This window comes from Gymnogyps californianus, chromosome 4 (genome assembly GCF_018139145.2).
Source record: "Gymnogyps californianus isolate 813 chromosome 4, ASM1813914v2, whole genome shotgun sequence".
NCBI lineage: Eukaryota > Metazoa > Chordata > Aves > Accipitriformes > Cathartidae > Gymnogyps > Gymnogyps californianus.
In genome coordinates, this window is record NC_059474.1 from 48135473 (window position 1) to 48193950 (window position 58478).

Here is a 58478-nt window from a genome sequence, read left to right on the forward strand (position 1 = left end):
CTTATCTGTCATCCAGTTAATTTCCCTGCCCTTCAGCAAGTGAACTTTTTCCAACATATCATTTATAAATATCCAGTGGGTATCTTCTTCATCAGCAGCTCCATGCTTTAAATGCATTCTACTTAAACTTAAAATATTTGTAAAATCTTCAATGTTGATTAATATTTTCTGTCTGATCTGAACATGTTCGTATGTACAACTGCACATGCACATTCTTGACAGGCTTCAGATGTGGGCCTGTGCGAACCTCATGAAGTTCAACAAGGCCAAGTGCAAGGTCCTGCACATGCGTCGGGGCAATCCCAAGCACAAATACAGGCTGGGCAATGAGTGGGTTGAGAGCAGCCCTGAGGAGAAGGACTTACTAGTGGGTGAAAAACTGAATATGAGCCAGCAATGTGCGCTCGCAGCCCAGAAAGCCAATCGCATCCTAGGCTACATCAAAAGAAGCGGGGCCAGCAGGTCGAGGGAGGTGATTCTCCCCCTCTACTCCGCTCTCGTGAGACCCCACCTGGAGTACTGTGTTCAGCTCTGGGGCCCCCAGCGTAAGAAAGCTTAAGAAAGACATGGACGTGCTCGAGCAGGTCCAGAGGAGGCCATGAAGATGAGCAGGGGGCTGGAGCACCTCCCCTATGAGGACAGGCTGAGGGAGTTGACGTTGTTTAGCCTGGAGAAGAGAAGGCTCTGGGGAGACCTTATAGCAGCCTTCCAATACTTAAAGGGGGCCTACAGGAAAGATGGGGACAGAGTCTTTATCAGGGAGTGTAATGATAGGACAAGGGGTAGTGGCTTTAAACTGAAAGAGTGTAGATTTAGATTAGATATTAGGAAGAAATTCTTCACTGTGAGGGTGGTGAGGCACTGGAACAGGTTGCCCAGGGAAGTTGTGGATGCCCCATCCCTGGAAGTGTTCAAGGCCAGGTTGGATGGGGCTTTGAGCAACCTGATCTAGCGGAAGGTGTCCCTGCCCATGGCAGGGGGGTTGGAACTAGATGACCTTTAATGTCCCTTCCAACCCAAACCATTCTATGATTCTATGATCCTAACCAAAGCCTGTAGAAGGCTTCATAACCAAGGAAAAAAGCCAACAAGCAAACAGATATTAGAATACACAGTAAAGGTTAAAATGGACAGAAGTAAAATGGATCAAAAATGTAATAGCTCAAGCATTGCTCTTCTAGTTAGACACTGCATACATAGGCAAACTGGAATGAGACAAGATGGAAATTCCCTAGGTGTGTTTGCACGACCACTCAGGATCAGAGGACTAAAATACCAGGACAATGATACAGCACTGATATACTGGCTGTAGATGCTGACTACGATGACAACCATGGCAGGTTATGTGCTTCCCACGGTAACAAAAGAGGAAACCAAAGGCACAGTCCTATTCCTCACTTTTTCCCTAAATCTATTTTACTGCATACTAATCCTCCCATTCACAACAGGCAGCTGGGTCCTACCCTCCTAGCTTATAAGAGCTGCAAGACTTCAGAAAAGCTCAGCACCTTTAGCAGCATGTATGGAAACAGTGACAACGTGGGGGTGAATTTTGCACAAGCAACAGCAGGGAAGACAGGACAGTCACTCCTCTTGCATAAAAGCCTGCTGTTAGAACAAAGCCTAAAGCAACAAAAAAAAAGTTAACCTTCCACCAAAACTTTACACAATAAAAATAGTATGTCTTCTTGCAAGGATTTTACTTTATGCCAGACCTTAACAGCTTGTGGCACATAAACAACAAAATCTGAGCAAGACTGAAGTCAGCCACTGATGCAAAACAGACCCTCTATTTCTGTGCACAGGTTAGTCATGGACACAGACTTCATGCTTGAGGTGCAAATTTGACACTGGTTTTACATTGCTGACTTTCCCACAAAGAGCACTGGAAATCTATGGATATAAAGCGCTATAGGACAAGGTATAATTTCAATAGTATTATAATCATAGCAGTAGTACTCACAACTGATTCACATCAATGTGATTGGAAAATCAGTCCTTTTAAGTTCCACAGTAAAACAAAAGTGGAAGGCATCGTATATGGAACAGAAAGAACATAAGGTTGGGATGATTCAACAGCATTTTTGAGTTATAATCACCAGTGGAGAAAGTCAGTAACCAGATTCTCCAAAAATGAATGCAAAAATCTACGTAGGATAGAAATATCTGGATTGCTGAATGATACTTTTTTCTTTAATTTTGTTTCTCCTTTTATTTGAATTTTGCAAGTCGTCCTACCCTCTTGCTAGATTCCTCTACCAACAAAGTCACTGATGAATTAATGAAGGATGTATAAACAAATTAATAGGATTTACAGAAATTTGCAAAGTAGATTCTGCAAAACAGCATTACTTCTACTTATGAGCACTCTGTCCACCTCCCATAATCAAACAGTTTGATGGAAGAAATAAGAACAATTAAAGTGAATAGATGTTTATCAATGCTTGTGCCCTTAAACCAGGCTGCACTCAATATTGCCTGAATTTCTTCCTGAAAAGCTGACCACTTACCCCACTCTCTGGGGATAATTAAATATTAAAAAGAAAAAAAAGCCAACAGGAAAATAAGATTTGAATGACCCGGATCTGAGAAGTTTTCTCAGCTGAGAATACTTAATGTCAAGCTATTATACACACTGGCAAGTGGGACTGGCAATAAGGACAGAGAAAATCAGAAACGGCACAGTCACCATTTTAAAAGCCAATTCTCAGCTCCCTAAAACTGTCAAGACTTCTTACTTCAGTCTCACTCAGAATAGGTGTTACTCCTAACCACATCTTTCTGCATTTTCAAATTTTGATTCAGCATTTGATTTGAATTATTAGCTCTGTTGCCAGCCTTCTTCATTTATAACTCACCCCCTACTGACAAGACTGAAGAAAAAAAAAAAAATTAAAAAGAGCTAGAGACTTACTGGTGTTTAGGATATTCAGCTGAGATACAGAAGAGTCAAGTTTGAGAAGCAGGTCCTACAGTTATTTCATTATTTGCAAAGGAAGATAGCTCTACCAGGAGAGACTTCATGGTCAACACAGGTATTTATCACAATCTAGCTAAGGCAACTCCTTGCACAGCTTGGTTATTCCTGCAAGTCCAACTATTACCATGTGTAATTTTCTCTGCTTCTCACAAACTTCAAAGTCTACCTCGGGGCTCAGAAAAGATGACTTCTGAACGTTAGCTACAGCAACGCTGCTTATTTACCCTTGCATTGGCTTAAACAGGATGAGATTTCATCCCAAGATTGCAATTCTCACTTGCTTTGCTTACATTTAATGATTGTTATCAGTGCAACTATATTAGCAAACAACACTTCTGCAAGGATTAATAATAAACGAATAATAAACAAAATAAACAAATCCTTAGACTTATCCTGAAATAATTTTTCCCAACAAGTCTTTTTAATAAAAGGCGCTCAGCTCCATCTGCTGCCAGATTTAGATTATTTCTCTCTGAGGCTGAGGACTGCACAATACAAAGGGATTTATTTTCCATTTGTTAAACATCTTACATGCATGCAAAAGGCAAAAGTCCAAACTGCTGCTATGTAGGTACCTATCAAAGTGAAAGGCATCTCCCCTCCCCACAGGTCCATTAACACATCTCGTTACTGCCCTTGGCAGCAGCAGTTCTCATCCTTGGAAGACCTGTCTTCAACTCAGAAGTAATTTATTGTATTTTGCCCTTGTTTGCTATGATGATTATAAACATAGAGGCCAAAGGGCACTGAAGCTAGGCTGTCTAACGAGACTCAATTAACTGTTTCAAACAGCTACGCAAAAATCACTGGGGCAAAAAAAAAAGCCAGTCTACTAAATATTAACATGCTCTCTCACTCTGACCCTGTAATACTATAAAAATCCATCCACTAATTACACTGTTATAAGTTACAAGTAATTTTAGAAATGGGTGTTTTGCACCTGATGAGAAAAAGTCTCTTAATGAAGGAATATCTTCATGTCCTGGTTTCAGCTGGGATAGAGTTAATTTTCTTCTTAGTAGCTGGTACAGTGCTGTGTTTTGGATTTAGTGTGACAATAATGTTGATAACACGCTGATGTTTAGTTGTTGCTAAGTAGCACTTATCCTAAGTCAAGGATTTTTTCAGTTTCCCATGCTCTGCCAGCAAGCAGGTGTGCAAGAAGCTGGGAGGGAGCACAGCCAGGACAGCTGACCCAAACTAGCCAAAGGGATATTCCATACCACAGAATGTCATGCCCAGTATATAAACAGGGGAGAGTTGGCCAGGAGGGGTGGATCGCTGCTCGGGCATTGGTCAGTGGGTGGTGAGCAATTGCATTGTGCATCACTGGGTTTTTTTTTTTCCTGTCTCTTCTTTTTTTTTGTTATATTCTTTTTCATTACTATTATTATTATATTTCATTATTATTATTGTTAGTATTATATTTTATTTTAGTTATTAAATTCTTCTTATCTCAACCTATGAGTTTTACCTTTTTTCCCAATTCTCCTCCCCATCCCACTAGGAGTGGGGGCAGGGGGGGAGTGAGGGAGCAGCTACTTGCTGCTTAGCTGCTGGCTGGGGTTAAACCACAACACTTCATTTAAAGAAAACATCTTACAATGAGTTTAGAGGTTCCTAAATATATATTTATTATTGCTTCTTTAGTATGCATTGTTTGGGTTCATGAAATACTTCTAATGAATAGCCAGAACAGTAAAGAAATACATAAAATGCCATTAAAATGTATTTTAAAATAAGCATTTACAATTATAAAATTCTAAATCAGACTTTCTGAAAAAAGTCTTGCAACATAAACAAAGCATACACTTGCATAAAAAGATTTTAATCCCCTGTCTGGGGTGACCTGTGTAACTAATATATGGCTTACCTGTGTCAATGAAGCAATAACAATTGGTATCAATAAAACCTTTTTAAAAAAAAAAAACAACACAAACTTTATACCCTATTCCTTTTTATAGGCCTGATTCTGATATTATTTTTACAAGTGTATTTTCCTTTACCTTAATGAAGCAAAGCTAGATTTACACTGGAGTAATTCAGAACAGAGCAGGGACTGCGTGCCTATAGACTGAGCTCTCTGTGTACTTTGGCGGGGTTTTGTTCATCTGAGCATAAGTACAAAATGCTTTAATAGGATGGTAGTTTAGTGGAAAAATAAAGCATTCTGAAACACTTTGGCTGTCAGTCACCTACCTTCTGCTGTTTGTTACACTTCTATTCTCCCTGAGCCAGTCAGCAGAGGAGACACTGACTTTTCTAACGCTCTCTCCTCTTGAACAAGATAAATTGACACATCTACTTAGTACACAGAGACAGCAAACCCAGGAGAAACACACTTTTTCCTCTTGCTATGCTGTACAGAATTTTTAATGCAAATCAATCTGGGATATATCTATTTTCCCAAAATAGGAGGGGATTTTTGTTTGTTTGTTTGGGGTTTATTTCTTTTAATTAAAATAAAAATTAAAACTGCATGGTGTGCTACTACCTTTCCAAAAGTCCTTTGCTGCCCTCACGTGTTTCACAGGAAAAGTAACTCTTGAAGTCTACATACAAAATAAAATAGCTTCTCCAAGCAAGACAACAGCTTCTCCTGTTACGAACAAGACACAGTCCATGGAAATAATAACCAAAAAATAACTGAAAGTTTATCTCTTTCTTCTAGTAAAGCTAAGTTGACTGGTTTAGAATTTAATGATTATATATTAAAAATAAGAAAATGTATTCATTTTGAGATAATCATAATTTCCAAGCAATAAATTTCAAAGCTAGCAGGCCAATTTAGTGAAAGTTGATGATGTTAGCCTGATGGAAAATCTGAAACACTTTATTTCAAAACTTACTTTTCATTAAAGCTAATTTCAGCATCTTTCTGCTGCTTACACTGACTGGCAAAGTAATTTCTTTCCTGTTGCATTATACTATACTGGACAGAATAAAATCATGCAACTGTTACGTTAAGCTTTCTGTTACGCTCATGATCAGTACATCCAAAACTACGGTTCCCATATCAAGCTTTCCTTTGACACTCCCGCCAGCCACTGCCCTGCACTGCTCTCGAGGGTCTCAGCACCCAGAGTCACAGTTTGACAGATTTTGCCTCAGAATTTGGCTGCTGAGGTTCAGACCATCCTTAAAAAGGTTTCACCATTCACTTCTTATGTTACTGTCTTCACCCTGTCCAGTCCCTATGCTGATCCCAGACCTCATTATGTCAATACAAGTTTGTAATAAGTTGTAATAACATCTCTTATGCCAATCCTGGGTTTACAATGATAAAACATATCAGAATAACCCATGAAATCTGCCCTGTTAACAAGCTCTTTCATACTCTGGCTATAAGCCATAAATAGCCCTCCTGTACCAAAACTGGTGACAGTTAAGCCGATACCCCGATGGCCATCCCACTGAAGGGGGAAGGCAAAGGCAGAGCTGGATCATGATCCCCACAGGTTTGTTCAACTCTAGACACAACCTATTTGGTGAGATCAGATCATAAACTTTTATTTATACTGTCAGGAGGTTCCTGAACTGCCATGATTGTTTTATCGTTACTCTACCTGCCACCATATGAGTGCCTTTAAACTGCCTCAACTTCTCAGTAACGACAGTATATTAAATTCTCTCTTCACTACAGAAATGTGTAGAACTCCAGGCTATAAAGCAGAATAATATTTTTTTCTTTCCATCATTAAGAAAAGGTACCTGCACGGTAAGTGTTCTGCAAATAAACACACATGCTCCTTTATCAGTGGGGTGGGCTGGAAGGAACTGTTGCCATCTCATGACTAAAGTACTGGGTTTTGTTCTCCCTTCGCCTGACAGATAACAACTCTGGTACTGTAGTCTCACTCTAAAAAGTGAAATTTTTTTGTAAAATTGTTGTTTAGTTGCTCTTTTAAAAAAAACTAGCAAATGCAGCATAAGGACAGCCAACATCAAAATACTTTTGCCATTCTAGTCACAGAAAAGAGCAAAAGGCCATTTTACGTCAAGGGGGGAGAGGGGGTTAAATGCTCACGTAATGCAGAGGACTCTGCAGTGCTGCTGATTAAAGTCATTTAAATCCTTCTCCAGTCACCATCGGGGAGATGCCAGACATCAGTCAAGCACTCAAACTGCTGAAGCCACCTGGACCCCCCTCAAACAGGAGTTACCATCCCACAGAGGAACGCCAGTTCTCAGCAGTCAGCAAGCCCAGGCATTTGAACCAGGGTGACAGGACAGAGAGCAGCACAGCTCATCGAGCCACAGCCCGCCAGCAGGCCGCCCTGACCCACCCTGCAGCCTACCAAGTATTTTCTTCCAGCATAATTTAACCGCACTGGACACCAGAGGATGTGGATGCTGGCTGTGTAGCTCTTGATAGCTCTTCTCTCCCCACCAATGCCTTCCCATGCTAAACCCCATAAACTGTATTTCTGCTGCCCCAAGGAAGCAACTGCGCCTTCTCTTTCCTGCTCGTAGCCTAGTTTGCAGGCACCAACTAACTTTCCTCTCAGTGAAGGCCTGGCATTAACTTTTAACCTCGTAGTTAACTGAATGCTCAGCACCTCTTCTCCCTTCGTTTGCAGCCCCGCACGCCCCGCGGCGCATCTCCCACGCCGAAAAACACTGCCCGAAGCACGGGCTTTTTCCAGGCGCTGCCGGGCGCCCCAAAACACAGCAAAAAACGGCGGCAGGACACCCGCAGCCAGCGGCAACCCCAAGGTCAGCCACCGGCGGGAGGACGCCCGGCCCCGCAGGGGCGGTGTGGGAGGCGCTGCTGCCGGGCGGCCACCATTTCATGCCCCACCCCGCCCGGCGGGGGCAGCCCAGCGGGGTACCGGCCCCGCCGCGCCGGCCTGGCCCCAGGCCCGCTGTAAGAGGAAGCCCGGGGCTGCCTGCGGGCAGAGGCCGGAAAGAAAGGAAGATTCGATCCCCTTTCCCCGACGAAAGCAGCCCGGCCCGCAAGCTCCGCGGGGTGGGGGTGCGCCCCCCAGGCCCCACCCCGACATGACATGGTGGGCAGGGGAGGGGCGGCGGCCGGGGACCCGGGAAGGAGCGGCCCCCGCTGCCCGGCGCGGCATGGCGGGACCCGTCGCTCGCCCCAGCCGGTCGATGGGGATGCTGGCGCTGGCACTTCTCTGCTGCGTGCTGCCGGCTGGCAGCGCCGCCCTCCCGGCGCCTGCAGGCACCCGGCTTGGGGAGGAGGGCGGCGGCGGTGGTCAGGGCCGCCCTCCGTGGGACAGAGGCGGCCGGGAGAAAGGAGCGGCGGCGGCCCTCCGGGTAGGTGTCCCCGCCCGCACTTACACTCGCGATCCGCGCTACGCAGCGGGCCTGCTGCCGCCGCGCTGGCTGCGGGCTCCGCCGGAGGAGGAGAGGTGGCGCTCTGCCGCTGCTAACCGGGCGACTGGAGGGTGAGAGGTGGAGGACGGTGGCACGGCAGAGCTCTTCGGCCCGCGGTACCGAAATCCGCTCCGGCCCCCTTTGCTGTTTCGTTTTCCTCGGTCCTGCCCGCTGGGCTTCCCCTCAAAGTGCTGGGGTCGGGGTGCTGCTGTTTTCCTCCCCTTCCCCGTTTCTGACGCCAGGTGTCGGCCTCGGAACGAGGAGACGGCGGCGGCAGAGGCTGTGCCCCCCGTGCTGGCCGCCCGGCGCGGCGGGGAGCGGGTTTCACCCGTCACCGCGCCTCACGTCTCCGGCTGCACGGGGCTTGCTGTCAGAGCCGATTCCCGGGGAAATGGGGCGACCGGGAGAAGTCGGGCAGGGCGGCGGCCCCCTGCCCGCTGTAGTGCCCCCCTTTTCCCCATCGTGCCGGACGAGGGGTGCCTGAGGGGGCCGGGCGGGTGTCAGTCTAACGGGGTGGTTACCGGGGCTGAGGGCCCGCGCCGGGAGTGCGGTGCCAGCCCGGCCTGATGCCGGACCCGAGTGGCGTTGGTGGCTGCCGGTGGCGGTGGGACCGCAGGTAATGCTGGCCAGCATGCACCAGCAGACATCTTCTGCTGAGGGCTGCGATGAAGTCTTCGTACAAAACGCAGAAGGTGGCGTTAAGTTTTCTATATTTCATGTTGAAATTTGTCAGCAGAAGAAGTTGGGGAGCGTCAGATTGTCTTGCTTTCATAGGTCAAAAACATGTTTTTCAGAGATCTCCTGATAATTTAAAGTTTAGGGGTTTTAATGTCTTTAGGCCATTATACTGTTCTTTTGCTTTATAAGGACATAAAGCAGGACAGGGTTAACTCTTATCTGAAGACATTTTTACATATCTCTGAACCACAAGGTTTGTTGTGCTGTCAAAGAAGGGCATCAGATGAGTTTGACACAACTTGTTCTCAACTGGCCTGTTTTGTCTGTCTCATATCAATTTGTTACCCTCTATGCACTTAACAAATGCTTTTTTGGTGTCTTTCTTGGAGATTAAATTAGTCTAATGGCTTTCATATTGGTTTGCTGGGAATCCACAATGAATCTGAGGTGAATCTGAGGTGAACAGCTGTCTTGTTATCTAAGTTCATGTTTACTGTTGCTAACCTTTTCTTTTACTGCTCATATGGTTTTGTTACTACTGCTAACTTAATAATGTCCACAATATTTTTTTTTCCCTTCAGGAAAGTGCTAAAAGAATTAGATTACTGAATTCATCATCAAAAGATAATATGACTGCTTTCTATGGAATAAATCAGTTTTCTCACCTGTTTCCTGAAGAGTTCAAAGGTACATTTTCTGGCTGCTGCTAATACCTTTTCTGTTATTTTTCTTATTCTTTCCCAGAACCTTGTGTCTTTCATGTTTACAGATTCTTCCAGTGCTGATAGTCAGCTAGTTTATAATGTGTGGTACCATGTTGTAAGTACTTCTGAAGGATACAACAGTCCTCTTCATGTTTCTCTAGTCTTGCAAGGTTGAATTGCCCAGAGCCTAAATATGATTTAGTATACAGACTGTTCCTTCTTTCCTTCTTTCCTTCTTTCCCTCTTTCCCTCTTTCCTTCTTTCCTTCTTTCCCTCTTTCCTTCTTTCCCTCTTTTCTTTCCTCTTTCCCTCTTTCCCTCTTTCCCTCTTTCCCTCTTTCCCTCTTTCCTTCTTTCTTCTCACTGGGCCTTAAAACCTTCTTCAGTTGCAACAGTTTTAAAATTGGAAAATACACAAGGTTCTTGAGTACTCTAAGTTCCTATTCCCTATCCCAAGACAAAATTGAGTACAATCCAAACAATGCTTGGAGGTCCACGGCTGTACAATGATAGCTATGACATTCAGGAGCAATACGACACGCTTAATTTTTTTTACTCAGAAAATTTGTCTGATAACTAACCTAATCTTCCCTTCTTGCTGTTCAAGTCTGCTGTTGTATGTTCTGTTCATCGGAGGATTTCACACCTTTTTTAATTTTAAATAATTAAGCAGCTTTTTTTAGTGAAAAACTAGCATTTGCGTGTGTTTCAGAATCTTTACAGTATTCTCTTCCTATTTTTCCCCTTTTACCTGACTAAAATAAAGTAGTATTTTTCCAGTAAGTAAAATGATGTGAAAATTTTCAAACAAAACTTGTTTTATGGAATGGTTATTGATCAGCTTTAGTAAATCTTCACGCTTTATATCCACATTCCCTACATGGAATATTTCTGTTCTTTCTAGAATGGTAGGAATATTTACATTCATTCTGGAGTATAATGATTATTTTAAAATACATACATTTTCTATGGATTTGAGAATGAGATGTAATCTCATGATTGTAACTACAGATCAAAGTTACCTGTATGGCTTCTAGTAAAACAATTGTTTGTGGGGTTTTTTTAGTTAGTAGATTTATAGATGTTTGTATTCTGTGTTTAGCTATTTACTTAAGAGGCATACCTCACAAACTTCCCAGATACATAAAAGTGCCAAAGAGAAAGGAAAAACCTTTGCCAAAGAAGTTTGACTGGAGGGACAAGAAAGTCATTGCAGAAGTGAGAAATCAGCAAACAGTAAGTCCTGGTGTTTTCCTGTCCTGGTTCTCAAGCACTGCTCAGAGACAGTTCCAGCAGGTATGTCGTAGAGCACAGTGAAGGTTTTGGAAGGGACCCTCAAGACTCCTTGGAGCGCTGGCACAAGTATGGCGGGTTGAACATACACAAAGTAACGTAGCATGTTATGCAAAGTGGGATTAGACTTAAAAGCATGAGGTGTAAAAGTTGTGCATTTAGAAATTGTGCAATTATAAACTGTTTGTAAGACATTTTTTGATCTGGTTAACTAAATCTGCAAATATTTTGCACCATGTGTATTTTGTATTTTTCTGAAGAGACTGAGATAAGTTCAGTACCTGACCTCATCCACCTGTTTCACCTGGGTGGGTATAGATCCTTTGCTGTTGTTTTCTCTCATGGTTGAATACCCTTGGCTGGTCAACACCCGTATCTTTACCATTGAACACCTCAGGGGATGCGTTCATGATAGGAAGATAACCAGACCCTACATGATTACGGTTTATCCCAAAGTGGTTATGGTCACTGGTAAGAAACAAACAAGCTGTTAAATCTCCAATGTCTTTCCTTTCTATGCTTCACATAGTGTAACCTGGACCTTGCCTAGGAATGAATTATGCTTCCTATTTTAAATGCCACAGTTCAAAGAGCCTGCAGTATAGATTCTGTTACTGTCTAAGAATTTTTCTATTATGTTTAATTTCAGTTAACTGTTCCTTAAACTGTAATCTATTTCTATAAAATTCTTCAGACTGTAGAAAGTTGTAGACTGTCTCCTTAAGTGCATCCTTTTCAAAAACTTACTAACTAATGTGGTTAAAAAATAATTTCATCCTGAGTCCCAGTCCTTCTTTAAGAAAATAGATACCTCACAGTAAAAAGCATCCTCAGACCTATCTTAAAGGGCAAAAATGAATCAGGAAGGAATCTTTGAAATAAGACAACCACAATGCAGGAATCCTTAAAATAAGACACCCATAATACACTTCTAGCTTTCAGAGAGCAGTACAGGGGAAAAAAACAGTTCAATATTTTAAATGGCTGATTAAATTTCTTTATTATTGCCTTAAAAATGAAGTTCAAGGATGATGTAGCAAATGAAGAGCATTGGAAGACCCTTTTGACTCTTTTTTTTTCTTTTCATATCAGGCTTCAAAAACAAAGCTGACTTTTTCTTTGTCCCGTGTTTCCCTTCTCTTTGTACCAGTGTGGAGGCTGCTGGGCTTTCAGCGTTGTGGGTGGTATAGAGTCTGCCTATGCAATTAAAGGAAATAACCTGGAAGAACTCAGCGTACAGCAGGTTATTGACTGTTCATACAATAATTATGGCTGCAGCGGAGGATCCACCGTTAGTGCTTTGAGCTGGCTGAACCAGGTTTGAAACTTTTCATAAAGCTCGAACCCTTCCTTAGCTTTCATATTAACATTGGTTTTTACTGGGAAAAAGTGATGGGGAAGGTGGAGTGTACAGCTCATCTGATTTTTTTTATGTATGTGTGTATATGTATGTATATATGCGTATACATGTGTGTGTATATATGTATGCATATTTATTTAATCTGGAATCAGGAGAGAGTTTGTTCAAGCAGAATTGAAACTTGATTGGAATTTTATGGTCTATGTATGTTCTTGTGAATATAACAAATCAACCCACGGGATTGAAAATAATGTTCCTTGAAAGCTACAGTGTTTCCACTGAATTTAATTGGAACTGTAGGCATACAGTACCAGTGTAGAAGGAGCCATTTATCCACGTGTCATTTTGTGGATTTGAGTGTCCAGTTTAGGCACCAGCATCTGGGGAAAAGGAGGGATGTTGAGATTTTCTGCTTTCAAATTTCTATGGTTTCTGTTGCAAACACTGTAAAATCATGCACGAGTGTGGAGAACCTCAGAATAAAATTGACTGCATTTACCTTTGTTTCACTTGCAACCTAAAACAATGAAAACGCAGACATAGTTTCTACTTTAGTTGTAGCTAACACATTTCATTCATGAAAAATGCAAAATATGCGTTAATAATATATGTAAGCAGAAACATTTTAGTATCTTTGAAATAAAAAGTACTCTCTAGGATGGCAGTTTGAGTTCTAAGAATATAAAAAGAATTCCTTAGTTTTTTGAAGTCTTAAAAAACCCCTGATTGTCCCTTTTAAGAAACTCTGTACTTCTACCCCTGAAGATTCATATAACCCCGGCTAATAACAGTCTAGATAACTTGTTTAAGTTTGCATTTCAAGAAAGACAGAGGATATTCATCTGGATTCCTCTGAAGCAAAATTCCCTCTTGTTTGGCAACAGAGGGACTACAAATGAAGTAGACTGGAGAAGACACTGTCATAAACATACTGTACTGCAGAAGACAAGAAAAGTGTAAAAGGTTGATGCAATAGCTTTGTAGCTGGACTTTGAACTGTGGCAGCAATTATAATACATTATATACTAGCATGAGGATTTGGTGCTAATGGCATCAAATAGGACTTAATTTCAGTATGTTATGTAACTGTTCTTGGGATATTTGTGGTTCTTGAACTGTCCCAAGGACAGGATAATTTTGTGTGTGGATGTCATTTGAAGAGAACGAATAGTCATTCATTAAATGAATGCATAGTCTCTGTGTCTTCACATTGATGAGATTGTTCATGAGGCTAGTTTAAACCAGAGATACCTTTTAAATTTTGTTCATTATTTAAAGACTTCTGAATCCCTTCTGAAGCTTCCTCCGTGAACAAGGAAACTAGAGATAGTAAATACTTTATTTCCCAACATGACATTCTTATTTCTAATCTCACCAAGAACACACTGAATTTTGAGTGAGTTCTGTGGTCATTTTCGATGTGTTTTGAGCTGCATAGTGTTAAAGTCAAATGCATTAAATTCCCATTCGTTTATCTTCTTGCAGACAAAAGTAAAACTCGTGAGAGATTCAGAATACACTTTTAAAGCTCAGACAGGACTGTGCCATTATTTTGGTCACTCAGATTTTGGAGTTTCGATAACAGGATTTGCTGCATATGACTTCAGGTAGCTACTATTGATTCTTTTTGTTTGCTGTACTTTTCCTTCTGTGTTCAGTAACTGTGGAGTAAGCTAGAGCCAATAGTGCATTGACCAGCCAAAGGTTATGAGGTTGGTTGCATCAGTTCTGTAGCTGTGTACTGGATAAGAATTAATACATAACATTTTTGAGAGTTAAGTCTTGCCATAATGAATCCACTCAACCCTGCCATCACTAAGTCTGTTCAAATTAGAAGGCTTAAGTCTGTGTCTTGAAATTAGGTCTTTTAAATTCTCTATGTTTAAACTGGAACATTGAGTCAGTTACAATTTTTAATATATGCTAAGTGAAAGTTACACTGCTTAAGTACCAGAAATGGTAAATCCTACCAATAGTAATTAGAATTTGTTGAAAAAATTAGGAAGTATTCAGTTACTTTGGTATTCATCCATTTACATACCCACCCACATCCTCCTCCAGTCCATGACTTTACAAACAGTGTTGTCAACTGAATTTTGTAAAGACAACTGGTAGCTTTTTAGGTTTCTGTACCAAGAAAGTTTGTTTCCAACTTTTATCAGTACAATACAGCTGCATACTGAACTTAAGGACAAGAAATATAATTTTGAATAGGAATTGAATTACTGCCAGATATAAGTAACTAAAATCAATTATAGCTTTGCCAGTCTGTATTTGCCAAATTTAGTTAATTGCACATATCATGCAGTGATAAAGATTTCCTGTTCCAGTATATTACATAAGTAAAACTGTGTGAGGATGCTAGTGGTAAATGTCTGATAGTGGTAATGTCCTGTGTTTTGGTATTTTTGAGATACATATTTTAGTGTACTATTATGTATGATATAAGAGGTACTTCTGTATGTTTGAAAAACTAATGGGAAATAATAATATAGACTAATGGTTTGTCCAAAGCTGTTTTTAATTGAGAAGAATGATGTATAAAAGGTACATAGTGCTCACCGTTGCCCACTGACTTGACCAGAAACCTGTTTCTTTTTAATAGCATCATTATCTTTGGATCTGCACCTTTCCCATAGTCCGTGTGCCCTATATTTGTATTACTGTGTTGTAGTATATGAAATACATAATTATTGATGTATGTTGTGTGGTGTGTAGAACTCAGAGGAAACAGTTTAATTATTTGATTTTTAAATCGTACTTAACAAGTAGATTACCGCCTCTCAGATTGCTTTAGTGTGCTAACTTAAGTAATTTGGCATTATCACTCCTGTCACAGCGGTCAAGAAGAAGAAATGATGAGGATGCTTGTTAACTGGGGCCCTTTGGCAGTAACAGTAGATGCGGTTAGCTGGCAGGATTATCTTGGTGGGATCATACAATATCACTGCTCCAGTGGAAGAGCAAATCATGCTGTTCTTATCACTGGTTTTGACAGAACAGGTGCGTTTCTATCAACTGAACTTCAACCCAGTAGGTTTTGTAGTTTTTCTCTTACTTGCAACTTGCCTCCTGTGGGGCAAGTGATTAAAATCCAGAATTGGGTGTTCTGTTGAGAGCTGTTTGGTTTGGTGTCACATCAGTTCTGGAAGTGCAGCCTGATTCCGGGAGAAAAACTCTTCTTGTCTGTGCTCCTTCGGTTCTGTGGGACTTCATGTCCTTGTAAAGTCAAGAACACGGCTACATGTGTCTTTACACTAGCAGAGAATATCTCCAGTCTGTTCAACACTGGAATATTGGCTCTGTCCTCTGTGTGAACAACAGTAGTTTTCACTGTACTATATCATCAAACCATCAGAAACTATGAGATACTAAAATGGTAATTGACTCTGTAGAGTGTTAGAAGGTTTTTTATGCTTCCCAAATCTCATGTTGTCTCTTGTTTATGAAAATGTCTCTTCCAGGTAGTATCCCTTACTGGATTGTACAGAACTCTTGGGGGCCTACATGGGGAATAGGTGGCTATGTTCGTGTTAAGATAGGCGGCAATGTCTGTGGTAAGTCTGACAAAAAATAACTAAAGTGGTAAAGGCCACATGCTGGGATATGTTTCTCCATGTAAGTAAAGTGATACAATGGGGTCCTCAAGAGAGGAAATACAAATCATTGCTATGTTTTAAAAGAGGTTAGATGAGTCCAGGTAGAAAAGTAGATAAAGTGGTTGCTAGTTCAACCAAGCCATATAGTTGAATGATTGAAAAACAGCATGCAAAGGTAAAGCTATATAAGGCATAACAAATAAGCACTATTGTACCTTACCATGTAGAGGTAATGGCATTGTAAAGTATACAGTCATGTATCATGGTTCTAGGTTAGTGCCATTGCTATACTCAGTGCAGGTAAAACAGCTGCTGTCCTTGTCTGGTGGATGCAATTATCTCTGGGCTCAGTTTAGCAAACAAATATGGAAAGTGGGTCTGCCTGTGTTTGGGAATTGTGTACCCTGCTTGTGGCTTTTCTTGTAGGATAGAGGTATATACTTTTAGTGCTAGCTCCATCTCCCGCCCTCTTATCGTTTGCATAAGATTTTTCTTGGTGTTTGAGGGGGTTTTGTAGTGTTAAATACCCAGTTTCTTATGAGTTGCTGGATATGGAGGTAAGGCAGGTGAAGCTCCTGTTTATCAGCAAAGATTGATGAGCCAAATTGCTGAAATTGGACTACTAGATAATAAGTGTTTTGTGTCCCTTGAATTTTTGTCTGTTAGATTAACACTGGAGGTCTTCTGTTGGCTTTGTCTTCCACCTATGTTTCACAGTAGCTCTCAGTCATTGTAAAAGGTGTTAGATGATGAAAATCATCTGCAAATAAGAATAGATAATATTCAGTTTGCCTGCACTCAGTAAAGATCAGGACAATGCATCCAATCATAGCTTTTCCATGTTGCTGAAACTTTTGTTCCTATTGTTGTTGTATAAACAAACTATTTGGAAAGAGAAATTTAGAAGTAGTGATAATTAAAGCAAGTCAATTGTAGAGGTGGTCAGGAAGAACAGATGTGTTATTTTCAAAATCCATTCTCTCAAAAAGCAGAATTTTTCACATTTTCTGTAGTGCGCCACACAAGAACAATCCAGCAAAGGCCCGTAGTTGCTCTCTTTCCCCCACAGATGTTGTCTTCTGATTTAGGGGTACTCTGACACCACTTTGAGGGTGTAAGAGCCATCACCCTTTGATACCTTCACAGGCTGTAATCAGACTTCGCTTTTAGTGCTGGAAGGAGTACAACAATACAAAAAGAACTGAGCATGAATAAAAGCCTAGTTTGTTCTGTGTTTGTATGTGTATGAGTGTTCAAAAATGTGTCTTGTAATGGAATTTGTGATCTCTGGTCTCTTGGTGAGCTTTCAAAGCTGCATGGCTTCATATTGTCTATGCATTGCTAAGGCGTATGATTAAAAGGGAAGATGATATCAAGGTTTAGATTGCTTTTCAGCACCCAGATTGAACCAATGCTGAATCCTCAGAAACGATTTGAAGTTTTGAACATGAAAGCAGAGGAAGGAGGAGAGTAGATCTCAACTATAAACAAATAAAAGGGTTGCAGCTGATTCCCTGCCTCCCCTCCCCAGCCCCCCAGCAGTTCACCTACTGTCATGGCATGGAGGAGAGAGGGCATTATATGAATATGAATTCTGGGAAGTTATTTCTGGCAAGTCTCCACTTCCAGTGTTTATTAAAAATTTTTTTTTGTTTCATTTGTAGGTATAGCAGATACAGTTTCATCAGTATTTGTTTGACGCTTACTGGCCAAAGACCACAAGTATCATTTGGACACACACTGTATATGAAGATTTACTTCAAAGCAACATTTTCTAAAATAAGAAATTGCTGTAAGGGCAATTCCTGCTTTTAGGCAGTACAAGAATGGGTTGGCTGGAGTTTTTAAAAATGTTTTTATTTGGACTCTGTGTTGCGCATCAAATGCCTCATGAATAAGAGGACTCAGAATCAACTGCAGAGTACGCAAAAAGAAGTTACAAAGATGGACTGAAACTGCAAGTGTGAACTCTATCCAAGTGTTGACTACTACTCCATAAAAAAATCTTACAAGCAAAGAAGTGATGACAAACGATAAGGAATTTGGATCAAATAATCAATAGTATGACAAAGTATAATTGAAATGCTTTGAATATAAGAACAACCATGATTAGGTCTGTTTTTGTTGGGCAGGGAGGAAGAGCAGTTGGAAGAAAATACTCTGTTATTCTTTGATACTTGTCTTGGCTTTTCTGGTACCTCTGACAGACACACACATTTTGTCTTCCTCCTTTTTGCAAAATCCTACTTTTTCTCTAAATTTAGAGGAACAGAGGAGGGAAATGGATAGTCAAAGTTGTTTCCTGAGCACCCAGTGTCTCTGAAGTGCTGCAGTCCTTCAGTTTCAGTCTTCAGACCGTTATTGGGTAAATATAACTTCAGAGCTTACAGAGCAGGGAGCGTGTTTTGGAAAGTGCCTGAAATATCACAGTCTTCTGCATCCATTTGTTAGATGGATAGAAAAGTAAGAAGTAACTGTATTTAGACAAACAGTTCTAGTGGTTTAACATCCTATGTCCTGGCAGGTTGTATGTGTTTGCAAATCAGCCTTTCCGTGCTTTGAGAGCTGTGTCAGTTCCATGCCTTCTCTCTTCTCTACTTCACGACTAACAGTGAAGCCAGTTGCAAAGCAGAAGTTAAAAAACTTGGTTATTATAGAAAAAATTGCAAGGGTGGGGTTTGTTAATATATATTTGCCACCTTCAGAAAGTCAGCAATTACAAAATGCTCCAAATAGAGTGGGTGTTAAATTTCCCTACATTAATTGAATTCATAGGTGGGACTTGCTGGGAATCAAAAAGGGGTTCCAGCTTTGCTGACCTGTAACACTGCAGTTGCAGGCAAATGTAACTAGAATTCACAACCAAACGTAATTCTAAAATGCTCTGAATCTTTCATCTGGAATGCTTTGCCTATATCTTTTATGAAGCACTGCTATGAAAAGTACTGAAGCAATTCTGTAATTTTTGCACTCAATTACTGTGCCATGTTAATAGATCAGTGTATTATAACCTTTTTATGACAAATGCAATGAGTGTTCGTAATTGTGTATTGTAAGCATTGCCATTTTAGTCCTTCTACTTCTAAGTGTTAATATTTTAAAAGAAAGGAAGACCAAGTGCGATGTTTCACTACAGGTTCTGCTACTTACTGAATTTACTGGCTGAAAACTTCAGATTAACAAAAGGGGAAGTCTTCTGTGGTCTTACAGTCTTCTGTAGTATGGCCTTCCCTTAGCAGTTTACAAATAGCACACTTCCATAACTGGAAAACAATAGGCAAAGTTCCTAAAGGGCATTGATAAGAGTAATGTTGTTATAGTAGTATCAAACACAGATGTTCCACCAGTGTCTTTGAGGTGGTACTACCAGGCATAGGTACCTGAAGCGCTAAGATACAGAGCAACTCACCAGAAATTAAGGCCTACAGCGTATGTGTATTTCCAAGGGAAGAGTTTAAAAAGACGAGAGTCCATCTAATGAGAAGACAACACAATTTATCAATATTCTGTGGCCAAATTTGCCTCACTTTTATTATATATCAGTTTTTTCCTTATTTCAATGATATTTTGAATAAAAAACACTTTAAATGCCTGTCATACTGTTGTTGGAACTTTATGCTTGCTTTAGAAGAAGACTTAACAGAAGATGAGCTTTAATACTATTTTATTTGAAGTGCAAAGTATTTATATCTGCTATTCTTAACAGTAAGTAGTTCTATGGAAGGGATTTACATTCACATGTAACACATAGATAGCAACATGATTCTTGATCTATGTAAAAGTTCAAGATGCTTGGGTTTTTATAGATTCAGGACTTAGTTTTTTAAATCTAGCTTTTGAAACTCCTAACCGAAAATTCCTTTTGAAATTCCACTAGAGCTCAGAAACTAATATTCTTCTGGTGATGAGACTAACTACATCCTCAACTAGAAGTAAATTAGTAACAGCCATTAGGCAAACAAACAAATACAAAAATATGTACAAATAAGACATGATCATGATAATTCTGTATAATTTGCTCCCTCTCTAGGTGTAGGTTTTAAGAAGCCAACTAAGACTTGGTCGTTGAGTTGAATTGGGGTATCATTTTAGTCTTAATATAGGTTAACTCGATACAGATTATTTTTTCTACAAACAATTAAGTTTCTTCCACAAGCCGATCATACTATTCACAGAGCTGGCATACATAAATACATATTTACACACCCACGCTCCGTGAGAACAGCTGTTACATTTGAGTGATAGCACCACTCAAGGTGAAAGTCCTGAAGTTCTTTACAGCAACCAGTCTAGAAAGGCAGGCTAGTCAGAGTCGTCGCTGCTAAAATAGGAGCTGTCGCAGTATTCTGCCATATAAAGGAATTTATGAATGGTTGGGTTCATCTTTGGTATCCAGTGTCTCGGCACTAGAAACGTTGAAAGATTGAACAAATCCACAAACACCTTGTATCTGTCACTGAAAAAGACAATCGGAACAATTCATACTGCGATATCGGCATAGAAGGCCATAATTTCAAAATCCTCAGGAATCATTCTCTCTTTTTTATTTAATAAGGTTTCTGCACTAACCCTCCTCAATATTCCAGGGTAAGAATCCAATCCTAACTGTTTCTAGGGCACAGCAGATTAGACTTTAAAAGGAAATATGGTTGCTATAGTCACATCTTTCTTCTGAAAATGCAGAGTATGTAGCTATAATCTCCAGACCTCCACTCTTGTGGTAGATAGGAAGTAGAATTTATCTAGGAAGAATGTTAACCTGAAATTAAGGAAGAGTGAGAAGGCTCGCTGAAAAAGACAGTGAAACTTTAATCTTTGAATTCAATCTAACAGTCTGCTTTCTATTCCACCCTCTGTTACGATGGTTGTGATGGGAATCATTGCCCACAGCCGTACATGGCAGTCACCAGCTACGTATGATTTCTCTTTGAAAACAAACATCAAAGAAGGTCCTCTTAGAAGATGATGTTCTAAATACCCTTGTGCTTTTTGACATAATGTTGTTCAGGACTGTCAGGACATAGTTGCAGCTAAAAGGCTTGAATTGTCTAACTAGCTGAATCCTCAAATTTTGTGTAAAAAAAGTTCTAACCATTCAGAGAGTTCTGTGCTCCGGCCCCAGCCATCCCTTTTAAGTTCCTTTTCTGCTTCATCCAACAGAAGGAAACATATTTCTGATTGTTGCCCGCACAGCTTGAGAGTATTAATTACTATCAGCTTTAAGAATATATTCAATCCTAAATTGAAGTACCTTAGGTTGTACGATTAGAGGTCATGCTAAGGAATAAAGAAACGGTCATCAGTGGCACAGTAGACGGGACTCACTTCCAGCCTGTATCACCTCATTAACTTGGGCTAGCTTGCACACAAACTAAACAATGCAGGTTTAATATTACTGCTATTACAGTAATGCCTAGATCCCTTGACTGAGAGTTATACATGGCACTTTGCACGAGTTATCAAAAGTTCTTCTTGTCCCAAAAGGCTTGGAATTTATCAGCCTGGTAAGTAAATGTACAACAACCAGGAGGAAACACTAGCGTCCCAGAAGAGAAACAACAGCCCTCTGGCCTCCAGTGAGCTGTCTGAAATCTGTCTGCTGGCATTAGAGTATCTATGAAGTGCATTATTGCAGGTAATGGGGGAAACACATTCTTCTTACCTCACTGTTGAGCGCAAATACTGGTAGCCTGATGAGCCTCCAGTGCCAGCCTTGCTGCCGATCATTCTGTGCACCATGCAGACGTGGTTATCTAAGTAATAGAAAAGAAGGACAGGGCATATGTTCAGTGTTAAGGTATAACCAAAGAGTCACATCAAGGTGCATCACTGAAATATTAAAGATCATACAAAGATCTTTACAGAGATACAGAACTACTAGGTCTTCAGCAACGCAGGAGTTAATTATGCCACTCTTCAGTCAACTAATATAAAACTATTGTTAATACAGAATGAATACACTAATTATTGTACATTATTATGTTCTGTTAATACAGAATTAATACATTCATTTATGGATGTCTAGATAGGGAAGGAGCAGAAGGAATGTTTGCATATGAAGAGCTGTCATGATGACATTTTGGGAGACATTGGAAAATATATACGTGTCCCTTTTAAATAAAATTGTTCACTTAACTTAAAGCATGTCATAGAAGTGATAGCTGTACCTATGTACCTAATGATCGCAGAAGCAGCTGTTCATTTTTCCTCTTGGCTGAAGTACAAACAAAAAACCCCTCACTCCTAAAGGATAAACTCAAGCTCAACTCTAAAACTCTCGATATAACTTGTCTAAAAGAGGGTGAAACAGAACAGTTTACTTGCATCTAAAAGAAGGAGTGTCACAGTCAAAAAGTTGAACTTACATCTCCATTTGGTCATGAGCACATCGATATCCATAAGGGAGGTAAGAAGCTGAAAGGGAACCTGAAAACGAGGCTCCTCCCTTGGAAAATGAAAGAGAAGACAGTGAGACCTCTTACGATATGCTGTATTTTCTAAAGTAGTGCTTCACCAATGCATAATAGTGACTTAACGTATATTTTTCCTAAATTGCTATTGAAATGTCAGTAGATGTTCTAACAAATGCTTCTGCCATGTAAGTCTTGATCTGCGCCTTTTCCCTCTTACTTGGAAAAATACTCTAAATCTTTCTAGGACACTTTGTAGAACCGTTTGAGCAAGGCATTTGCTAGTTTCAATCTGAGGAGCAGCATCTGGTCAGACACAAACCGGTTGCCCAGAGAGGCCTTGTAATCTCCATCCTTGAAGATATTCAAAACTCAACTGGACACAGCCCTGAGCAGCCCGATCTGACCTTCAAGTTGGAGCTAACTAATCTGGGGTTTTGTGGAGGGTTGGACTAGATTATTTTCCAAGGCCTGTTCCAACCTAAATAAACCTGTGCTGCTGTCCTTAACCTTCACCTCTCCTCCTGCCAGTGAGCGCTAAAGATATAGCTTCTAACATTACCTGTAGAAGTAGATCATTAAGGCACCCTTCAGTGCTTTATAAGACAGTCGTCTTTCGCCTGCAAAATGGAAATGTCCATAGTTTGTTACTGATCCTCCTGCAAATTTAATGCTATTATGTGATTATATATATCATGTATAAAAAATAAAAAGTGCATATTGACATATATTAATGCAATCTACCTTTACTAAGCAGATGTTCATGGCGTTTTTCATCAAATAACGAAAGTAATACATCTTTCTGTTTTTGGAATTCAGATAAGTTGTCGTCTTTTTCTTCTGATTCTGGTTTGGCCTTTGATATTTAAAACAAAAACAGATTTTAGAATTCAATAGGGAAAATTAAGCACTTGAATGACCCATGAATTCACTTCTATTTTCATCATAAATACTCTGTAAGTTTACATCTTAAATGTAAGAACTGTATTTTTGAACAAGATAGATGAGTCACTGAGTCACTGTCCTTTACAAAACACAATTAATACAAAATGTACAATTAAATAGCTGTCAGCACAATTCAGATCAATGAATGTTCAAACAAACTGGCAGCTTATCACTTTTCTTTTGGTCTAGAGGCCTTAAAAACACTTAATCTTCATTTGTTTGAAGTCTGATTTTTTTTTTTTTCCCCCCAAGGCAAAAAGAAGACATCCTTGCACAGCTATGGGTAAGAAAATTGTAAATGAAAAGTTTAGATAAGTTAGAAAGTTGTAAACAGATATTCTCAGGAAATTGATTAATTCTTATGTTATGGTGTTTTTTCCATTAAAAAATGTACTTAAAGCTACAGGTCTTAAAATACTCAGGGATTTTCTTGTGCTTATTTGCCAGTGTAAAACTCAAATGATCACATAACAGCAAATTGCCACACACTGCTAAATAGAAATGGGCTGTTTATAGTGACACTCCATACTCACAGCTCAGGGGCCCAAACTTTGTGTTTACTCTGAACTGTAGATGCAAGTACTAACTAAAGGGGAAGTAGTTTCAGTAAAATCAATTTCAGCCCTTCCATTGATACTATCCCTTTCCTTTTGCAATCAAAATCATCCATGTATCAATCACATGCTTTAAACCATCTTAGATGTCAAATTACAAACTTATTCAGATTTACTGAAAAAATTGCAATTTTTTCTGCTTCTTGCAGACAGAGGCTGCTGAAGATTAAGTGAAGTGAGTGAGAGACTGTGAGTGGGCCAAAAGTCAAATTTATGTCAGGATGTCATTTTGCCAGCTGTCTTTTCTTATAGCTGGATCAAGAGTACACTATATACCTGCACCAAGGCAAATTCCTCTTCTAGACCTTTTAAAACATTCACTTCAAATTGTCCCCAGAAATCAAATCCTTCTGCGTGGAGTCCTGGAGTTCTTTCCAGCCATGCCTTTAATAATAATAATATGTTCAAACATTAACAATGCAAGTGCATTACCCTAGAATTACAAGTTATAGCAACATAAACTATACTGCTCCAGTTGTTCTGGTTTAATATCCCATAGAGGTGCTTACTGCTGGAGTAAGCATGTCCACGTAGATGATTTATACCTGCATAATGGTGCTGTGCAAACACACCCACAGGTTCCAGGTTAAATGACCAGTGTTGGAAGACAAAAGCTATCTCATTCTAAGAGTATCTTTAAAACCAGCTCCCTTGTAGATACAGGAAAACAATCTTATTCCACATATATAGGATAACTGTAAAAAACTTCTGTCTCAGAAGAAAGATATAGAACCATCTATACAACCAGCTTTTATCATGTCAGACAGGCTGAATACTGATCAAGCAGTATGTCATTAACTTACACCACAATATGTGATGCTACAAGAAAGAAATTTACTTGGCAGTTAGCAAAGCTTTCTCTTTGACTTCCTTTTAATAATGGGAATGAAATTAGGAGGGGAAAAAAATTAGGAATCTTTATGGTCAAACTCCCTTTAGAGATCACTTAATTTAGCTCCTTCTCATCTGAAAGATACAAGAGCATGAAGTCTTAACAAATGAAGAAAAGCTAGAGAAATTTCTTATATATTCTGTATCAGGTGTCATTAGACAAATGGATAGGGCTAATAAGAGTGGATGCTTTTATTGAGGTTTATACAGCATTATTCTTTAGGAAGTTATGTTAATTTTGTGTTTGAAAATGACAAGGGAGTTAGAGAAATTATTGAGTCATTCATAACTCTGAGACAAAGTCATTAAATCAAGGTAAGTTATAATGAAACATTTGTTAAACATCTTTTCTCCTTTCCATTTTGGGTTGTCATTTTTCCTTTTCTTTTTTTAACCTCTCTAATAGCCATCACTAACAGTGGAAATATTGTTAAAGTTTTCTTCTAAAAAGGGTTTATGGTCATGAAAAACAATGTGAACAAAACAGTACATTTATATTCTTAGCTCATACTTCCACAATGCAATTTACTAGTTTAACAGTCAGACTTTTCAGACAAGAGGAAATCCTGTGAAAAATCAGTTGGTTTACTAATGACTAACTCTCTTTCATACAAAATTTGGTAAGAATCCAAAACACAACTGACTGGGAAATTGCCAGCATGCTTGCTTCTCTCAAGGAAGAAGAATTTGTCACTCCAATGAAGGACATTGTTGGCAGATGGGGGAAAACGAAGCAAGGTCTAAGACATTGTTACCTCCACAAGTTGCAGTAGCGTTGGTTCTTGCTCTGATTTAAGCAGTAGTTCATAATCCTGTCCCTTGAAGTTATCACGATAATGCCTTCTATTATAGGGGACTCTCAGACTTTGGGGAACACCAATTTTGTTCTCTAGCAAGCGAAACTGCAGGCTCTGAAAACCTGAGGCTGGGCTTAGGTAGTATCTTTGGGAACAGAAGAAAAGAAGATACAAAAATGCAGGATATTATTTTACAATGATGGGGTTCTCTGGTTCTCAACAAAATAAAAAATACATATTTCACATTTGAAGAATATCAAATAGATATCTGAGCATTTTTTATATGATTATAATTAAGAAAAAAACCAACCTATTTTAATGCAACTACAATGTATGTATAACATATTCTAATTTTCTAGCTATATATTGTTTGTGCATACACAGATATACACACACACTTATTTTTGTACTGTATTTTAAAATGGCAACTTTGCATGTGTGATGTACAGGAGGAAACGTCAGTGAATATCATTTCCTTTCTAGACAGAATGAGCAGCTTCACCGCAAATAGCTATTACAAAAATTTCCACATCATTAAAGTGCCAATGAATGCGTTTTAAATAGGCTTGTTATACAGAATAATTGCTATGTATACAATAGAATAATGTTCAGAAAAACATTTAGTGGGTTTTGTTTGAGGGATTCATTAATGGGATTCTTTCAGAGTTAAATCGCGTGACCATGCTGAAAAAAATGATTAATAAAAGTAATCTGAAATCCCACATTGCTAGATAATTGTAATGCACTTTGAATTGCAAATACAAGATTTGGCAGAAACAGATCATTGATTTGATCTTATGTTTGCTTATCAAATGACAGTATGTTGTTGAAAAGCAGAAGCAAGAATGCATCAAAACAGATGATTAGCCCGTGGATTTCCCTGGCTGTAGTGTAATGCTAGACAATACAGATGTTTCAAACTTCCGAGAGAAGTAAAATTGTAGTTTCATGTGCTTTTTAATTAGGGAACATTAAAAGACAGAAAGAAAAGGGTACTGAAACAATGCAGAAGTGGATGGGATGCTGGACGGCACTGAGGTCAGGAGTCAGACAGGTCAGTGACACAAGCAGAACAAGAATAGGAAGACAGACAGTAGATGAAGCTGTCACACATGGCAGTGTAGTGGAAGGATGTAGCTGAAGTGAGGGAAGAGAGAGAAATGCCATGGGAGAAGTGAGGCAAGCCAAGGGATCCCAAAGAAAGCCTGGGCAGAAGGCAGAAGAGCTACCAACCATCCGGCCCAGCAATACATTGGGCAGCTACTGGAGAGCAGAAGTTATTGGGGAGGAAGATGAGACAGCAATGCTTCCTTCAGCCACTTGAAGCCTCCAGCACTGCAGACGCACTGAAAACATGAAGCAAGGAAACACTATGCAAACCAAGACAGCTGAAATAGCTGTTTGATAATCTGGAGAGTGCATTTCCCTCACCCAAGCACTTCTATGATTTGCCATAGAATATGGCTGCAACTGCGCAGTGTTAAGTTTCAAGTAAATTGTTAATGGAACTATGAGCTATTTTGATTGTTTCTATTGTTTTAACTTTTTACTCTGAAACCATTCAGCAGCACCACACATAAACATCAACAATTGACTTGTACTTCTTTGCAGAGCATGCTGGACTCGCACTCACGCTCAACTTCTTAATAGACCCTTGCACTCTAATGCCACAGTTGCCTCTAAGGTATGCTCTCACCTTGGTGAATGATGCATGTACTACAAGCTGCCAGGGCACATGCAAAATTCACAATCAGTTCTAAGGATGGGAATTACGAGCTCGTGGATTACTGTGGAGGAATAGTAAGTATTTACCTGAAATCAAAGAAGTCCAATGCAGTCATAGTTTCCAAAACTGAGAACTGTTCCACAAGTAATTTCAGAATCATTGAAATTCTGTTCATTCGAGTAATAACCTTTAGCATGTTCCTCTCATCTCTTACCTGTAGAAAAAATAAAGATCTTAACCAGACAGAATGGTGTTCTCTTTATATCCTACCTATTTATTTCAGGTCTTTTCACTGTTGTACATCACTATAGTTCCCAAGTTCTTTTCACGTGAAATCCATAGCAGCAGAATCTCATATTGAATAAAGCACCCTGTTTTTAACTGAGAACTGAAACTATAATTTTTAAAGATTGAAATCTGTTCTTCTCTGACTGATGATATATTACAACTAGGCCAAATATATAGAACTCTTTTTTTCTTTTCTACATTTTTGACTGAAATAGAAGTCACCACAAGAAATTAAATTCTAGACCAAAATCATTTATACCATGATCATGTCCAATGATTGCAATACAATTTTAATGATATATGATATAATATGATAATTATATTATGCTTTCTATTATAATCACTTCTATAATCACTTCTATTATTGTGAAGGAACAAGTCATAGGGCAGGTGTAGAAAGTACTTAAAAGTTGAGAAGCGTAATAATCTGAGAGGTATGTCTGGAGAGCACATCTAAAAAGATGTTCATCAGAGATGTGCATTAGTAAGCAGAGGAAAACAGAGAAGACTGCATTTGGTGGGAAATAGAAAATATTAAATGGAAAACACAGAAGCTCTCTTCTGGCTAAAAGTTGAACACTTTGCCTGCAGAGGAGTCTGCTAAAATTCCTATTAGTTTCAATGGGATTAAACTTCTCTGTAAGACTTGGGCATGTGATCAGGAAATATCAAACTACAAAAATGAAAGATGAAAACCATTTCCTTAATCGCCTGGCTGTGTACTTAACCTTAACATTGACATTTCAAATTCTGATTATAAGCAAAGTTTCATTTTTCACAAAAATAAATCATGAAAAATTATTCTGCTTAAGAGCTGATTTTGATCAGTTATAATTTGATATAATGTTCAACTAAAAAGCCAACAAAATTATGAATGTGGAGAACAGAGAACATTTTCATTGGACATTATGATAAAAAGGTTCCTTCTTTCAGTCTGGTCTAGTTTCAAATTTTCTTCGCGTACACATCCTTATGATGTTATTCAAGGTATTTCTCAAATTACATGCAGTCAGCCATTTTCTGTGGATGTAGTATCAGGTCAAGAGTTTTCCTTTGTTATATATTATTATGAGGTGTGTTTAGCTTTGGACAAATGTTTAGAGATGTTCAAAATATTCCTGTTATATTTGCAATTTTCAGTAATTCTCTTACAATTGTACACTGTGATTTTGATTGTTGCTTTTCTGTTGGATTTAATAATACACAACTACCGAAAAGAGTTTTCCTTTTGTATAGCAGATATTGGATTGAAGGATATAGTGTGTAGACTTCAAAAAATTGAACAAAGGCAGAAGTGACTTTTCAACATAAAAATACCTGTGAGCCCTCTGGTTTTCAGTTTTGCTTCTGAGCATGCTTTTTCTGCAGCAGAATATTCCCAAGTTAAGTTTCTGCAGTTATCCAGTACTAGTAGGAGAGTATGGGAGCATTTTGGCCAATGAAATTGGTCTTGAAGAGATTGATCTACGCAAAAGGCAGACTTCACGAGGAAATAAGATTTTGCTGATCAAATGTCTGTACTGTCAGGATATAAGAGCCACTCAGCCAAATTTCATTGGGGTTTTTTTGATGCTGTTTTTAAAAAAGGGCACATGTTGCTTTAGTAAACCCAAATATATCAGGCTGGAAGGCAGGAGGCAAGAGGAAGAGAGGGCTGCATTTTCCCCAAATTAGTATTTGCTTTTAACTTACGTGGCCATTTTGAAAGATCACCCGCACAGAGTCCATTTCCCACAGAATCTGCTTAAACCAAAGTTCATAAGCTGCAACAAGAAAGGCATTATTAGCATTAACTTCAACATTACTTTGTTTTTTCTTCATAGCATTGAAGAAGTAAAATTCTTACATTTTGATTTGAAATGAATAGCCTACGTTTACACTGCTGGTGTACAAAAAGATGCTGATACACAAACGTATTACCTGTTACAGTATGCTGTCCTTTACCTAAACTATTGCATGAAATAATCTAGCATCAAGAATGTTGACAGAATTTTTTAAAGCATGTTTTACACATCAGATATTTGATGTACAGAATGTTCATTACAAAAGGAGGAAAGAGAAAATCTAGATCTGATACTCCAATAAAAGCTAGCTCCAGAGCTGCTTACAATCTTTATGTCATCTACATGTTTGCTGTCAATAACAGGAAAATATCATCAGGCCAGTGCCTGCAAAACACGTGGATATTAGCAGTTAGGGAGCGCCTAACCAGTATGCTGGCTTCTAGACAGCCTCTGGATGGTTAAAATTCGATTGAAGTTTCAGAGAAGGCACAAGCCAATACACAAAATTTGCCTACAATAAACTGCATAGCAGCCTATTACTTAGACGGGGAAAGAATTTCACCAGCTTAATTCCTCTAGAAACAGAACCATCCAAATCTTTGTTTATGAAATCCAAAGGTTATACCTATGGCTTCATAAGCATACGGTTGATTACAGCCTTACAAATGATATAGGTATATATACAAATATAAATGCAGATAAAAGAGCAATTGTAGTGATTGTGTCTAAAATGAAAACAAATTGTGTATTGCATATTTCAGCATTGAATATCTCCCTGTGGCAAAAATGCCGGTCAGCCACCACTGAACTCCTCCCAACCACTTACCTTGATGCGTCACAATGAAAAGATGCTCGTCATGGATTTTGTTTCCTTTCTTCTCACTCTGAAGTTCTTGAGCATTCAATATTTTGTTCAGCTTAAAAATAAAGATAAGACTGTTCTGTAAAGCTCTTGAATTCTGCTATTAGCAATGGTAGTCCTACTGTGTAGAGCTAATGTTTAAGGATATTAAAAAATATATATATAGACCTCAAATTCCAGGTTGTATGAGACGTTAGACTAAATGGTCTCAGGTATCACTTTTACTTTTAAATTTAAAAAAAAAATCTTGCCTAAAATGGAACATTTAGGTACCTCAAGTAACAAAGTTTGGAAAATCATTTTAAGGGTATTTTTAATTATAAAAATAGAGAAAACAAAATATCCAGCATGTTTTCCAGATCTTACATCTATACTGTCATGTTCTGTGAAAACGGAGTTCCTATAGTAAAATTCTGTGTAATCATGCAATAACATCTGCACAAGAGCTCTGATTCAAGGCTGTACTAGTTATTTCAGTTCTGGCATTACTAATTTTTTTACTGAGTCAAATTTACAATCTAATCATAGTTGTTTTAAAAGAAATCTTTGCAAGATTCTATATAATATGTAATCAGTCTTCTGTTTACAAGTGCGGAGTAATTCCACTCACTTCAGTTCATGCTGTCACCAAAAGAAAAAAGTCTGGATTCTTTTATTACTTATGGCATTTTATTTTTACTTATTTCTTCATTACTTCTAGTTGTTGTGGGTTTTTGTTTGGGTTTTTTTTGTGTCCCCCCTAGTCATCATCCCACCCCCTAGATTTCTGCAATATATTTTTCCAGCCAAATATTCTAGGCTTTCACACAATCATTCAGGGAAGTTGCACACGGCCTGCTGACATGGAGAAATTGCCAAGTGGTGACTGTCAGACCAAAAAAAGCCTTTTGTGGTGCACCACTTTACAGTTTAAGTTTACTGATATAAATAATTCCCTTCAAAACTCCCAAAATATCCAGCTTCCCTGCAGTTTGAGAAGCCATCCCACAGTCCACTTGCACCATCCCAGTTGAGACAGGCACCTGTGCTCGTGACTGCACGTGGAGAGCTCAGGTAGATGAAGAGCACTTGGATTCCTGTCTTAGTGACTGGCTGACTGCTGGGAGAAGCGTCAATCACAGGTCCTGGCTCAAGTCTTAAGAGTGACCAGGGCAGTAAACATGAAATCCTTAAACTTACTTGTAGGTAGTCTCCATAGACAAGTCCACCTTTGCTGGCTTTATTTATCCCTTCTTGTGATTTGTCATCTTTTTCATCTTCCAAAGACAGCTTGTTGAAGTTAAATCTAAGAAGAAAATTAAGTAAATATATAAACCATTTAATTAAAGAACTATGAATATACCTGCCTTTTACTAACAGATGCATCTACAATTCAAACAATGCTTTGTTTTGAGAAACTGAATGACTAAAGCAGGCTTTTGAGAAAAACAGTACACCTGAAATACCTCTTGCCACAGTAACAGCTGGTAGCATTACATCTAGTTCATCAAATAACAAGTGCTCGGACAAGTCCTTGTACAATCTCTTTTCCTTTAGCGATAGCTACAGCTATTTGTTGATAATCGTTAATTCCCCTCTGAGCTTTCATATTTTACATTAACATTATATCGTTTGAACCGATGTTATGAAGCAAAACACAGGGATGAGGGACTCACAGGTAATTGTTCCCCGCGAAGGGGCACCCGCTCATGATTCCAGGATCCAAACTCACTGAGCTGCGCACCAGGGAATATACTCCGTTAGTGTTCCCAAATCCGCTGCAGCTGCTTTATATGTAACCTTATCTCACCGCCTAGGCCAGCCCCCAAATTCTCCTCCTTAGCCCTCAGCCCATCCCCGCTACTCAATAATTACAGAAACTATCGCGGCACGAAGGTCAATAAGTTCACGTGTTGTTGGCTCTCCAGGTTGGGTTTTTTTTCAATCAGTCAAAACAGGAATGGCTGGCATACTTGCTTTGTCCTATGGCACATGCTTTTTGTGCTTTTTACTGCAAGGTTTCCTCCAGTTGCTTCTTTGGAGACCAAGGCTGGTGTAAGGGGTAAGTCAATGAGAGGTCTGTGTGAGAGAAAAAGGCACTATTTAATAAATTCAGGAATTGTTAAGGTAGATTTTTAACTTGCAGCCCCTTGTATCAAGATATCAAGATACTTTTAAGTTTAAAAACTGAAACATATGGAAAAGGAAAGGGGAGGGGAAGGGAAGAACGTATTTCTATGGCAGACTGAATAATGCTTGTAAGAGATTTCAAGTAATACATATCCTTTCAAAAAATGCACAGATTGAGTAAAAGAGCTAAAAATAATCATGTACATCTCATGCTATTTTTCCAGTGGTTTAATTCATGACAATTTCTTAATTTTATTTCTTTGTGCAAAAGTTTCACTCTCATTTATTGACAAATGTTACTCAATTCTGTTCAATCATCAGCTTAACACACAACGAAGTAACATGTAACTAGTGTGCAATTCTTTCCTGCCTGCCAGCCTTTTCTGAAAAAAAAGTTAATGCTCAGTTTTACTGCAAACAAAGCTACAGGGCCCCTGTGACCCCAGACCATTTGCTCTCTGTAAGACTCACTCTGCTTAGTGGTGTCTGTGTGGTGGTTTCTAGTTACTTAAGCTGTTCTAGTTACTTAAGAGTACTTGGCTCATAAAAAAAGTCATACACAGTACGTGGGTGATGAGATGTATACCCTGCTCAGCCAGATGCCGTATGTCAGGCTATACAAATATTAGCTTGAAACTAAGCTGAGCCACAAGAAAAGTAGGACTCCACTGAGGCAACCCATCAAGCAAGGTCAAGGTGTTCTTCCTTCATGATGTAAAACCTGAGAGAGGAAAATAATCCTCTCACCACACACATCTATACATCTGCTCGGGATGCAGGCAAGTAGAGATGAAAGTGAAGACTGTGCACTGGTGCATACAGCAGAAATTAAATGTTCAAAACTGTGGTTTTCACCATCCCATTTGCACTCAAACAGCTTGATTACAAATGTAATAATCTCTCACATCCACAGATCTCAAAGGCATGGACAAGGAAGGTTTATCTTGTCATTTCTATACACCTTCACCTGAAACATCCAGATTGAGCCTCCACAGTGAAATCAAACTTTCTGTTACCTTTTCTCACAGCACAAGCAAAGAAAGAGTGTGAACCTAGTAAAAGTAAGGACAGTTGAAAAATATTGAACTCTTAACCTCACCAAAGAAGTTACTGTCTATTTTCATGTGCAGTTTTAGTTTCTTCTGTGGGACACAGAGAATAATAAACTTCCAGAGCAATGATCTCTGACTTGCAACCTTTACATTGCCTACTCAGTAGGTGAAGGACTTTGAAGTATCAGAGCCCTTTTAAAATCTGCGCTTAACAAAACATTAACTCTCTATTTGGGAAGTAATACTATCCTTAATCAGTTCAGGGTTACCAAACTCACTCGAAATCTAGCTGAGGATACTATCTGAACCAAGCACTGTACAAACTTCCCTTCTGATTCAGCAACAGACAAGCTTCAGTCAATCAAATAAATCAGCCAGACTACAATGATATAGAAAGTTATTTCCAGTATTTTCAACATGTTCAAACTCTTTGTTTAGGGACTTCATAGCTGATTGGTCCCAAAGCACCTCCATCCTGAAAAACACCAGCCTAGTAACACTTGTGAAACTTGACAATCCAAGTGAAACGCATCCACTACTCATCGCTCTTGCTTCATAACCATGTTCACTTTCTCCTGTTAAACCCTCTTGCGCTGGTGCATTTAGAAAGCTTGGCTGTCCCCAGGACCCTCCTGCTGAGAGGACATTCCCAAGTGTCTCTGAGTCCTTTATCACCAATATCTGCCTTTCCATCAGTTCCTCTTGTATTTCACTAGCAACCAAGAACTTTATGATATACATGAGAGGATTCAAAAATATGATTCTCCAAATCATCAGAAAACTGCAAAGACATTGGAAAAAAGAAACACGAGCAGTTTGTTTCAAGCCCACACTTGGGCTACAAATACATTCCTCTAACCATGGTTGTACAACATCATGCTTTGATGTAAAATAAGAAACAAACATATTTTTTGCAGTGCTGTCAATACATGAAACACTGGTATCAAAATATTCACTCAGATCCTAGAAAAGCCCCAACAATTTAACAATTCCTTTCCATGACAGAGATAATTAAAAACAAATAAGCTGTTACTTTCATACACAATGCAGAATGAAGATGGTAAGCTGAAGTTCTGTATTTTTATGAGAAGGAAAAAACAAGTATGTTTAAGAAAAGAAGACTACCTAGTAAATTTTTTTAAAAATGTTTTTAGCATCTAAAATATATACTCTATACTTTGTATATACTTTGTAGAGTGAATACTACAGACTATATTCTTTGCATTAAATGCAAATCCATGTTTACCAGGCAAAGTATATGAACTGTCTGATTTTGCACACAAACCAGAAATAATTTGCTCTCTCTTTTCTGTCTCTCATAGGTAACCCTGACCGAAATAAATGTTCAATCTAAAATGTGCATAAGTTCAATCAGTCTGATCCGATGCTGCAGTAATTTAACATTCCATGTTTCACTGAAAACTAGAAGTGTTAAAGTGGCTTCATGTTAACTTCTTGAGCAAAAGCCTTACCTTTCCCCTACCCTGCCTCAAAAACAAGCAAACAAAATGAGACCACTGTATTCATGTTTTATAGAGAGAAGCAAAAACAAGTACGGGACTTAAAGTTGGTAACTCCTACCTGCATTGCATATCTAGCCAGGGCAAGCTCTGTAGACTGACCATTTCCTGAGCAGCTGGGTAATATTATGGGTAATATTATCCTTGCAACCATTCATTTAAGGAAATTTAATCTCACATTAGCTGAGTTCTGCTCTCCAACTATTCCAACTACAACAGACCTCAAACTATCCAAGATCAGTGAAAAAAGAGGTCTTAATGAGGAGTTGAAAACCCCGGAAATAAAACCATAGACAATACAGAACTATCATTCATTCATCTTATTGGCTGCCTTCATCTGATCTCAGTAAGGCTTCACAAGTGCATAATGAATTCGGTGCTAAAAAAATTTTTAAAAGTGACTTGTACTACCAATTATGAAATTGTCTGTTGGCAGCATAGATGATAGCACAGATTAAAAGAGCCCTCAGGTTTGGATCAGCTCAGAGCCTTAAACTCTGGCATGGCTGTGGACACCCTTAGAAAGAAATGTGCTTCTGCCATGCTGCTCAAATTTGGGGCTTACTATAGGGACCTGATTTTTCTTTGAGTGGTCTGAGTGACCTTTATGCCCTGACAGAGGTTTTACAGCTCCTTTGCCATCCTTTTATACTAGCATAATCATAAACGAGTCTTGATGAAAAAAGCTCTTCCATGTGAATATATCTAAAAGCAAAACGTAACCTTAATTTTAATTGACGGTATTACTTTTTTCTCAAAATACACCATCATTTCCCTTTTTCATGCTGGACACTCAGAACCACATAGAAGCAGATGTAACCACACACACAACTTGCTGTTCATGCTGTGGATGACTGAGCAAGGCTAGAGTGTGTGTGCGTCCTTGAGCTTTATTTAGTTATTTGTTTATTTACTTTTAAAGCGCGAAAGTCAGACAGAATGACTTCTATTCATCCCAGAAACATATCAACCTTCAGCAGACAGTGAGAATGTTCTGTTCTGTGACTGGGCTGAATACAAGACAAACAGTTAAACACAGCAGAAAGAAACCCACAGCTTCCCAGAATTGCACTTTGTGTCCTTCAAACAAACTGTCATGGCCTTCATGACCAAGCATGGGAATTGTTAAGCACCCTTCTTAATCCACCCTCGTCCCCTTTCTGTTTACCTCCCCTTCCCCAGGTGGACATGGGGTGGCTGGGCTAGCTTTGCTCATCTCAGCTGCAACAGGGTTGCAGAGCAGAGACAAACTGGACTTACCTGGACTGAGAGAAGTGATTCGTATGGGCAAAAAGGGAGCCTCCCTCTAGCCTGGCCAAGGGGAGGTTTGATGTAAGGCAGAGGTGGCCTGTAGCATATTTTGTAGATACAGCTGGAGCCAAGTGTCTGCATGTTCTTATTGTGTGGGGCTCTATGTCTAAAACATTAGTCTGATGAGGACAGGTGTCCTGGTTTTGGCTGGGACAGAGTTAATTTTCTTCTTAGTAGCTGGTACAGTGCTGGGTTTTGGATTTAGTGTGAGAATAATGTTGATGATAACACGCTGACGTTTTAGTTGTTGCTAAGTGGCGCTTATCCTCAGTTAAGGATTTTTCAGTTTCCCATGCTCTGCCAGCAAGCAGGTGTGCAAGAAGCTGGGAGGGAGCACAGCCGGGGCAGCTGACCTGAACTAGCCAAAGGGTATTCCATACCATGGAACGTCATGCCCAGTATATAAAGAGGGGGGAGTTGGCCAGGAGGGGCAGATCGCTGCTCTGGCATCGGTCAGTGGATGGTGAGCAATTGCATTGTGTATCACTGGGGTTTTTTCCTTCCCCCTCCCCCTTCTTTTTTTGTTATATTCCTTTTCATTACAATTCTTCTTATTATCATTACAATTCTTCTTATTATTATTATATTTCATTATTATTATTGTTAGTATTATATTTTACTTTAGTTATTAAACTGTTCTTATCTCAATCCACGAGTTCTGCCTTCTTTCCTGATTCTACTCCCCATCCCATCGGGAGCCGGGGGGGCGGACAGGGAGTGAGGGAGCGGCTGTGTGGTGCTTGGCTGCTGACTGGGGTTAAACCACGACAACAGGTAAGTAAGAATGACCTCCTATGTATTGCCATGAATCCAACAAGAGTCTTCTCTCCTATTAAATTAGAAGTGACCTGTTCACCCAAGCCAAGGCTCAAGTTATCCTACATGAAATCACTTATGGAGAAGAAAAAATGCACACACAAATGGTTTGGACAGTGTCACCCATTCTTCTGCTCTAACTCTCATTCTGATTACAAAATCATCACAGATCAATTTGTTTTTCCAACGTTCATTAACTTGAGAGCTTGGAGACCTTCTGGCTACAAACAAATGACGCTTGAAGCTTCCCAACACTGTTGTCCCAGAAGTACAGACTAGGAGTTATCCACCACAGTGAGTTAATTTCCACAGTATATCTGTCTAATTTTCCCAAGTTGATAGTCCAGGACTTCTTAAGATACCTGTGTCTTTGCATTTTATAACCCTTCTTCTGTGAAACCACAGCCTGCAGCAATGTGTTCCATAACTGAAGTGCATATCATGTGAAAGAGTATTTCCCTGTGCTAGTTTCAAACTTCCTGCCAAGTAATCAAGTAATTTTAATTTCCGTTTGGTACTAAGTCATGGCTTACGAGCTTATGAGAAATAACTGTACTATACCTTTATAGTCTCAGTCACCCTTTTCTGCACTTGTGCAGATTCTGTTGTGACCTTTTTGAGATGAAGCATTCAAAAGGCAAATATCTTTTTGATGTACAGATGTGAGCATTATTAGTTCCATAAAATTATAGTGATGGAAGAATTTGTCTCTTGGACAACAAACCCACAACTCTAATAGTGAAATGCAGTACAGCAGCTACTGATAGGTTTTGGTTGACAAGGTGCAACTCAAATTGCACAAGTGAAGCACTCAGTAGCCTACGCCAGAACCTCACTGTGCTGGCTACTATACAAGCACTGAACAAAAATCACTTCCCCAGCCAATTTAATAATATAACAAGAGATAGACAGGTGAATACATAAAAGGAAGGTGAAGAGGAGAAGATAAATTTGGCACCAAAACGCGTCCTCTGCTCAAATGAGTGTTTTGTAATTTTCAAAACTGGGCTTGCTATTTAACTAGCATTTGAAATTAACAGTCAGTTTTAAGAAAAATAAAATTTAGTGACTCAAGGCTAAAGCAAACAAGCTTAAAGTTGATGCAATATTAATAATCCAATCAGACATTTGTACCTGGGGGAGGAACAGAGCTCAAGGTCTTGCAAACTACAAACAAAGAGAAGAGATAGTGCTGCAAGGATTTTATTTTTTTTTTTAAATATTGTATTTGTTCTACTTCTTAAACACAAAGAACTGTGTCATCACCTCCCAGCATACCTTTAACTTCCATTTATGTTTCACACGTCCCAGCACAATCCCTCCCACCCCGCTGTCTATCATTTGCCACTCAGCAGAACTGAGCAGAATTTCTTTCACATTGCACAGTATCTGACCCTGTTAATGCTGGTACCAAATCTCCTGCTCCAAGCTGTGCTTAAAAAGGAACTCTTCTTAGATTACCACCAGTTCCTCCTACACCTGTATTTTCTAAATATACAGCACTCATGCTGATTGTGCTTTCATGGGTTGTCTGCAAGCTATACTCTGACAGTGAAGCAGCCTGCTCTCTGAATTGTCTCAGAGGAACAATTTATCTTCCTCATGTTCTGACTGATAATTATTTCCCAAGTATGGAGAAAATGTTCTTTCACTGTTATTGCCAAAACTTCCTCCTTTCGTCAATGAAATGTATCAATATCAGCCAAAACTATAAACTTAGGAAAAACAACCTAAGAGTTGTCCCAAGGCAAACCTATCCCCTTTTAATGCCTTGCAGGCACACATTGCAAGGTGCAATTCTTTAGTATAGGAAGGCTGTTTTTTTCCCCTTCCTAAACACCTGAATCCTGGTTACCAGTCAGGTACAGTGAAGTCAAAATCTGGAGCCATAAGCTACTCCCATGCCTCCACGTGGCTCAATTCATGCTGCTGTTTACTCCATGGTACAGCTGGCTAGCAAGTGCAAAAGGCTGGTTCAGGACAAACGCTGATAACAATTTGCTAATCTGATGCTATTCGGTATTATCATTAATGGCTTGGATGACGGAATAGGTTGTACACTTCTTAAATTGACAAATGAGAACAGCCTGGAAAGTATAGTAGCATGCTGGCAGATGGGGGCTAGAATTCAAAATTATCTTAATGCGTTGAAATAAATAATGTGCATCTTCAGTGATGCAAAGAGTAGTACTTTTGACCTTCAGCTGTGATAACCAAACTAGCAAATAAGAAATTCTTTAGAAATTATCTGGATGTTTCAGTTATTCAAAAATAATATGTTAAGCAACAAAAGGCAAAACTGTGAAAAGAGCAAATTTTATACTGGAAGTTTTAAATGGAAACTTTCTACATGGTATGGAAACCCTCCTTTCCATCCAGCATCAGAAAGAATTTGTCTATTGTATTATGTCCTGGGCACCACTCTTCAAGAAAGATGAAGACCACTTGGAAAGGGCTCAGAAGAGAATGGCAAGAACAACAAATGTTTGATGTAGAAAATATGGCCCATTAAGAGAGATGGACAAAATTGTACTAGACCTGTATAACTGCGAGAAGATTGTGGGGGAAAAGTGATAAATACCTTTCCTTCAAAGGGAAGAGTAACAAACAATTTTCCATATACAAAGGGATGGGAAAAGGAGTAACCAGTTTAAATTATGGCAAGATAACACAGACATCAGAAAACAAAAAATAAAGAAATCTCTAGTATTTTTAGAGCACTAGAAAACATTTATGAAAGCTTATAATTTCTCCAGTCATAGCTGATTCTGCCTTGATGCAGAGACAGACCCAATGAGTCCTCAAACTCTCTTTGAGTCCCTTCTTCTGCAGCCCTGCCCCCTCCCCCCCCACCTTGCTGAATCCACTGGTGTGCCTGCTTTGAAGGAAGGAGCAAGACAGATGCTTGCATATACAATGAGTTACCATTTTCCACGTATGCCAGCATTTGCCATGAAATGGCAATGACAACGCATTATAACAGTCCAGATTGTCGGCACTTTTCTGCTGTTTTTCCGTTTTTGCTAATATTTTTTGTATGAATTGAGTATAAGTATTTGCAGCCTGCTATATTAGCAAATGCATTACTTGCTCTCTTTTAAAAGGAGATAATATTTGAGATGCTTCTATTAAAAAAGAGAGCTAAGCAAAACATTATAAGAAGCATTAACGTCAATAAAGCACTTACAGAGCCTCATGCAATGAAACAGAAGTTGGAAGGAAACATTTGACATTTTCTGGAAAAAAAAGTTGTCCAATGAAAGCTAAATATGCACCGAATATATATCTGTGTGTGTATGTATGCATTTTCTCTCAGCAGCCCATAAGAATTCCTACAAGACATTTTGCTGCAACTAGGCTATAAAGACATAACTTTATCAGAAACACATTATCTATTTGTCTCAGCAAATAGCTATGTAGTTATGCTGGCTGCAGCACTTTTTTTTAAATTTAGCACCATAAGAGAGGAACTGAACAGCACTGAGGACTGACTTCAAATGACATTTTGAGTACAAAATTTACAACATGTATGAATAAAAAAATCACGACCACCTCTGTCATCGGTTGGTTTTCCTAACCTTTACTGCATTAAGTATTAGGGATTGTGCTGTTTAGATAACCAGATGATACACACTGCAAGGAGTGAGCAGACAAATCATGCCGCCTGTGACCAATTTATAATCTGAAAGCTATTTGTGCAAGCCATTTGGGAAAGATGAACAAATACAAGATGGTTGGTCTTTGCCCCCTAGTGTTTGCTTAAGAATTAATGTAAAACAACCATAAAAAAGAAAATTTTAAAGATTAATTTCTTTTGTAAAACACAACAAGAGAACACGAGCCATGTTCGTCTAAAAAGTATTACATAAGCATAAAGACTCTTTGTAAGACATCAACTCACAGAATTTTTTTTTAAAACCAGTAAGATGAATCATACTTGCTGAGTAGAGAGCAACTTAAAGTTTGTACTTCTTAACCGTATGCACATAGCGGTATAAAAGACCAACATAATTTGCTTTAAGAACTCAAGCAACTCAAGCAAGAGGCATTATCTGGGTTCTGTGAATTAGAGTGGTTTGCATTAATAGGACTCAACGGATCTGCAAATAACTGCTTGGCAGCTCATTAGATGTGGTTGAGTTACATACAGATGTTGAAAAACAGTTTACTGTTAAGCACTTCGCTGCTTGAGCGAACACAAGTGCTGTGCAAAGCTTGCCCTGGCAGAGAGCCTCATCGGTGAAGCAAAAGTGACAGAGCTGGGATTTCCAAGCAGCTGAATACAGAAATCTTCTGCTTGTCACACGGGAATGACTAAATGGAGTTCAGTGCTTTACCTTGCAGCTCATAGCTTCAACAACATGGCCAGAAAACAGTTGGCAAACAACTAGACAGTGAGGCACTGAGGGGCCAAGCTAATATACCTGATAACCCAAGAACACTGTGGGCAATCAACCAGACCATGACTAAGAGAGTAAATGAAAGAAGCAGCAGCCGTTCCCATCCCCTGCAGATCAGAGAGGGAATGTGAACGGGTTTTTTTTTTATTATTTCCTAAAGCATTAATCAAGCACATCCCAGGTCTGAATTTTCTAGTATTTTTAATTGCCTTTTATTAGATGCTCAGTTCTTTCCTTGAAACAAATTTCAAACAAGATCATACCACACATCTAACACAAAAGCAGTCTCTGTCCTTTTTCGTAAGGAGTTACTGGAATGATTGACTCTGTATGCGTTTTCATGCTTGCCCACAGGGTTAGTTCTCAAGAATAACAGCTCATTTTTGCTAAAGTCCACAAGAACATGAAATCTGGAGCTGGTTATGAAGACAGCTATTCAAAGTGTGGATGAACTGCATCTTGCTGCTGGGGGGAACCTAGTGGCAGACATTTATTGCTCTCCAGAGCAGGAAGGGTTCCTCGTCTACTTAAAGAGAATCTATTCAGTTCTGAACAGCGTAGTATTTTAGTGTAGATAATTGGTCTTTCTAAAATAAAAGGAAAAAAAATGAAATAAATTTGCAAGGTGATGCAACACACAAGACAAGGCTACACTTGTACTATTATTAGTATAATATGTACTTGAAATGTATATAAATATGTACATCTGGTCCTGTCATAAAAATAATCTTCTCTTTTACGTTGCAGACCACGTTATTTAAAGGCAAAACATAGCAACCCCGGCAGGTAAATTGCTCAGTGTTATGTGTCATCGAGTATCACCTCCCATTTAGTTTTCTATAAAAGCCATTACCTAGCAATGATCACAGTGATAAGGCAGCTTGTTATCCATTCCTTCCTTACTGAAATAAGCACAGCCTCATGGACCAGCTTGGGAGATTCATTCAATCGGATGCTAAAGGTATGTGACTAGACATATTAGAGTGCTTTACCAAGAGTTTTGTTACATTTTGGTAGGTTTTTTTGAGACTGACAGCCAAAATGAGAAAATCTGTCTCCTTTCTCATGTAACCTTGTCCAAAAATAGCAGCAGTGTACATTTTCAAGCTATGAAGAAGAAGGGAGAGATGAAAAAAGCTTGTAGAAAAAAACCCGTACATTTACTTAAGAAGTGAGAAGTCTCTAGCTATTGGTCCTTTATGCATTTAGAATAAAGCCAACACAGTTTTAACTAGGCAATCACTTCTCTGAGTGATATCATACTTTAATTATTTTTAGATTAAGGCAAGGAGGAAATCACAAATCTATCTAGACTAACTAGCCCTTGCACAGAGGCCACATATAACCTTCCTGAAATAACTCCTTCCAGGTAAGAGCTCTGGCTGAAGATGAGCTATCTTTTAAAAAGCCATTCTTTTTTAATATCTGCATTAATGAAAATCCAATCACAATTAAACGTTGGGAATACAAAAATAAAAATGTTGTACCTTATTTCTGCTATGCAAGAGCTTAGTTTCCAGTTCTTCCCACTGGGTCCTGTTACATCTTTTTCCCCACTAGATCAAAGAGCCTATTACTATAATCTATCAGTTCCCTATAGAATTAGTTATAGATTGTGACCAATTACTTGCTGACTGAAGTTAAAAAACACTTTAAATTCAATTTACAGTGTTAACATTAAAGATACTGTGAATTTCTGAGGGTTTTTTATAAGCTTATAATAGTATGTCCCTGGCCATGTATCCCTGGTTATACATGCAGGGAAGTAATTTCTTCTTTAACAACATTGACTGGAAAATCAGGTTTGTCTGACTAACCGTGGTGGTTCTCCAGTAATCAGTGTTTCTTGAGGCAAAGCATCTGCAGCCCATAGGGAACGTATGAGCTACTTTACAAGTTCTTATATGCATGTTCTATATGTGGCTCCAAACATGTGGTTTGGACCTGGTTTCCTCTCATTTAGTTACTTCCTTGCTTTTTTACTTATCCATCCTCTACTCTTTGGATCTTCTATAAATATTGGTTTTATTCACATCTTTGACAAAAATATTTTTTATTGTAGTGCCTACATTAAATGTACTTTGTATTGCTACTAAAAGAACATACACTCTCAAGACCTTATTGTCTAATATGCCTAAGGTCTTGCAAGACCTTACTGTCTATCTAGCAGCAGCTTGGATACTCTAACTCACAGCTAGTTCAGCTGTGTTGGTTACACAACCTTAGTCCAGATACACACAGCCTAAGTTTTGCACGGCATAGGATGAAGGGTTAATCATCTATAATCTCACACCCACCCATTATTGTGGTGTATTATTTTACTATTCATTAACCGACACCTGGAATAACCATTCTATTATTAATTATATATCATTGGAATGTACCTATTCCTCATAAACAGACCAAATCTCAAAATAAATGGCTAGTCCTGACTTACAGATTTCATACTATCTTCCAATCCACCACATGTGAGAAATTTCATACCAGAAATTTACCACTTGACCCTACGTAGAGTAGTTAACAATCTTTTTTCTTTCTTTCTGTTTTTTTTTTTTTTTTTTAATTATAGCATTTTCTAATGAAATCTGAAAGTAGAGTAAGGATTCTTAAAGACATTCATCTAGTAGTGCTAATTCCTCTGATGAAAGACAGTAATGAAAGCAGCAGTATGATATTAGATAATCTTATGCATTAACAGCAAAACTTTCGCAATCAGATAAATAATAGTAGTAGTATGCACAAGAGCTGAAATACAGTTTAGTTACATATTTGCATAGATTCTAAGTTACACTTTTGCTGATTAAGCTAACTAGTTGTTTTTGATGGCAATGGACTTTTATGTAGGGATATGCTATCGTTCTCTTACCTAGCACAGTGTCTATAGGAGGAATAAACACACACAGCACTTTCCCTGGAGAAAAGGGTCTGACCTGCTTGTGGTCTTTTGTTGGAGTCCATGGGCAGCAGATGCAGACACATGCTAGGAACATAGTTTGCTCTGCTGTCATTTGGGGAACACACAAAGTGCTTGTCCCACTGCACACGCACCGGTGAGAGAGAAGCCTACAGCAAAACCAGAAATCCACTCCATTCCAGTGCAATGTACAAAAGCACACACAGCTGAACAGCTTTGCAATGGGATCCAATAGTCACTAGAGCTAGGAGAGAAACTTTTGAACAGTTTTCCAGCAGAAAACTGATGATAAAAAGGGGTCACAGTAAATTATACCGGTATTGATCAAAGCTCTTACATAGATCTTTAAAGAACAACATAAAGAAAATTCTTTCCCTTCAGAAACATTTTGAAATACAGCACCATCTGGGATTTCATTTTCACAGTCTGGAGACTGTGCAGAGACCAAAGCAACATCCCAGAGTGCTGATGTGGTCACGATAGCTTTGGCAGATGACTCTTACATCCCTTTGTTCCTTTGCCCAACTGTAATAGCCTCAAGTAAATCAGTCTTATAAAGGGTATATTCTCTTCCTACCACGCAGGCCACAGTATTAAATCTATTTTTTGGTTAAAAAATGGAATTAGGGAAGCATTTAATTGCTATTAAACACTGATCTAAATAATATATTTTCAGATCCTGATTATTATTGTCTCACAAACTTTCTTTGATTTACTGTTCTTATGGACTTTCTTAATGACAGAATAAAGTAGCAGATAACAATCTGTAAAGGAAGCACTTTGCAAAGAGACTGGTTCAATTACGACTAGATACAGAAAGTTCTTATTAAGTTTCCCTCATTTGGAAGTTTTGAGAGAGAACATTCTGTTCAAATCCATGCCCAAAAGATCATTCAGCAACAAGCATAAGAAAATTACTACATTTCTAGGTATTGATTATATTCATTACCGTTATAGCTCTTAGACTTAAAAATGGTTTGGTTTGGTTTTTTTAACATCGGTTTGTAGAAAACATGGGGTAAATGAAAACTAAAAACATTCCTGTTTCAAAGTTGTGGAATCAGACAAGTACGAACTTAAAAAAAAGAGAGAGTAGATTTCCTTTTGAGCCTGTAGCCTTTCAAGTTTTATCCAGAAACTTTTAATAGTGAAAGAGTGAAATCCCCTTTCATATCATTCCCTTTTTACCTTATTTGTCAGAGCAAGTATGAAGGATGAGGCCTTTAATGGGATGTTACTGTAAAAATCAGATGCTTAGCTTTTTACAATAGGTTCACAGCAACCTGTGGTTTTAGATCACTGCGGTACGTCAAAATCCAATCTTTTCTACAGAAGTGGAACTACTCTTTTATATTTATGTACTTAAAAATTTGTGTGCTTAAAATATTGCAAGATACAGTCTGTTCTCAGGCAGCACTGAGCTCATCTCTTAACACACAGCTCTTCCATCCTCAGAAGCAAGTTGACTACTTAAAAAGAGAATTTACAATTAAAGAGAAATTTTACAATTGCTTTCCAATATCAAAATTACGTGGTTTCCTTTCTTAAGTGCCATTTGAATGCTAATTTTAAAAATGTGTTTTCACTTTGTTCCATATTAAGGAGTATTGGAAAAGTTACGATTATACTTAATAAAGAAACTGCTGCCACGTTTGGAAGACAGAAGGAAGTATCATCAGGAGTTTGCCTCATCCACTTCATTTCATGGAGTGCGTAATATTGTTCAAACGCAGAGCAAGACTCGCAAAGTGCTGTGGCTGTTAGTAGTCGCGGGCTGTCTTGCCACTGTTATTTGGCAAATCTGCAGTCGCTTCATCTACTACTTCAGCTGGCCAACCACAACTACAGTGGTAGTGCAGTACGTGGAAAACGTCAAATTTCCTGCTGTGACTTTTTGCAACTTGAACAGGTAAAAGTTATGTTTGTTGTTTGCTCTTGACAGGCAACACCTCTTTATCTGAAAGCGGTCAGGTTCCACAACTTGATTGAACAAATCACATAAAACAAGGAAAATATGGCTCTGAGGGGCATGTCTTCCACACCACCACATGAGATTTAAACGAAGAAGAAAATATGAGAAACAAGGAAGGGAGGTTGTCTTTTTTAATCTTCTCTCTCGTTCAGATGAACAATTGCGCTACAGATTTTTAAGTTTCAAAACATAAGTTGGAGTAGAAAAAACTCTCTGGTGTTGTTCTATGTATGAGTGTTGCTTCTACAGTGTAACTAAGGGACAGTCATCAGTCACATCCAAGTTAGAAATAAAAGACAAGATTTGCAAATAGATTCAAATAGAAACCTCATACAAACGTAGAAATCTTAGGCAAAGTACATACTTTTTTTTCAGAGGTGCTCAGCCTTTACGGTTCCAGTTGATGCTAGTGGGATTTGCAGGAGGGAAGCATTTGGTTTGTTTGGAAGTCATGTATCATCTAAGCAGGAACTTCACTACAGATTTCTACATTTGAAGATAGTGGCCATGATTCAGATGCAGCCACTTTGAAAATAATGTAATAAACCTACAGTCTGATTTTTAGAGCAACTATGTAATTTAGGAACAGTTTGCCCACATTGTTTCCTCAAGAATTGTAAGTTCTCTTATCTTCTACCTTTTGCTGGCAGAATCAGCCAGAAGTCCAAGTCTCAAATATCTGGAGCCATTCTGCCTCACTATGCCTCCTTCCCATTGCCCTGCATAAAGCCATCCTGGGTTATACTGCACAACATGCACTGCGAATAGAAGTCTCTCTTGATTACAGTGGGTTGTCTGTTATAAAAATGCCTCACTTCTTGTAACTATAGCGGCAGCACATTGTAAGTGAATAGTCAGCTACTGAGCATGGCAGTTGTCCGCCTAAGCAACAATTTGCTGCCACATCCATCTGTTGTTCATGCTGTGCTTATCCTTCCCTCCTGTTTTTAGTAACTAGTTTTTTTGTTGGCAGGACGAAGAGGCACAGATCTACCTTTGACTTTATTTTTTGACTCAAATTCAGTTGGGAAGAGTTTTTCCTACCAATCTTCCTTAAGTTGGGGCATTAAGATCTATTACACAAATACATTGATATGTTTTTTTAAAATAGGATTATATAAAATGGCAATTCTAAAGAACATGGTATTGTAGTTTCATTTGTGTTTATTCTCTTTTCAAACTTATAACTGTTCTGTAAACCCTTACTTTACTTCAATAAAGGACTTCAATGCTGTACATCAGGAAAGCACCTCCAATGCCTTATCATGTTTTGGAGATTTTTCAAGTGGATTCTAGGAGTAAGGATCACCCTTGGTTTATAGCACTGTGTCACCAGCCACAGAGCTCATGGGAAGCTAGACTGTCTCTACGCTGGGGTGTAGTGCCTTAGTAAAGCAGGTATATGAGATTAGTGCAAATGCACTTAGAAATCAATTTTCTAAATGATGGAAGACAGCTTTTTTGAAAGGAACAGCTCCTCCCAGCTAGTTTCCCACATGTAAATGCAATTGTTCAGTTTGTCATCAGTTCTACAGATCTGGTTGTTGGTTTATGCAGATGGCTAATCTACTCGGGGTTTTTTATTTTTATTTTTTTAATAAACAACCACACACAACAGAAATGTTTCCAATATGACTGACCAGATTAGCCACGGAAAGGTGTCCATTTTCTGTTTTCAGATATGGAAAATACCTTCCTAGAAACGGAGACTATATTGTTTATTCATGTTGTAGAGATCAAAGTGCAACATGATGGACAAGAATCATAGTTTGTGAGCAGACAACAAATTGTGTCACAGATTTGGCAAGAGCAGCCTTAAGATCAGTCCTATAACTCTGCAGAACTCCAAGCAATTCTTTCTCCTTCCCACTGGCAGGTTTCAAGCTCATGCAGTAAGCAACCTCAAAATAATTTTTTTAGTTTGGAACATTGTGACTGGAGTTGTCCAAAAATTTGCTATGGAAGATAAATATTCTCAAGAGCTAAATGATTTCCTTCTTGGGAACCAGAACTTCAGCATCAAAGAGTTTACAAGGAAAAATGGGTTTTATCTGAACAGCAGCACACTGCTAGAATGTGAATTTTTTGGAAAGCCATGTTACCCACAGGTAAATATGTTTATTTTACTAAAACAGTAGCATGGAGGGGAAGGGAATGTATTCTTACCACTCAGCTTGAGACATCTAGCTTTGCCAGCCAGTCCCCTTGTTTTCCCTTTACAGTCAGCCAATGGAGAAAAAAAAGTCCTGCTCTAAATCACCTTGAGGACCCCGATTCTCCCACTGACTGCAGAGACAGCCTGCTGGACTCCCTGAGCTGTAAAATGGGTTTTCAGTCTAAATTGCTCTCTGCCTAGTGCCGCTGCTGCACAGATAGCAGCCTTTGAAAGCTGTCATACCTCCAGGCTGTATCTAACCACCTTTTCCATACATGGCCTATAACGAAGGTCAGTTTGAACAGAGTTTTTCACATGACATGATTGCGTAGTTCTGTTCTTGAGGTCAAGAATATAGACAGCCAGGGTAACTATATGCAGAGTCCACAGGAATTTTAAATAATGAGGTGAAAGTAGCCCATCTTTGGGAATTTTGGACAACAGCCAAAGAATATGATCGTCCCATTTTTATGTCGACTCTTCCACAGAGCAATTCCCAACTTAAATAGAAAATGTGAACAGAAAAGTCAGGCCTATATTCTTTCAGATTAATCTAACCTTTAGATATGCTGCAGCTTCTAAAATTAGGCATTGTAGAGTTCTCTTAACTGAAAGTTACTAGTGCTAACAACTAAAACTAAAGCAATGAGATGCAGTCATATTAAATGATGACGTGGCTTTGGGAAAAAATGCAAATACTGTACTTTCATATGTAACACGACAGTTTTGAAGCAGTCTTCACTAAACATCCACTGGAAAAATTAAACAAATTCTTTTTGAATATATAATTTCTGTATAATGTAACAGGTATAGAAAAACAACACGACCTCATTAAATGATTCTGAGCAGCACATAGGAATTAATAAACAATGTGAAATTTCTCCTTTAAACTTCATTTCCTATAGAAAGGGATGAAATCCTTTTGAATATTTCCATCAATTACCACTTTTCTGATTGATTGTAATATTTAGCACTGCCTTTGGGAAAAAAAAACAACCACCCCAGTAGTCCATCTCTTGCATTGTAATTCACTAAGGAAACTTCAGGTGATCTTTCTTTCATTTTACTCTTCCCTGTTTTCCTTTATTGAAGGATTTTGAACATGTTTTCACTGAATACGGAAACTGCTTTACTTTTAATCACAATGATCTTCCAGCAAGAAGAGTGAGTTTGTCTGGAAGAGGCTTACATTTGCTTTTTGATGTCCAACAGGTACAGCTATCCGAATGATTATAAACAACAAATCATGTAATAACTTATAGATGAGTAGAGGTGTTTTGTTTTGGGTTTGGTTTTGGTTTTTTGTTTGGTTGGTTTTACACAGACCTTCAGAATTTCATGCACAAAATTGTGTATCATCAAGACTATTTCTGAGTGAGAGGGTATTTTAAAGGAAAGATCTAATACAGATTTAAGAAGTCATAATTATTATTGACTCTGTCCCCAGCTAAATGGTTTCCAAGTTGCGAGTGAGTGTATATATGTATATACACACAGTTCATCTACAATTGAAGCATGTCATCAGAGCAGTAATTTAATTTTATACAAGCACTTCAGGATAACATCTTTTCATTTTAATAAAAGGCCCAGTAGGGAAGGTCATATGGTGCCAATTTCTAAGTAGTACTGAATTTTAGTTGCAGCAGCAGCAGCTGTAAGTGCTCAATGCCAACTAAGATCTGGTCTTTGCACTGTAAATAGACTCTGACCTTATTAGAATTGTCTTTGACCCACAAAAAACCAGAAAACTCAGGGAATATCACCTTGTGAGATCAGGGAAGAAAACTAAAATCTAGAGTGATAAATGACTTAGACATTCACTTTTGTTCTCTAGGAATTATGAGACAGGAGTGACAGGTTCTGGAGAGAGTAATGCAAAGTTTGCTGAAATGTGATGGGTAGTTGCAAGTAAAATGAATGAATATCCAAGTTATGAGTAAATGTTCATCTATGCCTTCTTGCTTTGGAAATTGGGAGATGACAGAAGGAATAAGAAACCTGAAAGTTTATAGTAACTGGAAGGAAACCCACAGAGGTAATCATCAAAGGAAATTCAAGTCAGTTTGCTTCTATACCTTTCTGTAAATTGCCAAAAATGTGACTAGAGATACAAAACCAAATAAAAAAGCATAGTACCATTTTAAATATAGCTAAAGCTTCAGATGGTAAGCAAAGCCAAAATTATTTTAAATAATTCTTTTTGTATCAGGAACAATTCACTGATGAACCTGCTCTTGGTTATACTGATGCTGGTATAACTTTTGTTATCCATTCACCCAAAGAGCTTCCACGCTTTGATGGTTTAGGTTTATTAACACCAGTCGGCATGCATGCACAGGTCGCAATCCGTCAGCTGAAGGTAAGAACTTTGTCCGTCAAGTGGAAATATTGGTCTTTACTGTCTCTAATTCTCTTCTGAAGCGTGACAATGAATTAGACATTTTGGAAGTTAAAATATTTATCATGCCAAAGTGACTCCCAAAAATATTTCCTCCAGACACAAACAAAATTATTGCTATTTTGGGGGGATGTCATTGGTCTTCATAATCTGTATCTATTAAAGTCAGCCTTTCCTTCCTAACATCTTACAGTCTTCCTGACATATAATGATACAAGAACACCACAGCATTTCCCCATCAACACATTCTGTTACCATTAAGGTTGCCTTGGATTCCTAGTGGAATCCAAGTGGAGTGGACTACCCTCCTGCGGCAGGCTGTCTGATCAGCTCCTACTTTTGGTGTGAGAGAGAGGAGATGATTTTATAATCCCAAACACACGAACTGTAATTGCCTCCAATTAAATCACAATGCTACTGCTTATGTCTTCAACAGGCTTCCTTCAGCACTTTAAAATGTGAGAAAATAATATCTAAATTTAAAACAGAGACAAAAAAAAAATATATCTTCTGTTATTATTACCCTACAGTCAATTATCCAAGAATACCCATGGGGAGAGTGCAAGCCTGAGATAAAGCTTCAGTACCACAAGATTTATAGCATTAATGGATGTTTGCAGGAATGCAAAGCCCGGTACATACAGGACTGGTGTGGCTGTTTGCCATTCATTCTTCCAGGTATTTCTCAGGAGTATCATCATACCATTTACTGATCATCTTGCTAGGTGACCTCAGCTGTTATTGAACAGCAAAGGAGAAGGGGCACATGCTTGAGGGATAGCTACAGCTGGGATTACTTTTATTTATTTATTTATTTATTAATTCAGAGAAAACAAGCAAGATATTTGGTCAGCTCTAGACCTAGCATCTGGGTCATTGGCTATTCTTAGGATACAGACCAAAAATTTGAAAGAAAAGATTATGCCTCAGGGCTGTGAGACAAGTCTGTAGTCTTCAACTTGACTTCCTAAAGAGCTGGAACTAAATCCATAAGAAGTCATAGATTTTCATATGTACTGCAGAAAACCTACTTTGCAGGCGTTTAGCAGCCACAGCAGAACTGATTGCTTGAAGACAGAAACCAAGGTCCCCCACGTGAACCATGGAAAGAGTCTGGCACCAGAAGAGGGCTCTGCAAAAGCCAAAAGGCTGCATGGAGCCATCTAATCAGCCCACAATGCAGAGTACAGGTGTATGCTGTAATGCTCCCCTCAAGAATCCAGGCATCTTAATCACTCTAGAAATATAAAGCAATAACACTGAGCCCTGACCAGTCTCCTCCTTCCCACCTTTTCAGCATTAAAAGTAATGATAATACTGTCACCTCTCTCTGAAGCAAGAGCTGGAACCCAAATCTCTGCTCTCACAGCTCTTTTTTCATAATTAGTGGGCAAGAAAGCCACTGTCACACCTGCACTTTCTGACTCAATGTATTTTTAAATATCCCCAAGCACAGTAGAATGTTTTCGCTAAGGGAGATCCATTAATGAGTAATCTCTAGCTTGTTTGTTTCATGACCTCTTGGAAAGGAGATTGGCAATCTCCTGGAAACTCTCATGGAAAGGAATTTGAGAAGGAAATTGAGTCTAGGTCTCCCATACCCAGGGTGAGAGCTTTAGACAGTGACAGTTAGGTAAAGGAGGGCAATGCTTTCTTTAACTGTGTGCTAAACTGCTAAGTAGTATTTCCGTGCAAGGGAAAAAATTGGGGTGAAACAGAACATCTGAAATAAAAAATTTTGCTGTTAGCTCAGGGTGCTGTCTTACCCCTTAGGTCTCCAAACAATTCTTGCATGAAGTTCAAAACTTTTGCTGAAACACATGGGATGTAATCATATATCCCACCTACCCTACTTTGTTTTTTCATGTCCACTAGGCAAAACAGAAATTCGCGGCTTTAGCAAGCTAACACAAAGAGTGAGTCACAAGCTTAAAGGCAGTTCTGGCTGGCACACATAATAAAGATGTTTGCTCCAACAGCAAGCCTCCTGGCTTGGTCTGTTGTCTCTTTTCACTATGTACCCCTTTTGGTGTTGGTAACTGCACTGTGCCCAACTGAATTGATTTCTCAGTTGTATAATGATAAACACGAAGTGGTGAGCAGGCTTTGATGACATTACATTTCAGTTTAGTACAAATAGAGCTAAGGGTTAGATTGTTAATTGAAGTTCCTAAAGTTTGTTGTTTATTTTTAAGGAAATGGAACAGAATGTGATTTGCTGAAGTTTTACAATTGTGTTTATCCGGCAGTCTGTAAGTAATAACTTCATATTTTCTAAGCCAATTCCAAATAGTAGATAATATCTATCAATTAAAACAAAATACTGACAGTAGTACTGAAATTGAGTACATCCCAGTTCATTTAATATTCTGAAAATAGAGACCAGATAAAGCATTAAATAGATGACAATTAAAAAACCATTAGAATTCATTTTAGTCATCAGAAATAGTTTAAAATGGAAGAATGTTCAATTAATCTGTTTTCAGTTATCAAGCCTCTGGCTTGCATTTTTGCATCTTCATGGTATCATCCTTCTAGCTCCAATGTTGTATCCTTTTTGTTTGTGACAGAAAAGTGAACAGCACAGTAATAACAGGTTTGCTAACTGACAGAAAATATAATTCAAAATCACGGGACTTTAAGGTTTTATCTTCTCAAAAGTAAAATTAATTATATATTTTCAAAGTGCTCCAAATGCAATTCATTTCCATAAGCAAATAATCTGCACACAGTAGATATGAAATTTGTAGGTCACTACAACAGACTTTCTGGAAAATACTGCAAATGGTAATCTGAGAAGTAACTTCTCATGAACTTTAGAAAGCCTCCTTTTTAATTGTTTTGGATTCTGCTGTATAACGTGACTCTCCCTTCCCAAAGGGATGGATGATTAAGAGACCAAGCAGATTAACAAGTTTGGGGGGCCTGTGTAGGGGTTTATTTCTGTTTTGATTAGGTGTGTGCAACATTCAGGCAAGATCTACTACTATGAACAATGACTGTTTCTTTTTCCTGTGGGTCTTTTGAAATAGATTCCACTAAGTTCACATTCTTATATAATCATGATCTTTGATAGCCTGTCATGGTGGAAATACGTATATTATTTTACTTAATGGATATTCTGTGACCAAGTTGCAAAGAAACCACTGAACAATAAACAAAAATGACCTCTAAGTCCTATCAAGGATGGATAGGATTCAGAGCTGGACCCCAGAAGGAACTGGCATCACAGTACTGTACATGGTGAACCTGGCTTGTAGGTGTCTGGTCCCCAGGACCCCAAGTTAGGTGCTAAGTCACCTTTTACAGTGCAGGAGAGGTTAGACATCTGATAACAAAATCTCAAATGACAGCACGCTGATCCAGTATCTGTGGGACCTACTGTTGGTGAGAGCATTTATTTTAGGAACTCTAAAGGCCGGCTATCTAGAATGAAATCCACAACCCCAGTGTCCCTGGAGAGTACCTCAAATCATCAACTAACAGGCTGAGATATCTCCTCCCCTGAGGTCTGCAAAAGCGAGAAGCCCACACGCAGAAGGAAGAGACACAATGGCTGCCACCACACCAGGACAAATAGAGCATCACAAGCAGGAGGTTATGGTACTCATCTCAGAGTACCAGATGGCTTTGGGTGATGGTTTATGCCTTACCATTTTTCTTCTACATGAATTTTCTCCAGCTTTCCCAGATTTCTATAATGATTTCTTTCTGTTAGAGCCTCATCAGAGTAATGGCTCCTCACTTTCAAGAGCAGCCAGACCTGCAGAATTTTGTGACTTCTCTTTGGTATTTGAAGAAGCAAAGCTGTCCCTAAGCCCTCTTACCTGTCTTAAGACCAATTATCAAATGGCAGGCAGAGGTTAAGGTGAAGTGAACTTAGCTTACCAAGATTTTTATGATGTAGTTATCAGATGATAGTAAACTACAACTGGCATTGCTCTGGAAGCTGTTTCTGTGCACTGAAATGAGCTAGGCAGACATCAAGGCATCAGGACCAAGGATTATATACCTAAGTAAGTAATCAGAAAGCTAGCACAGAACATGGAACATCTTCTATTGTCCTACTGTTTAACTGTGGATGAGGAAATAATATGCACATAAAGCCCTAATGAAGGCAGAAAGACTTACGGGTGCTGAATTTCTTTGGGAAAAGTGACCAAAAAAAATCTCAACCCTTATTACTGGGCACCAGTTTCCCAAATGCCAGTTACAAATACTTATTTGTTCCTTCAAAACTGGTAAGTATCCACTTTTCTCAGGATAACTAACCCATACATTTATCAAAGTCAGTGAAAAGTAATTTTGTAAGTTTTAAAAAAAGTTTTTAAACTGTGTGCTTTTTTAGAAATATTCTGTAAATTCTTTCCCCTGAAATTTCAGATGATATAGAGATAAAAGGATTATGTACAGTAGGAACCCACAATTCCACTTGCCCTGCCCCATGTGAAGAAACGGATTATCCTACCACTGTCACCTATTCAAGTTTTGGAGGAGAAAGAGCCATAAAATACTTTTCTGCAAAACTGAAGAAAAGCCCAGAATACGTCAGGTAATCTTGCTTAACACCTTTTCTAATAAAGAAATTATCAATTACTTTAAAGTGTGCTAACAGAGTGTATGATGTAAATATGACCTTTTAAAAAGATATTCTTATATGTGGTATTAATAATGTTGTCTGTGAGATAAAATAATCTGTTAGACAAAATTGGTTAAGATTTATACATATTCATATATATATAAAATATACTTAGATACATCTAAGACTTGTGGATAACATAAAATAGATACTGCAATTAGAAAGTAATGTTCTCAATTACCTTCTTTGTCATTGATCTTTATAACAGTTTTTTGATTGCTTTTGCAATTAAGAATAAAGAAAGGGCAGGGTTATCAAACCTATCCACAATCCATGTGAGCAATCCATCCAATAGAGAAGACAAATCTTCACTCTTCCACAACTGAAGTCAATGAACAACCTAAATAGATCCTACATAAAGTTGTTCTCCTTTCTCTCAACCCGTTCCCAAAGGAAGCTTCATAAGCACTGAAGAGCTAGGTTTTATTGTAGCAATAATGTCACAAGTTTAATAATCTTTTCTGTTGCTAGTAGAATTCACTAATAGTGTTTATATTACAAAAGTTACTTAGAAAATATTTGATACAATATTAATTCTCATGAGGTAGCAGAAGAGTGAAACAGTATTGTTCTATCTGTGTAACTGAACATGCTACACAGCGAAAGAAAGTAGGTCTATATCCAAAGGAAGAGACCTTCTAGTGTGAAAACATGTCTCAACAGTATTGACTACACCTTTTATCCAGGAAATGGTGTTAGAGCTTATGTTATGCATAGAGCTGTGTCACTCAGTAGTAGCACTGAGCTGACGTAACCTGCATACTTTTAAATTCATAGAAAAGGTATCATATATGCTTATGCTTTAATAGAGCATATGTACCTTACTGTTACAATATAGTAAATCGATGCCAGATTTCCTTGCAAACACAAGCATTATATATCCAAAAATAGAATGATTTCCAGATTTTTTTGCTAGAAGGATACAATCTAGTTGTCAAAGAGCATTTAATACAGTTTTATAGACTGAGTTGCCTCTTGCTCACAGACGTAGATGTCAACAGTACAAATAAGTATTAAGACAGGTGCTACATGAAATCATAGTATCCACAACATCAAAATATGTTTATAAAGAACTGTAGAAAATTCGGCTAATGAAATATCTATGAGTATTTAATTGTTTCAGTGACTTTAGTTTTCTCACTCTTGAAGCCATCATTCTGCAAATGCTTGCATATGTTTATACGTTAACAGGAATGATATGAATCAGAATGGTTTGGGTTGGAAGAGACCTTTAAAGGTCATCTGGTCCTACCCCCCTGCAGTGAGCAGGCACATCTTCAACTAGATCAGGTTGCTCAGAGCCCCATCCAGCCTGACCTTGAACGTTTCCAGGGATGGGGCATCTACCACCTCTCTGGGCAACCTGTTCCCGTGTTTCACCACCCTCATTGTAAAAAATTTCTTCCTTATATCTAGTCTGAATCTACCCTCTTTTAGTTTAAAACCATTACCCCTTGTCCTGTCGCTGCAGGCCCTATTAAAAAGTCTGTCCCCAGTAAAGATTATGAAGAATAAACCTGTTGTTATATGCAAAAGATATTAATCCTTTGAGGATGTTTTATCTTTGTTGATTATTTTATTGTCTGTAAACATCATGTGCAACCCAGTAATTATTCAATTAAGCAAGTGAAAATACAGAACGTTCCCCTGTTACCAAGCCTTAACCAATAGGAATCCTGCCCACATATTAACGAGTACATATTCCAAACTATAAAACGTAGAGATCTATTGATTTCTAAAGATGTAAGAAGGGAAAAGTTAAATATTTATTGGATAGTTCTGCTAGCAACTCCATGACAATGGTAGAAAGTCTTATTAATAGAAGCTACGAGAATAAGATTATTTTTATTACTCAGTGCTACCTGAGTTTTAGAATTATTACCTAAAGAGATAGAAGTGATTATTTTGTATAGCAAATACTTTATTTTCATGAATGTTGTTAATGAGCTCATTATCACTGTCAACCCAAAAATCTGTAGCTGTTCACACTTCCGAAGAATAATCGCTACCTTTATTCTTAAAGGTCACAACATTATGCGTCCAATCAGTTTTTGTGTCTTTTATTCCACAATCGTTATGTTTATATTCTATTTAGGAGTTAGGCAGGATCTTTCTGTAGACATGATATCATGAAGATGAGCTCTTTACTCACACTGAATCATTCCACAGGTCTTGCTCCAACTGAGATTTACCTACTCTTCCGCTTTTGCAGCAGGCAAGAATATAATTAGGTAAGCGAGGCTATTAGCAGAGGATAGAACTAAACATCTGAGTATAGGACAAGGACTCGTCTGCACAAACATGCTCACTGAAATAAGCACAATTAAATATGTAGTTGCACATAATCAAGAGTGGTAGACTACACTTCCAAGCACTGTATCCGCTGTAGGTTAGGATGCTTGACACTTCCACTCAAACTTATCTCCATGACCCTTAAAAAGTATGAGTCTATCTCACAGTACAGATCTAGAGTTGCTTTTTAACATAGCCTGAAGATCTACTCCTCTGATAAGCTCCCGTTATAACTGTTGTTATTAGGACACTTTTTTTTTTTTCTTCAGCCATCTAACTCATTTTGGTAACAGTCATCTAATTGTTCTTTAAAAGACACCATCACTCTCCCTGAACTCGGTCCATGCTGATAAATGTTGGTAAAAATGAACAGCACTCCTCACTGTCTCAAGTAATACTGTATGTATTTGTCATTAGGCAGAACCTTGTGTGTATTGACATTAAATATCATGATCTGAGCTACAAAATAACACAGCAGCAGAAGGCATTGACTATATCAGAGTTGCTTGGTAAGTGAATGTTTAATATTTATTTATTGCTGATTAATAATTAATCCAAAAATTAAAAAACCCACAAACCAACCTGTTTTTTTATTCTCTCTCCTTCCGAGTCATAGCCTATGTAGGCTTCTAAACA

General features: G+C 38.6%; 3 protein-coding genes across 3 annotated transcripts in view; 2 read left to right on the forward strand and 1 right to left on the reverse strand.

Annotated features, from left to right (window-relative positions):
- The first annotated feature begins 7891 nt into the window (after positions 1 to 7891).
- Positions 7892 to 18975, forward strand: CTSO (cathepsin O). Its single transcript, XM_050896308.1, has 8 exons — positions 7892 to 8254; positions 9574 to 9679; positions 10798 to 10931; positions 12139 to 12306; positions 13834 to 13955; positions 15188 to 15351; positions 15813 to 15905; positions 17612 to 18975. Exons 1-8 carry the CDS (start codon positions 7982 to 7984, stop codon positions 17644 to 17646), a joined length of 1095 nt encoding a protein of 364 aa, XP_050752265.1. The 5' UTR covers positions 7892 to 7981; the 3' UTR covers positions 17647 to 18975.
- A 921-nt stretch (positions 18976 to 19896) lies between these two features.
- Positions 19897 to 31975, reverse strand: TDO2 (tryptophan 2,3-dioxygenase). The gene is made up of 12 exons (XM_050896310.1): positions 31920 to 31975; positions 31444 to 31549; positions 30229 to 30319; positions 29311 to 29381; positions 27417 to 27544; positions 25563 to 25749; positions 24193 to 24300; positions 23102 to 23213; positions 22920 to 22977; positions 22313 to 22392; positions 21610 to 21700; positions 19897 to 20403 (listed from the first exon to the last, which is right to left on the reverse strand). The coding sequence occupies exons 1-12, from the start codon at positions 31952 to 31954 to the stop codon at positions 20250 to 20252; spliced, it is 1221 nt and encodes a 406-aa protein (XP_050752267.1). The 5' UTR covers positions 31955 to 31975; the 3' UTR covers positions 19897 to 20249.
- A 10418-nt stretch (positions 31976 to 42393) lies between these two features.
- The window catches only part of ASIC5 (acid sensing ion channel subunit family member 5), a 16780-nt gene continuing 695 nt past the window's right edge, over positions 42394 to 58478 (forward strand). The window contains exons 1-9 of the mRNA XM_050896585.1: positions 42394 to 42433; positions 45989 to 46295; positions 48235 to 48466; positions 49606 to 49725; positions 50723 to 50872; positions 51442 to 51589; positions 53107 to 53163; positions 55295 to 55463; positions 58260 to 58351. Coding sequence (XP_050752542.1) covers positions 42394 to 42433; positions 45989 to 46295; positions 48235 to 48466; positions 49606 to 49725; positions 50723 to 50872; positions 51442 to 51589; positions 53107 to 53163; positions 55295 to 55463; positions 58260 to 58351 — 1315 coding nt within the window. The remainder of the gene's footprint in view (positions 42434 to 45988; positions 46296 to 48234; positions 48467 to 49605; positions 49726 to 50722; positions 50873 to 51441; positions 51590 to 53106; positions 53164 to 55294; positions 55464 to 58259; positions 58352 to 58478) is intronic.

Excerpts from the sequence above, each read along its gene's own strand:
- CTSO (XM_050896308.1), top strand. The coding sequence starts at position 7,982 with ATGACATGGTGGGCAGGGGAGGGGCGGCGGCCGGGGACCCGGGAAGGA. Across the intron at positions 9,680-10,797 it reads GTTTCCTGAAGAGTTCAAAG|CTATTTACTTAAGAGGCATA; the intron begins GTACATTTTCTG and ends TTCTGTGTTTAG. Across the intron at positions 15,352-15,812 it reads CACTGGTTTTGACAGAACAG|GTAGTATCCCTTACTGGATT; the intron begins GTGCGTTTCTAT and ends TGTCTCTTCCAG.
- TDO2 (XM_050896310.1), bottom strand. The coding sequence starts at position 31,954 with ATGAGCGGGTGCCCCTTCGCGGGGAACAATTACCT. Across the intron at positions 30,320-31,443 it reads TCTATGGAGACTACCTACAA|CTGAACAAAATATTGAATGC; the intron begins GTAAGTTTAAGG and ends TTTATTTTTAAG. Across the intron at positions 20,404-21,609 it reads TATTTGCGCTCAACAGTGAG|TGACAGATACAAGGTGTTTG; the intron begins GTAAGAAGAATG and ends TGTCTTTTTCAG.